Genomic DNA, 60,948 nt, shown 5'->3' on the forward strand with positions numbered 1-60,948 from the left:
TCCTAACTAGTGCACTAGGGGCACTAGTTAGCAAATCCCTTTTTAAAATAGGTAATGAAAGTTGTTTCGTAAAATCATATCATTTATTCGCTTTTAAATTAAGGGAAAAATCCATAAAAATGTAACCTATTTACACAAATTTCCTATTAAAGGTAACCTATTTTGTTTTCGTCTACTTAAAGGACCTTATTTTCAAAAATTTCCTAATAAGGGGTATCTCGTTATTTATTGACAAACGACGTCCGTCAAATGCCACGTCACCGATGCCACGTCATCAGATTTGCTAACGTGACAGTTGACTTTGACTAGCTTATATTCGTTTGGTGACGTGGCAAATCTAATGACATCAACCAATCTGATGACATGGCATCGGTGACGTGGCACTTAACGGACGTCGTCTGTCAAAAAATAACGAGATACCATTTATTAGGAAATTCTTGAAAATAGGGTCCTTTTTCACCTTTTCTATGGATATCTGAAGGTAATCTCGGAGACATGGTTTTTCACTCTCTCGGCGATGACGTCATCGTCGTCAGATTCAAAATCCGTCGCGTAACGGTCGGTTAACGTAATCCTAACGGTTTTTGGGACGATGGGATGTAAAAACGACGTCGTTGTGGATGGGGCTTCGTCGGGTACTGATTCGGGGTTTGTCACGACAATAACCTGCTTGTTGGTTCTCATCACGTGCTCTGAATATTTGACAATTGGTTGTCGTACGGACATGGTTTTTTGTTTTTGCTTTTATTTACATAAAAATAACTAAATAAAAGAAATAAAAATCAAGAAAGGAGATGAAGATGTGTGGGTGCTTTTGGCGGGAAATTTCCTTGGAGAAAAAAAAAGAGTGAAAGAAAACGATCGAAGAGAATTACAGGTGAGAGGTTTATAAATATATATATATATAATTATTTATATTTATATATTGTATGTATGTATAAAGGTGAAAGGGAGAGGGAGGTGTGAAGTGTCAGTGTGTGAGCTCCACTATACTTTTGTTGATACACTGACAATGCGTTTGGTTCACAAAATGTTTTTGGAAGGAATGAAGTCTATCAAAGGAATTGGAATTTGAAGGAATGGAATTTGACGGAATGTTTTTGATTTTTTGCAAATTCAAGTGTGTGAAGGAATGAGATTCATTCCTCCATCCCTAAGGAATGGAGATTCCATCAAATGATGGAATGTTTACATTCCTACGGAATATGATTCTTTCTTTTTTGAACAACCAAACGCACTAAGGAATGGAATTCAATTCCAATTTCATCAAATTCCATCAAATTCCATCAAATTCTGTGAACCAAACGCGCCCTGATATATTCGGAGGGTCCATTTTGGATTTTTGGATCTCTAGAGTTTGAGTTTTGACATTTCTGACCCTATACTTTTGTTTAGGAATTTAGGATATAAGTCGATGAGTTTAAAAACGATGAATTTCAGAAATACTTTGAGAAATGTAGGCTTGACCTATGTTTATCGCTGAATTGGTAAGATGGAAAAGGAGTAGGTCGTGAAAAACTGTCTTTAACGTTCTTATATTTAATTAGATGTCTATAGTTACAGTCTAAAGATGAAATGTGAAATAACGTTAAAAAAACTTTAAGTTTAACCTTTGCGAGTCTATCTTAAATAAACAGCCTTTATCGTTTTTATGTGTGCCTGGTGACTTGTTAAATATTGATACATGTTTGAATTTCTTTGATGGTTGTTTCACAATGAGTAGTTTTTAAAAAAAAGTTAAAAAGGTGTAAAATTTCTTAAACATACTAAATAGTTATTTAATACTTTTGTGGTTAAAAGAGCTCAAAATACTTTGAGAATTAGGAATTTAGGATATAGGTCGATGAGTTTAAAAACGATGAATTTCTTAACTTGATATAATCATTGAGGTTGTTGGCTCATCGATAAAGTTTATAAATGACCACGAGACCAACAATATATAAAATTATAAATTGAAATTACTTAGATGCTGATTTGATTTGTCATTTATGTAATCTTTGTTTATTCTCTGTACTTATCTAGCTTCCCACCATTTAAAAATCGCATTTTATCATTTATATTATTCGTGTATCCCGGTTGTATTCGTTTTCGATAAATAGAGAAAAACATGGTCATGTCTAGTTTGGTTTCTCTGTTCACAGACGATTCATTATGGTCTTACAAACTCTCAAAATTACGGTGCTTTATGCAGAGTTTCCTACTAATAGAGGAGTGAGAGTGTGACAGTTGCCTGACTCCTGACGTCTTAGTGTGGATTTATAGGAATTCTCCATTTATTTACAAGAGTTTAATATTAAAGAAATGATATATGAGTATTTTAAAAGAGTTTTAATAATCCTCTTAGTACTATGATTACATAACAAATGTAGTACATTAATTTTTATAATCTTATGATTTGATTTTATAAACTACAATTATCATATAACTAAATCTTTTAAAAAATGTATTACAGACAAGTTTTTCCTTCTTTGTTATCGTCGACCGACAAGTATGATAACTAAACTCTTTACACTTTTCGACTTTCACCTCTTTGTGGACGGGGGTCCTTATGGAAGCAGCCTCTCTACCTTTGGTTAGAGGTAAGACTGTCTACAGCTCATCTCTCTCGTACCCCGCTCAGGATTGTGTTCTTCTTCTTGTTGTTTTAAAAAATGTATTATTTCCTTTAATTTACTTCTTAACTGACCAGTCGAGATATCTCAATTTGACTATGAGATCACTTGTAACATACATCGGTTTATGCCAAATGTACCATCCCTCTCTGTTCAATAGGATACTTTTTGCAACCGTACAAAACCGTGTTGGTATGGATCTTTAACTAGTTGTAAGGTACAACACATTAACACAGCCATACAAAAATAACTATTAATAGAAGTAAACATTACAAACATTACAGCCATATAAATTGTTGCAAGTATTCCCCTTCACATTTCAGTTTTATTGAAGTAGTTTTATACATTTTAGTTTTGGGAAGTGATTTTCTTACTTCACATTTTACTTCCTCTACTACAAATAACTTATAATGGCCATTTTGTCTTTATTAATAATTTTACAACCCATTAATTGGTCATTTACGGTTGACTAATCATCGCCCTTTTCTTATTTGTTTTCTTTTAGTGATGAAGATGATGTTTTCAAGATACAAAAATATACACATAACACCTTTGTGATTAAAGACATCGTTTCAAGACCATGGCCAAAAACAATTAGGTTTTTCCAAATGTTGCTATTGGTATCTTTAATTAATTAATTGAATATATTGGGATTTTGCTTTTTGGTTCTTTAACCATTTGAATGGATACTACCAATTTCTTTAATGATTCAACAATATTGCAGATGATGACAATTTTGTTCTTTTGAAATGAACAAAGATGTTGTTTGGCAATGTTTGATACTCCATCAATCCATCCGATACACTTCTCTCAGGCCCATTACAAATTTATATTATATCAATATTATTTGTTAGTTATATCGATTTGCTATTATCAAGACTAACAAATGTAAAATAATTAATTTATTATACAAAAAAAGGAAAAAGAAACCTGTACCGTGATACCTATGTCATATGAAGTGTTTCCGTTTTGCTAGACGGCAGGAGCCACAGGAGTTTTATCAAAGAAAAGTGTAGGGTAAATAGTTGAGTGAAACCTAATGAATATAAAAGGGTTAAAATTGTTAGGGGCAAAGAAGACATAATATTTGTAGTACTGTGTAGTAGAAAAATCAATTCCCTTTAGTTTACCTTTTTAGAAGTCGCCATACCAATGGGTAAATTTACATGCGAAAATCATGTGATATGATGATTTGAGTTTATGCAAATGTATTGACAACGTGGCAAATAACTCGAAAATTAAGTAGAATTAAATACAAAAGTTATCAATTCAAGTACATTATAGTTCATGGTAAGTACTTTTACAATACCATATCATACGGAAATTTTGAAAATTTTGAATCGATCGATAATAAACAATATGGTATTTGACTACTGACTAAACGGGTAAACCTTAAAAATAAAACAAGCACGTTTTGACTACACAGACCTATATCTCAATCATGTTTTTATTCAGCTTTCCAACTTTTTCTTCACAAAATGAAAGTTATTGACAAAGATTTGTGGTTATCAAGATATTTTAATGCCTAAACGTTACTGAAACGCGTTGTTAAATTTTTGTTATTCAATCACCTCCTTTTCCTTGTTATCATATGGATCATCAATATTATCAAATGTGCGCTCAGTTCTATCCAAGTGATTCTGGGCTTTCAACCTTAGAGGTCAACATCTAGATTCATCATAAGTCATAACAACCAAAACTACAAAAGCATCAAAATCGTTGCCTCTAATATCAGAATCCAGAAATCAAGAATGATAAATGTTGAAGCCTATCGGCAGTAGTAACATAGTGGCTACCAATTTGTTTAAATGTTATTACAGTCTACTTTAATTTGTAGTGGAACATGACCCTCTTGCAGACCGGATATCAGAAAGGATAATGATAAATTAACCTACTTGGTGTGCCTAAAGATGTGCCTAATTGTAAGATGATGATGTTAGAATATGATCAGGTAAAATGAACGTATGTCCGAAAAGTATTTAAGCCTACGGGGTCACACCTCAACGTGAATGTAACTATAAATTAATTAATATAAATGTAATTTATTAATTAATTTGATCATGAAAAACTAATGGAGGTCCGTTAAAAGAGTTAATAGTTAACGGTATTTAACTAACGGACTTAACGAAGAGTTGGAATTAGGAAACAATTAGGAAACCCTCTAGATTGTTCTAGAGGGGTGGCCGGTCGTTCAAGGGTTTCACAAACCCTAAACTTGGTCATCAAGTTTCCTAAACACTATAAATAGATGCCTAATCTAATTGTTTTCTACACACAATTCATTAGGTTTTTTAAAACCCTGAAAATCTCTTCTTCTCTCTCTCTCTCTTTGGTTCGATCGACTACATCAAGAAAAAAGGGTTTCGGGTTTTTGTTTGGGTCGAATTCAAGAGCTAGTAACAAAGGGTTGTTCGGTTCGTGATCAAGTACTAGCATACATACATTCCAACGTTGTGTGTACAATCGTAGAGAAGTTTAATTCAAACCTTATCATAAAGGTTTCTTGCTTTATTCTCTCCAATTTAAGGTACACGTTTTCTATCTTGGTTAATTAATTAAACTACATAGATCTTGTCTTCCGTTGCGTGCTTTGTGATTTGATTTGATAATAGTTATATAACCCAACAGTGGTATCACGAGCCTACTATGTATGTTTTTTGATTACCAATAAATCAAAACTTGAAGGGGGGTTAGGGTTCTTGATTTTTTATAATTTTCGTATATATATATATATATATATATTGTTAAATTGATTTTGTACTATAATTATAAACTATACGATGTGGAATTGAACTGAAACTGAGAATAGAGGTTTTCTAGTTAAATTGATTTTGTAATATAATTATATTATTTAAATTAGAAAAAGGTTTTATTTAATATATATATATATATATATGGATCGAAAATTTTTCCAGAAAAATAAAAAAAAAAAAGGTTTTTTTAGGGTTCCTAATCCAAGTTTTGATTAATTGCATGTTTATGTGATAAATTGCATGTAATTATATGTTGTACCTTTATTTTTAATGGTTAAAAAGAAGTAAAAATCATGAATTTTTCATGCAAATCATTCATGATTCTTACTTAGATATATTGATATGAAATCTTGATCATTAGGGTTAATTATGCTAGATAATCGGATAATTAATTGTGTGACTATGTGAATTTTTCGTGTAAATTTTCTATTTCGCGACAGTTTACTAAAAAATTCATATCTTTTAATCCGTAATGAGTTAGAGGTCGTGCTTTGAACTGTAGATGCTCAACACATAGGGCTAAAACTTTTTAGTTCTAGTCGAAGTCTGAATCGGACCAGAAACAGGTCTAAACAGGTCGTGAAGCTACTGGAATTTCCAGTGAGCAACTATGTGCTCATATGATACTTAATTGTTTTGTATATGTTTAAGGCTTACGCAATCAAAGTGACTTGATGTATGTGGTCCTCTTCTTTGAAGGGGGAGCCGATTTAGACGTAATTAAACCATAGTGACATGTTTAGGTGGCCTACTATAACTCGTTGCATGCTTAATAGTTATAGTTTATGATTTTACATATTTATTGTGATATAAATTGTGATGTAAAATTGTTTTTGAGAAAATATAAACTTGACTAAGCAATATCGAAATAGAGATTTTTTAATAAAATTGGAGTCTTACAACCTTGAGATACACCGGCTCACCCATTTGAACAAACTCTAAGAGAGGTATAAGTCGGAGTGCGCTAGCCTTCTAAAAAGGGCGGGTTTTTAATTGCGTTCATCGCAAACCTTTGCCCTTGCGCTTCTTTGTGCGTTCAAATGGAGCTACCGAGCTCTCTTGTGTTGTTAAGACTATACAAATGATTTTATTAAATATTATATTTAGAAGATATGCATGAATCTTTGAAACATAACGTTTTGATCACATATCAAATTGAATGACCCAATAAACTTAAGTCATTTGCCATCCAATTTGTCAAGGACACATGGGGTCATTGTTTTACTCACTGGTACACAGTGGTGAAATGGCGATTGCGTGGCGAAACCCATTCACTGGTACACAATGGTGGTCAATTTTGCACGTTCTTAGTTGGACGACTTAAAGCAAGTTAAGCGGTGAGACCTTGACCCGTGGCAAAAGATGGGACAAAACATGACTACAAAAGATCACTTGATGAATCGAGTGTCTTACGTAGGTCCCATACTTTCTAGGAATTGCACTTGTAATGCAATTATTGCTCGTCACTTACCTTTTAAGTGTAATCATTTCTAGCAGATCAACTGATGAAATGGTTGCATGTCAATTGGATCCTAGCCTTAATGAAATTAATTGTTTATTTTATAAACATTGGGTAATTAATTTCTTAAGGACTTATTATCGAAAATACTGATTTTTGAACTTAATCTGTTTTATAGATGGCAATGAATCCCTCCACAAACACCAATGCTTTTCGGCAAATGTTTGAAAGAGAAAAGCTTAATGGATCGAATTTCAATGATTGGTTTCATCAACTACGAATTGTTCTGCGAGTTGAGGAACGCATGGATGTCATTGAAAGACAATGGCCTAATGAACCTGCTGCCACTGCTACAACAGCTGAAAAAGCTGACTATAGAGTTCAGTACACTAGATTCAATGAAGTTTGTTGTTTGATGCTTGCGAGCATGTTTCCCGAGCTGGAAAAACAATTTGAACTTTACACTCCACATGATATGATCAGAGAGCTAAAATCTTTATATGAGAAACAAGCTGGAGTGGAACTTTTCGACAATGTCGTGGAACTCCATGATATGAAACTTGAATCTGGAAAGTCGGTTAGCAGTCATGTGCTCAAGATGAAGAGCATTTTTGACAAAATGGAATCTATGGAGTATGCTTATCATAAAGATGTTAAAGTTGGCATGATTCTCAAATCTCTTCCTAAGGAAATTTGAGAGTTTTGTGCAAAACTATAACATGCACTCTATGAAAAAAACTTTTAATGAACTCCATGTTATGCTCAATGAATTTGAGAAAACGATTCCTAAGAAGGGCAATGACTCCAATGTTCTTATGATCAAAGGGGGTCGGATCCAAAAAGCTAAAATATCGCAACAAGCTAGAGGCAGAGCTGATGGCAAAGGAAAGGGTAAGCAAGTTGCAAATCCTTCCAAGCCAAAGAAGACTCCTCCGGCTAAGAAAGAGCATCCAGCTAAAGACCAGAGCTGTCAGCATTGTAATGAAGTCGGGCACTGGAAGAGGAATTGTCCTAAGTATCTTGCCGAGTTGAATGTGAAGAAGAAGAAGAATACTAGCAGCACTAGTACTTCAGGTATTTTCACCATTGAATTATTTTCCCTAACTAAGCGTAAATCGTGGGTTTATGACACTGGCTATGGAACTCATATCTGTAATGAATTACAGAGCTTAGGAAAAGGAGAAAACTGAAGCCCGGAGCTTTGCAGTTGATAGTGGGCAATGGTCTACCAGGAGCTGTTGAAGCAATTGGAAAATTTCATTTAGTTCTTCCTTCCGGTTTAATTATTGTTTTAGACAATTGTCATTATGCGCCTTCTATTACTAGAGGTGTTATTTCAGTTTCTTTGTTGAAAGACAATGGATTCATTAATGTTTCTAAAAATAATGCTCATTATTTTGATGCTATTGCTTATGATGGTATTTATGAAATTGATATGCGTGATTGTGTTTCAAATAATTCAATGTATAATGTTAGCAAAAGAGCCAAGACTGACTTGGACTCTACCTATCTTTGGCATTGTCGTCTTGCACACATTGGCAAAAATCGTATTGAAAGACTTCAACGTGAAGGGATCTTAAAGTTAAATGATGAATCATTTGATAAATGCAAGTCATGTGTTTCCGGCAAGATGACACGAAAACCCTTTAAGCATTCGCCAGAAAGGGCTAAAGATCTTCTTGGACTCATTCATACCGATGTTTGTGGCCCATTTAGACATGTGTCAAGGAAAGGAGCTAGCTACTTCATAACCTTTACGGATGATTTCAGTCGTTATGGTTATGTTTACTTGCTTAAACATAAACATGAAGTCTTTGAAACATTCAAAGAGTTTAAAATGAAGTAGAAAATCAACTCGGTAAAACCATTAAGATTCTTCGTTCGGATCGAGGTGGTAAATACTTAAGCCAAGAGTTTAAGGATTATCTTAAAGCATGTGGAATTGTCCAACAGCTTACTCCTCCATATACTCCTCAGCATAATGGGGTATCCGAAAGGAGAAATCGAACCTTGCTAGACATGGTAAGATCAATGATGACCCGTACAACTCTCCCATTTTCGTTTTGGGATTATGCTCTAGAGACTGTTGTACGCATTCTCAATATGGTTCCAACCAAGAAGGTTGACAAGACACTGTACGAATTATGGCATGGTGATGTCCTTAATTTGTCTTACTTAAGAGTCTGGGGATGTGAGGCACTTGTGAAACGTGATATGCCTGACAAACTTGAACCCAGAACTACTAAGTGCATCTTTGTTGGATACCCTAAGGAAACGATGGGTTACGACTTCTATGATCCCGCCAAAAACACTGTTCGTGTTGCTCGATATGCTGAGTTCTTTGAAAAGAAGTTAGTTCAAGAGAACAATGGGAGGGTTGTAGAACTTGATGAGACTCAAGAGGAAGATGTGTCACCTTCTGAAGATACTAGCAATCATCAACTTGGGGGGGGGGGGGGAATGTTCAAAGTGATGAACCTCAAGTCGATGATAATGAAGCAATTCCACTTCGTAGGTCCGAAAGGACAAGACGTACTACCGAAAGACTATGTCTGATGGTAGAAGAAGACGTTGTTGGAGATCTCGATGAGCCTCCGAATTTCAAAGCTGCATTACCAGATCCAGAATCTGACAAATGGCTTGAAGCTACGAAGGTGGAAATGAAATCCATGAAAGACAATCAAGTCTGGAGCTTGGTTGATCTTCCACAAAATGCTCAAACTGTTGGGTGTAAGTGGATCTTCAAGAAGAAGACGGACATGGATGGAAAGTATGCAAGCTTCAAAGGTCCATTTATGGACTAAAGCAAGCATCAAGAAGTTGGAATAAACGGTTTGATGAAGAAATCAAAAAGTTTGGTTTTGTTCAAAATCCCGATGAGCCATGTGTATATCGCAAAGCCTGTGGGAGTAATGTTACTTTCCTTGTCTTATATGTCGATGACATATTAATCATAGGAAAACACATTCCAATGTTGCAAGATGTTAAATCCCATCTTGGAAAGTGTTTTGCCATGAAAGATTTAGAAGAAGCAGCATTTATTCTTGGAATCAAGATCTACCGAGATAAATCAAGGCGATTAATTGGACTAAGTCAAAGTGCTTATATTGATAAGATCTTGAAGCGATTCAAGATGGAGAATTCTAAGCGTGGGTCTATACCTATGCAAGAAGGACTTAGTTTATCTGTCAAACAAGGTGCTACTACGCCTAGTGAGGTGGAGCGTATGAGTAGAATTCCTTATGCTTCGGCTGTGGGATCTATTATGTATGCGGTTAGATGCACTAGACCCGATGTGGCGTTCGCGCAAAACATCGTAAGCCGATATCAACAGAATCCTGGTGAAAGCCATTGGATTGCTGTTAAAAATATAATGAAGTACCTACGAGCTACTAAAGATATATTTTTGGTGTATGGAGGAAATCCAGACTTAGAGCTCAGAGTGACCGAATACTGTGATGCTGGATTTCAAACTGATAAAGATGACACGAAGTCTCAATCAGGATTCGTCTTCGTTCTTAACGGATGAGCTGTGGACTGGAAAAGCAAGAAGCAAACCACAGTTGCCATGTCTGCAACAGAGTCTGAGTACATTGCCACCTCAGAAGCCGCGATGGAAGTAGTCTGGATAAGGAAGTTCATTAGCGGGCTAAACATGATCCCCTCAAATGACTTACCCACCGATTTGTACAGTGATAATACTGGTGCATTAATCATTGCCAACGAACCCGGAGTTCAAAAAGGTGTCAGACATTATGCTAGACGATATCATTATGTTCGTGAGCAGATCGAACTAGGTGAAATCAAATTACTCAAAGTTCACACAGATTTTAACTTAGCTGATCTTTTCACAAAAGCTTTGCCTAGGCCCAAGCTTGAAAGGCATGCCGAGGGCATATGACTTAAATTAGCTAGTTATTTCATTTAAATCTGTTGTTTCGGTATTTGGATAAGGGATGTTAAACAATTTATATTTTCTATAATGAAATAAAATACTTGATATGTTTGATTTCATTCAATATTAACTTGTGTCCTATATTTGCATGTTTAATCCTTGAATATTTTATTTAATGTTTTTATATATTATTAAATATTCTAAATTGTCCATTGTCGATTAATTATATGGGAATATAATTAAACTAAGACAAATGTGAGTGATTGGTTATATTCTTGGAATATGTAATGGATGGTTCCCACCAAACTCACATGATATCCATAGTTGATGCATATCGGACTACCCCACTAACGAATTATCGCTTTATGGATCGTCGTCATTAAGTGAAATTCGTAAATGGTTACTTTTATTGATCCTTTGACTTGAGATGCAAGTAGGTCAGCATGTATGAATCGCACTTACTAGATGTAGTTCTAACTCACCTGAATAAGGGGGTACATAAAGGGATATTTTCAGAAAGTGTCGTGAAGTATGATGACTGACGCGTGTAATCAATATAGGATTTGTTCCTTCAATTTAAAAGTTGAAGCATGATACCATTGGCGCCCTCATTTGACTAATTAAGATGTTTGCATGACCGTGCCCAAATAAATCCAGATGGTTCTCGATTATATTTGGTAATCATTAATTAGTTATTGAATGAGAAACATAATCGTTAAATTATGAAATGACCTTGATCCATATTCATATTTAACAAAGGTATCTGAACAAAGGGATAATAAATGTCTTAACCGTTTAAACTATACTTAAATATTTTCAGGAGCATTGGCGTGTTGCTAGACGCTAACCAATGTTATTACCTTCATTCATTATGAGCTCAAGTGGGAGCTGTTAGAATATGATCACGTAAAATGAATGTATGTCCGAAAACTATTTAAGCCTAAAAGGTCACACCTCAATGTGAATGTAACTATAAATTAATTAATATATGAAATGTAATTTATTAATTAATTTGATCACGAAAAACTAACAGAGGTCCGTTAAAAGAGTTAATAGTTAACGGTACTTAACTAACGGACTTAACGAAGAGTTGGAATTAGGAAACAATTAAGAAACCCTCTAGATTGTTCTAGAGGGGGGGCCGGTCGTTCAAGGGTTTCACAAACCCTAAACTTGGTCATCAAGTTTCCTAAACACTATAAATAGATGCCTAATCTAATTGTTTTCTACACACAATTCATTAGGTTTTCTAAAACCCTAAAAATCTCTTCTTCTCTCTCTCTCTTTGGTTCGATCGACTACATCAAGAAAAAAGGGTTTCGGGTTTTTGTTTGGGTTGAATTCAAGAGCTAGTAACAAAGGGTTGTTCGGTTCGTGATCAAGTACTAGCATACATACATTCCAACGTTGGGTGTGCAATCGTAGAGAGGTTTAATTCAAACCTTATCATAAAGGTTTCTTGCTTTATTCTCTCCAATTTAAGGTACACGTTTTCTATCTTGGTTAATTAATTAAACTACATAGATCTTGTCTTCCGTTGCGTGCTTTGTGATTTGATTTGATAATAGTTATATAACCCAACAGATGACATGTGGAAAAATCAGGGGGTAAGATTAGGAAAGAGAATTAGTGAAATCTACATGTCAAATTTTTAAGGTTTTAGGCATATCTTTAGGCACACCAATTAGGTTGATTAATCATTTTCCTATCAGAAATAAAAATTGCTTAAACGATTGACAAAATTATATACATTCCATAGTGATACCAATTTCCACTTCCTTGTCTAGAGATAGTTGATTTGTAGTTTCTAAGAGGGTAGCCAGTGGTTCGTCCCTGGACTCGTTCGACTTGCAGGGACGAGTCCACACCGTTGGGTGAGACTCGTTCCTTGCTCGTCTGGCACGCTCGTCCGCCTCGTTCGTTCCTCCAGGGACTAGTCTTCTTTGGTTTTTTTTTGAATGTAACGGTTGGATTTCAAAAGGGAATGAGACAAAAATAAGTTTCACAATTTGGCAAGATTAGCCCCTTAACGGCTATATAGTTCAAAACAGGTTAAAAAAGTGACAACTTTAGTCCTTAACGGCTAGTTTTTCAAAATGACTATATATACACTTCAAGTGAACCACCATTTGACACCACTCTTGCATATATTCAGCTATATTATACCAAAACACACTTTCGTATACATAAATCATCATGAACAACCAGTTTCATTCAAGTTTATCAACATATACGAGACCCGATTTGTTTCCTACTGGAGACGATGATGAAGAGCTTTTTGGTATCATGGCCGAATGTGTTGATTTGCTTGAACAAGGTGAATCATCAAGACCATACATACCCCGTAGTGTCGTCGAAGGAGATCGATATGGTGCTGACGAGCGCCTAATGGCAGCTTACTTTAACGAAAACCCAAAGTATTCATTGAAGAGCTTTAGGCGACGATTTTGTATGTCTAGACCTATGTTCATGCGCATTGTCAACGACATAATATCATACCCATCTCGCAATCCAGGTCCTGTGTCTTTGCATTTTAAAAGAATGCAAGACAAGCAGCTTGATGCCCGAGGAAAGCCTGGTTTCAGCACCATCCAAAAGTGTGTATGCGCCATACGTCAATTGGCGTATGGCTACAATCCCGACTCGCTTGACGAGTATCTACAGATGGGTGAAGAAACAGCAAGGTGTTATCTAGACTATTATTGTAAGTGTGTGTTTGAACTTTACAGGGATGAATACTTGCGTAGACCAACACCGGAGGACATACAACGCTTGTACGCTCGACATGAAGAGCTTCATGGCTTCCCAGGCATGCTTGGAAGCATTGATTGCATGCACTGGCCTTGGAAGAACTGCCCCAAGGCATGGCAAGGTCAGTTCACGCGTGGTGATCACGGTCATCCAACCATCATGCTTGAAGCAGTAGCTTCATACGATAGGTGGATCTGGCATGCTTTTTTCGGCACAGCTGGTTCGAACAACGATATAAATGTTCTGAACCAGTCGCCTTTATTTAGGGAAATCATTGAAGATCGTGCACCTGATAGCTCGTTCACTGTTAATGGCACCCACTACAAAAAGGGTTACTATCTTGCAGACGGCATTTATCCCGAATGGTCGACTTTTGTAAAGGCGTATTCATGCCCTCAAGATGAGAAGCGAAATAAATTTAAAAAGTTTCAAGAAAGTGCCCGGAAGGATGTCGAGCGTGCCTTTGGAGGGCTTCAAAACTCATGGCACATTCTAACCCAACCAGCAAGATCAAAAAGCGTGAATCGGATCACTCGAACAATGTACGCATGTGTTATAGTGCATAACATGAAGGTTGAAGACGGTACGCCATAAGCTCACTCGAGGATGGAGACGACATTGATCCAATCGTCTTACCTGAGCGTACGTTCGAGGAAAGGATTGCACTTCACCAACGTACCGGCAAGGAGCTTCGAGATCGCACTGTGCATCATGCTCTTTGTCATGATCTTACGGAGCATGTATGGCGCCTCCCGGCTTAATGTGTGTTTTTTATAATAAACTATTGTTAATGTTTTTATTTTAATGTGTGTTTTATTTATTTGAAGTATTGTAATGTGTTTTTATAAATAAATTGTATAATGTTTTTATTTTTAATGAAGTGTTTTTTAATTGTGTGTTTTAGTTTGTTATAATTTTAGAGGGTTAAAAGTGTAAAGTTTGGATAAATGGGTAGAATTAAATAATTGGTGGGTCCAAGACTAGTCTTTGGTGGATGAGTCCATTGGGTGCATTTTGGGGGGATTAGTCCTTGTAGTGTTTTTTGCTGATGTGGCGCTCACAGGGACTAGTCTTTGGTGGATGAGTGGTAACCATTGGGGATCCTCTAATCTCCCACATTGCAAATCAAAAACTTTTAGAACTTGGCTTAAAGCAAAACTTGTCTAGAGATGAGTTGATTTGTTGTAGTTACTATTTTAGTATATAGATATTCAAGCTTTTGCACGCTCTCAAATTCTATCTGTTTTCTCACCATAACAAGTCAGCCAGACTCAACCAGTTTCAACAACTATTATAAGATAACACATCACCAAACCCATGCGATAACAAGGAGAAATATCATCAATAAACTGAAATTTGTTATCTGGCAATATATTAATAACAAAGCTTAATCTAATCCTCCTAATGCATGTTCCTAACTATAAAAAAGCTGAAATGAATTTTGGTGCTAAGTAAAAATTTGAATTGTGTTTATGCAAGCAGGCATCAAAATTGGGTTATTTACTATCAAACTTACAGGTGTAATGGTGAAATTAGAATTAAGGTGTCTGCACATCCAGGTCTCTGAATTTGTTCTGGTGGGAAGCTGGAGGGGTTTCAGAGTCAGATAGATGAACCTCTTCGATCATTTTTACCACTTCATTCATGGTGGGGCGGTTATCCGGGACGTGCACAACACACGCCATGCCTATCTGCAACATCTGCACCATCTCCTCCTCAATGTTCTGAAATTTCATAAGCTCGACATCAAAAACCTCAGCAGTCCATTCTTCCCTGACTACCGACTGAACCCACTTAGGCAGGTCAACCATGTCTTCTCTTCCTGGAGATTGAAGCGGTTTTTTTCCTGTGAGCATCTCTAGGAGTAGGACCCCGAAGCTGTAGACATCGGATTTATGGGAGTGTTTTCTGTTTTCTATAACTTCGGGGGCTTGGTAGCCGACGGTGTACCGGGATGTGGAAGGGGGGAAGTTTACAAGAGGAGCTAAACCGATATCTGAGATGCATCCATCACCACTTTCGTTAACGAGAACATTTGATGATTTAATGTTCCCATGAATGAACTTGGGGCCACAAACAGCATGAATATGAGCTATGCCTCGTGCAGCTCCGAGGGCAATCCTGACTCTAGTTTCCCAGTCAACAAGAGTTCTACTGTCACCTCTGTTTCCTGCCATGTCATTATAGTTTACATCATTATACGCACATTGAAACTGTATCAAACCACAAAATTGAACTTAAAAATAAACAGTAGAACGACAGCCAAGAGTCTACCTTAGTAAGGAGTTTGTAATAATATTGTTTTTGCCAAGGTAACCTTACCACCTAATAAGCTTTTAATTAAAGAGTTTGTAATAATATTGTTTTTGCCATCATAACTAACACATATTGGGTGGGTTAAGTTAAAGGAGTCTACTATATTAGAATAATAAAATTAAAAGAAGCCATTTCTGGATGGATCAAAGTGGGCTACCCGGGTTTGGCTGACGCAAAACACTTTCTGGAGTAATCAATAAGTTAATTATGATCACCAAAATACTACTGTTAGTTTGATACTCTAATAATCTTAATCTTTGAATAAAGAACACTATAATAGGTTAAATGTAAAAAATAATAGACTTTGTGCAACTTTGAATGATTGAACTTATTTGGACCGTCTTTTTAGCTATTTTTTAAAAAATGGGACCGTGGGTTGAAATTGCAACCTGTAAACTGAAGGAAGGGTGGGAGAAGAGATTGAAAATAACATACCATGCAAGAGTGTCAACAGACTTCCTGATGATATATAATCATAAACGAGCAACTTCTCATCCTTTGAGTAATAATAAGCACGTAGGGGCACTACGTTTGGATGCGGCTCAATTCTTCCTATGATCTCCGTCTGCTGTTCGAATTCTTTCTTCCCCGCCACTACATCTTTCAACCTTTTTACTACCACGATTACTGACTCCTCTAAAGCCGCCTTATATGCTGTCCCAAAACTACCTTTTCCAAGCACCTCTGCTGAAGCCCGCAATAAGTCCTCCAGATCGAAACTGTAAGAACAACTTTCAAAGAAAACCATCTTATTTTCAGACTCTTGTACTTCACCACCAAATTCTTCTCTGGTCTTTTCACTCCTTTGACCAGCAGAAGACTTCCCTGTTCGCACGCGACTTCCATTTTCATTCCTTTTCTTTTTCTTTAAACAACAACAGAACAATATAATAGCGAAGAGTATAAATACAGCACCACTTCCAGCAGCTATGGCGATGATAGCCCATAATGGAAGCTTCTTTGAGCTTTTCTTTTGCGGGGCAACAGGTGCAGGAGGAGGACTGGACACAGCAGAAGGGGACGGAGGGATTAGAGGTGAACAAGGATCTAAAGGTAGCCCACACAAGAAAGTATTCCCGATAAATGATGAATCTGGGAAATTTTGAAAGGAAGATGGAATAGAACCATTAAGATGATTGTAGCTTATGTTGAGATTTTTGAGTCTTGAGAATGTGATATTAGGAATAGACCCAGAAAGGGAGTTGTTTTGGAGGTTCAATCTAGTTAACCGAGTTAAATTCTGGATTGTTTCTGGAACTTTTCCGGTAAATGAATTGAATGATAGATCTAACACATTCATCCGGGGAGGAAATGAGGCTGGAATGTTTCCGGTGAAGTTATTATGTTGAAGGAAAAGACGATGGAGGGAAGGAAGAGAAAGAACATCAGATGGTATACTTCCCGTGAGGCGATTCAATCTAAGGCTGAGAACTTCAAGTGATTCCAGTCTTCCAAGAGTGTTGGGTGGAATGGGACCCGTAAGTCCAATGCTAGGAAGTCGAATATGAGACACACGAGTGCCATTAGAAGCACAGATGATTCCAAGCCAGGAACTACAAACATTAGTAGCATTGCTCCAGTTGAGTTTTGTACCATGGGGCACAGCATCAGCAAATGCAAGAAGAGCTAGTTTGTCCGAATCTAAATCAGCAAATACTGGAGACACCACGGAAAGTATGACAATGATAGTATCAAGTAGTAGTGAAAAGTAGAGATTCATGAGGAAATATTAATATTTACATGTACGGAGTTGATAATGATGTACATCAAGAGATTTTCCTGGTCCAGAGCCTACAAAAAACAGAACAATTTAGAACATTTCAATTAAAAAGATCAACACTACCATTTCGCTCAAAAAATGATATTAAGACAATATAAAAGCATCTTCTTTTCTATATGGCTAGGTAAAATTAATCGATAAGCACTAAAACATTCACTAAGCATGTAATTGAACATAGTGTAGGCATCTAAGAGTCCGTTAAACATGCGGCTAAGTGACACTATCCATTCACACGAACATCCCTTCCAACCATAACTCCATATATATTATCATTGTTAGCGACCATGAAACAAATCATGTCAGGATCACCTCTATAAATGTTTCGACATATGTAATAGTCCCTAAATAATTCTCTACAACATATTTAGTCCCTAAACTTAACTCTTATAAAGTCTTAATAGAACAACCTATAAATAATATATCCTCATCAATTCTATTCAACATTCTGATATTATATATAGCATTTTTCATATATAGAGTAAATAGTAATTTAATATAATTTAACACACAGATAATTTATCCTATAATTATCTAACAACTAGATTTACATATATACTAGTATTAATTAGCAAAGCTACATTACCTCGGAATGCGAATGTGAAAATATTTCAGAAGAAATTGAGTGATTTTTTGTGTATATTTATAGATTTTTTGTGTATATATATATATATAGGTGAGCTGAAATTGAATCTGAATTCTCGAATTTGAGAGTGAATTTTTGTGAGTGTGTGTGAGAGAGAAATATTATAGTTCTGAAAGAAGAAGAAAAGGAGTGAAATGAATAGTGAGTGTGTGTGTGTGAGAGAGAGAGAGAGATAATAATAATCGCTATTTTTAGGCGGGGTTTTAACTATAATTATGGTCACGCCTTTGAATTAGTAAAGTTCTCGTATCAAATTAGCTAACGGTGCTTTTTTTATTTAATTTCTTTTAGAGAAGAAACATTAGAGGCTCCCAACGCGACGAGTCTCTCACTCGTCTCGACTCGTCCGTTTATGGACGACTCGTTTTTTGGGGGATTAGTCTTTCCAAGGACATAAAGAGTGTGTGGTGTTTAAGGGATTAATGGTATAAAAGGTGGGTATTTTTATGATATAGGTATATTTTAGGGGATTAGTTCTTGATGTATTTTTATGATATAACGTTGAGATTAGTCCTTCAAGGATGAGTCTATAGTATTGGCTAGCCTCTTAGTTGTCAATATATATAGTACTTAAAATCTTAAATAGTTAATTGTCAATATTCTGATTCAAACTTAGGAAACTAATTAAATTGTTAAACAACAAGATCCGATTGATTATATATAGTCTTTAGTACTTTGTTAATTTATTTATCTTGTATACTTTCTTATTTTATATACTTTGTTATTTTATTTATTTTGTATACTTTGTTAATTTATATTTTATCACTCCTAAAATGATCTACCTTTCATTTAAATAGAATTTTAAATAAAAAAAAAAGAAAAAGAAAAAGAAATTCCAAAGCTATAGCCAAATTCAACGTATAAGGTTCTATCCGTATTCCGTAAATCAATATGTGATAAAAAGCAAAGTAAAGACACTTGTATATACCGAATTCAACATAAGCAAAGTAAAAACACTTGCATATACCGAGTTCAAATTTTCACTTGTTACACCCAAATTAAACGTATCAAATATTTAGTTTGAGTCTAGCTAACATGTTTGTTTAAATAGATCTAAAAACAATCAAAACTACTTAATGTGCATCCTAATCTTTATACTCTTCATTATATTATATACCATTTAAATACAAACAAGATAATTATTAGTAATCTTTGTCTAGCTATCATATATAAATGATTAGGTCGGGTAACAGATTAAAGCACTTTAAAACATGTTGATCTAAAACAATTTTATTCGAATTCTTTAGTTTTTATAAATAGTTAGCTTGACAAATACAGTTGCAAAAAGTATCTCAGATATATAAGTTCTTAATTAAAACGATTAATGAGGTTTTTAAATACAGTTATAAAATATATTGAAAGATGAGTGATGCATGATTATTAAAGAGAAAGTACAACTTCTTTTGATAAATTTACTACAACTATACATTATTGACTTGTATAATCGCTTTATAAATTTTTGTGATATATCCATTAGTGATTTAAATATTACCTAAAAAAATATCTCAAAATGTATCTTAAATATATAGATTTTATAAATAAAACGATTGAGGAGGTTATTAAAAACAGTTCTAAAATATATTGAAAGATAAGTGATGCATGATTATTAAAGAAAAAGTACTATTTCTTTTGATAAGTTTACTATAACTATACATTATTAACTTGTATAGGCGGAGATCAATTATCCACTCTCGAGATTCGTATTAACCAATTGATCTTCGTGTCCGGTTCACTAAGTAGACTCACCCTACTCAGGACAACAAAGGCTACAACTCATCCTGCGAAAAACAAGGGACTCACTTTTAATCGGCTTATAAATTCATACATTGTAATATAGGGGTGAATTATTTTGAGAACTCATAAAAAAAAATTAAAAAAAAAACCAACCTCAAGAACTATTCTGGACCACACATTTTTTCTCTCTTCCCCTATCTTCAATTAAATAATAAAATTCACCCAAATCATTTAAAATGTTTTATCTCATAAATCGTAAATCGTTATACGAAACAAAAAGCATGGGTAGTCTTAAAATTTTGTCCTCTTTCATTAAGGATCCAATTTCAATATACTTTTAACGACTTTTTAATTTTCGTTTGTTTTTTGTACTTACACATAACTTACACGTGTGTAGATTGAACAAAAAATATGATTTGGAATGGGCTTCATATTCATAAACCAATGCTAGTGGGGGTGATAGGTCATTGGGTGATAGGTCATAGGAGGTGACCGGTGATGGGTGATCTACCTAAGTGGCTCCGCCCTTAGCCGTTATGGCTCCGTCATGGACTGATGGGCTCCGCCCTTGGCCACCATGGCTCTGCCATGGATTGACGGGCTCCGCCCTTAACCTTCATTGTTGTGTACATATGTTTATTTACTAATTTACATGTGAAAACAATGATCATACACATGTGAATGTACACAAGTACAAGAGGAAAAAAAACAAAAAATAAAAAGCCGTCAAAAGTATATCGAATTGGATCTCTAGTAAAAGAGGACGAAATTTTACGACTACCCATGCTTTTTGTTACGTCTAACGATTTACGGTTTGTGAGATAAATCATTTTGATTTATTTGGGTGAATTTAGTTTTATAATTGAAGAGAGAGAAAGAATATGTGGTAATTCTTGAGTTCTTAAATAAGTACTAAGGATGGCAAAAATACCCGTACTCGATGAAGAACCTGATACCCGCACCCGATTTGACCGGGGAATCCCCGAGTTAACCAGGGATGGAGACGGGTATAGGGATGTAAATCTAATCACCGATGGATTTGGGGACGGGGATGGGAAACTGTAAATCCCCGATCCCCAAACCCGAACCTGAAAATACAATATATATATTTATTAGAATCACTTTAAGTCCTTATCTATATTCTAAAATCAATTTTAAGTTTAGAGCTTTTATTTAATACTTTTTACGTGTTATACTTTATTAATCATTTACTTAACATATACATTAGTTTATACATAGAAATTAGTTTATACATAGAAAGAAAATATCAAAATACACATTCTCCTACGTATTTTTTATCAAGATAAGTTCATGTTCATTCAAAAAAAGTATCCCCGATACCCGGCGGGGATCCTCGATACTCGATAGGGATAGGCATGGGGATGTAATTTAATTCCCCGACAGGGATGAGGATTACAAGTAAAAATCGGGTACAGGGATAGGGATTAAGATCCCCAACAATCCCCGCCCCATTGTCATCACTATAAATAACTCTTTCTCTTGTGATATATCCATTAGGATACAAATATTACCTTAAAAAATCCCACACTATTAGAGTACATACGTAAATAACTAAATATTGACTGAATCACTAACTTCTATGATTCCTTGAGAACTTCGTCATATAAGTCTCAAAGCCGGCTATAAGTAAAATTGGGTTAGGCAGTAACCTAGAGCCCACAACCGTTCAAGGCTCCTAAATTTTGTGGGAATTGGATAAGTAGTTTGCTTTTGCTAGCTTTTTTTTTTCAATTCTTTTAATTTTACAAATTACAATGACATTTTTTAATTAAGTAAAAAAGCAATCTTCCAATACTGACTTCTATCCGGGCCCACCTTTCTTTGTTTATTCTTTGTTGTTTTACATGTATCTATCTATATTCATATTTGAGATTTATATTCATTGTTACGAAGACTTACTGTATTTTTTATTATTGGTTAATTTTTTCCTTTTTTTTATTTATCATTTTTTGTTTGAGGTTTGAATATGACAACTCAAAAAGGAACATATAGTTATCTAACTGTATCAAGGTGTTAAGGTTATAATTTAAATGCAAGTAAAGAAAAAAAATAATAATAAGGAAAAAAAAAGTGCATGGAGGAAGGAGCTAGAATGAAAGTGAAGGGAATAGTTTCAATAGCTTTGCTATGAAAACTCTCTTAAAGCATGAATGATCAGTGTCATTCATTGACCTCCTAAAGCTGATGAAATATAATGGAATCCTGGTTTGAATTTTAAAACCCGTTATACTTAATTTGTATGTTAACGAATTAGGCCCCCAAATTTTATCCCGCCTAAATCCCCCAAAAAAGTTAAGCCAGTCCTGTAAGTCTTGAGGTTATAATTCATTTCGACAAGAAACACAAATCTAGTCATTGGCGTACCCCTTTTTAATGGCAAGTTGACAACATCAGAAGCAAACTTCCGGGCCGGGAAGGAGCCAGGTGAGCTAGGGATGTGCACGGGTTGAAACCCGGTCGATCCAGCCCGAACCGACGTGACCCGTAACCCGAGATTTCATGAAAAACAGAACCAAAACCCGGCCCTAAGGTGAGCACCCCTGCACGAGCCTTATTGAAAACTAAAGCAAGAAGGGGCCTCGTGACACAAAGTTTCACACAGAACAACGAGACATCAAATTAAGGATTAGTAGAAATATCTTTTGCTATTAATAACTGCAACCTCCAGAAATTTGAATGATGAAATATGCTAAATTGAAAATCAGATTGTAAGAAAAGTGGTTGGGAAGCAAATGCAGTATACATTACATATGTTCATATGTAGTAAGATTACTCAACCATGTATATGAGCAACTAATTGACCTCTTTCAACTATACTGTAGTTTGACTGCTCTTTAATATTAGATCACACAACCACCAAGAAGGTACACATCAAATCCTATAAAAGCAGAAAGGTATGAAATGTTATATAGCAAGTTCGCAACATCCTTACAATAACTAACCATATCTCCACTCCAATATCAGCTTTAATGGTTCAAACCCAATAGTTCAGTTTAGAATCCAAAGTTTACATTACCTTCAAATATCAAAAACTAATGTCCCAGACCCACAAGGATCGTCAGTCTAATATATAATCAATCAAACATATATATCAATATATGTATATACACAAACACAATATAAACAACTAATGAATAATGAGAGATGCATTTTTCAGTGACTCAAAAATTAATAATTTACAAAAGAGAAACCTCACCCGAGAGCCAATGTTGGTAATACAGATGCCTGAATCTAATAGACTGGTAAAAAAAATCACGTGTAAGAGAAAGAAATAGATGAGCAAAATAGATAACCTAAAATTACATTTATGAAACCAAGTAAAGCCTAATGCTATCAAAATTATGAAACGGGTTGCTAAGGTCAGATGTAGATTCCGATTTCTCAAAACTTTGTGGTTAAGTGAGCCACAAACACTCCTAATCCCTTAACTAGTCAGATTCCAATAGGTCCTAGTGGATGCCTAATATAGATCGTATGGTAGTCTCCTCAGGTCCATCATTCATCATTAATTGCAAATAATTGTAATTTTAAAAAAAAGGTTCCCATAAAATTAAATAGAGAACTTATAATTAACTGACATAAATCACGGCAAAATGAGTCATTGTTTCTTGAGCAGCTTATGGCGGAAAAATGGATAAGCTGAAACCATCTTTGAACAACGCAATCAATATGCAATGGTCAACAGAATCACACCATATAGGCAACTTACAAGGATGCTTCCTTTGATGTATCAGCCTCATTCAGCTCTGTTTCTTTTTGATGTATCAGCTCATTTACACTCATTAACTTCATCACTTTTTCAAAGACCATGGCCACTTCATCATCATAACCACCATTTTTCAAACCAAGATTCAGATTCTTACATGTACCAGAACCAAGTGTAAATCCCCCCCACCACTTCTTCAGTTCATCTATGGAAGACGATCACGAGGATTACAACTAGAAACTTGCTACGGAGTCAATTATTAATAAACAAACTATGTTATTAACTTGAATGATATAAAATGTTAAATCCTATAAATAGTTTACGCCAGTTCATTCTACTTGCTAAACTAATTCACTCTACATACTAAACTATTTCACATTAACTTCACTGAAGCCAGAAACCTATCATATCTTCACCATATTTTCAAACACCTTAGCAACTTCATCATTATAGCCACGATTTTTCAATCCAACAATAAGAGCCTTGCATGTGTCGAAACCAAATCGAATTCTCTTCTTGTCTTCATCAATGGAAGCCAATGCTTCACCAAATTTCCCTTTTTTACAGAAAATTTCAAATAATCGATCAAAAACACTTCTGCAACAATGTTCCTTACCTACTAGCTCATCCCAAAGCTCAAAAGATCTATCGACATTGTACTCTTCGGAAAGAATATCAACCAAAATATCCGATACTTCGTTTTTAGAGATACCTAATTGAATCAAATCCTCAAAAATTGTAAAAATGTTTGACGTTTCTCCTGATTTAATGTAAGCATGTAAAAGAGATGTGTAGGCTTCGACTCTTGGTGTCATCTCTTTCGTTTTCATCACAGTTAGTATGTGTTCTGCCTCTTTTATAAAACCACATTTACAGTACCCGTCAATTAATGTCGCATAAGTCAAACTGTTGACCATCACTCCTTTCCTTAAGATTTCATCAAACAACTCCCCTGCCTTTCTAATCTTACCTGCCTTGCATAGCCCATTAATCAAAATATTATATGTGACAATATTTGGACAAACATTTCTATCTTGCATTTCAGCAAACAGCTGGAATCCGTTCTGGAGATCACCTTTCTTGATGAAGCCAGAAATCAGAGAACTGTAAGCATAAACATCAAGATTCAAACCCTTCTCTCTAACCTCAGAGACCACCTCCATTGCCAGATCCATCTTTTGATTCTTTGAGAACCCTTGTATAAATGCATTGTAAATTTGTACATCAGGAAGAAAACCTTTTCCCACCATATTTCTCAAATTAGAAAGTTCTTCCTTTGACTCTCCTTCTTTACAATGCCCATCAATCATGGATGCTAAAACAGCTTGATCAGGCACAATGCCCTGGCCAAGCATCTCTGTGACATACGCGTTAGCAATCTTAACTTCTGCAATATTATTATAAGCAGAAATAAGAGCTCCATAAGTGAAAACACTCGGCTTTACTCCATTTTCCACCATTTGAGCCAAAATACCCTGAGCTTCCTTCATTTTTTTTTCCTTGCAGAGACCAAGTATAATATAATTATAGCAAAGTACATCTGCCAAAACACCTTCATCCTTCATACCTTCAAGAATCTTGATCGCCTTTTTGTATTGACCAAGTTTACACAACCCATATATTATGCACTGGAATGTCACAAGATCAATGTTGTTCCCATTAGAAATCATTTCATCTTTCAGCTTTAACGCCTCATCCACTTCACCTTGTTTCAACAACCCATCAATTAGTGCATTATAAGTAACAATGTCAGGAGACAAACCGAGAAACTTCATTTCTTGTAAAAGCACTTTTGCATCATAGGGTCTCTTTAATTTGCATAACCCATCAATAAGATTCGTATAAGTATATATATCAGGACTCAAACCCTTCTCCGACATAAAACTTTTTAACTCAAATGCTTCATCAACAAAGCCCGTTTTACATAGCCCGCTAATAAGCACATTGTATGTTACTAAACTCGGACTATAACCGTTCTTCTCCATCTCAAAAAAAACCTTTCTAGCCTCATCCACTTTCCCAATCGTCAAGTAACCACCAATCGCATTAGTATAAGTAAAATCATCAGGTTTCAACTTGTTAGCCAACATTTTCTCATACACATTCCAAAATGACTCCATTTTATTTAGTTTCAGCAAATCTTTCATCAGATTATTAATACACCATAGTGTGGATCGAGGTTCACAATTCTTATCAATCATATCATCTATTAAGCTTAAAGCTTTCTCTATCTCACATTCTTTCATAAACCAATCAACCAAAGACTTGTAAGTAACATGATTAGGAATCAAACCCTTTTCATTCATTAAATTCTTATAATATAAAGCTTCTTTAACGAGTCCATATCTACATAACCCTCCGGTCAACACATTATACGTCACCAAATTAGGACTGCAATTCTTCTCCTCCATTTCCAAAAATACCCTTTTCGCGTCTCCCATTTTCCCACATCTACAATAAGCCTTAATCACATTGGTATACATATAAACATCAGGGGTCACATTACGCTTAACCAAACTCTGGTAAACATTCCAAAACAACTCCAACTTATCATTCTTTAATAAATCACTCATCAAAGAATTCAAACACAACGAATCCGGTAAACAATCAGCATTCAACATCATATAAACAGCTTCATCGAATAAACGTTTATCTTTATAAGTATAAATAAGCCGTGTAAACGCTACAGAACTAAACCCGACACTTTTAACAGCAAGTAAAACATCCGAAATGGGCGAGTAATGGGTGTCTATCATTTGGCATAAAACCCGACTAGCATTCCTAAATTCATTGGCATTACAGTAACACATTGAAAGAATCAAAAAAGATTGTAGATTTTGAAAAGTACCCTTTTGAGAAGCGAACCAGTTGAAGAAATTGTGAAGTCTGTGGGGATGAAATGATCGATTTCGATCAAGAATCGATTGAATCGTTTGTGGGTTTAGGTTTTTGCGAAGATTTGGAAATGATTTCTTTAATTTTGAAAACCAATCATCTTGCTTTAAAATGAATGTGATTTCTTTGACAGTTTTTTCTTCATCATCATCGTTGTTACTTTGTTCCTGGGAAATCTTTGAGCAATATAATCTTGAAATTGAAAAAGATCGTGTTTTCAGTATTTGTATGTCCTTTCTCATTTGTAAATACAGATGTGTGTAATGTAGGACAACCTTATTGAAATGAAATTGATTATTGAAGTCAAGTGTTTGGTGAAGAAGACCAAGGTGTAATGGGCCTGGGTTTTTTAAATAATCTTTATTCCCAAACCCATTCCTAAAATTCCCATGCGGGCCTGATAGCAAATTAAGATAAACCTGAGACATAAATGTTTTTTTTCTTTGGCTAAACATCCCTGCGGTTTGACGGTAGATATGTTGGCCGCAGTCATATGAAAATCAGGGGAGAACTTTCTATCATTCATAAACTCAAAGGATTAAAAGTATAAATATTTTATAAAAAATTTTTCAACTGTCGACTGCATATTTCATTTTCCCTTGTTTTTTAACCATTAACAAACTGAATTAACTAAATAGAAAAATAATGTTTGTATAAATAAATTTAATACAACTAATTTTTGTTTATTAATTTATAAAAACTAACATTTTTGATGAATTAAGAGATTAAGTATTTTTAATTAAGTCACAGTTTTTTTATTAAGACCAGCAACCACCACTTACGTCTAAGTTAATTCTAATTTTATTACTTGACGTGGGCATGAATATCGGTTTTTCAAAAACCTGTAACCATACCCAATATAAAACCGTTAGTTTTTTTTTATCAAACCGCCGGTTCAAAACCGTTTTGGTTTTCGGGTTCGAAACAACCTCAAGTTTCAAGTTTTGATCTCAATATCAGTATGTATGGAAAGTGATGGATTTAGAGACCGCTATGGAATCTGAAATGAGTAGAAGATGATGTGGACCAAATGTTAAGACCTTTGAAGCAATAACTGTTGTGTTGTGTAAAGAAAGGAGAGTCGAACAAATTAACAATAAGATGTGTTTTAAGTGGGATGCCATAATTGAACTCACAAATATTTTTCAAATTAATGAGGGATTTAACATACATAAAAAAGTTATACATTTACATATCAAAAGTCTATTAGCAAAATTTTATAATAAATGTACAACTATTTAATGTAATTTAACAAAAGCTCATAAGGCTTGGTTTAGCAAAATCTATTGTTTAGTTTATTTAAGGGTGGAAAGGAAATGAGAGAAGAGGAGAAAGTCAGAAAACTATAAAATGCATTCTGAAGATTTTTTAAGTGTGGTAAGGGAAGGAGTGGAGAGGATAAAAGAGAGGAGAGTAGTTGTTTTTTGTTTAAAAATTTTCCCGGAAAACTTCTCTTTTCTCTCTTTAAAAGAAAATAACTAGAAAAAATCAACTAGAATAAGGTTATCGACCCAATTTTCCACCAAATTTAACCCAAACAATTAGCCACAGCCAACATCCAAGATTTCCCCCCTTTCTTCTTCTTGGCGTTGCAAATTACAGTACCACATTTCATTCTCTATCAAAAATATGTATCATTAAATAAGACGTAAAATCAATACATACATGGATGATGATGATGATGATGATGATGATACAATCAACATCCGTCCTCAAAAAACCTCCAAATCACAGCAACTTCAAATTTTTAATATCTTTTTTCATCCATTCCTCTATTTCCCCTTCACAATCTTTAGCCTACGGTAAAAAAACCCTGAAGATTTCACATCTTATTTACTGACCCTTTTATCTTTACCCAATTGAGAAAAAAACCAGAAGTTCAAAACACTTGTTCCTTCAATTTCTTCATTTCAAGTTACAAGCTTTTTAAAACATAACCCTAATTTGAGCCCACAAAAGCTCACACCTTTTTCAATCTTTAGTCACAACGATCCACTTTTAAGCCAAGTGTTGAATCTTTTGCATCATTGTTAACAATCTTGATCAAGAATCAGTTGCTAAATGTGGCCGAAAAGACCCGTATTTCCATGTTGAAAGCCTGCGAAAATGTGGAGGATGCAAGGATTGTTTTAAGTTTTTTTGAGAAAAATGAATGTTGATGGTAATGATAGATTTATATTTAAGATTAGTGTTAGATGTTATAATTCATTGTTGATGTGTTTATCGAGGTTCTTAATGGTTGATGATATGAAATGTGTGTTTTTAGAAATGTTGGATGATGAATTATGCCGAATATACATACGTATAATACTATGGTGAATGGGTATTGTAAGTTATGTAAAGTTGATGTGGTTGGTTTATATGTGAGTAAGATTATGCAAACTGGGCTTAAACCCGATACACATATTTATACGTCAATTATTGTAGGACATTGTAGGAATAAAGATGTTGATAGTGCGTGGAAGGTTTTTGATGTGATGCCTAAGAAAGGGTGCAAGAGAAACGAGGTTTCGTATACGACTTTAATTCATGGGCTTTGTGAAGAAATGCGTATTAATGAAGCGCTAGAGCTATTTCATCAAATGGGTGATGATAAGTGCTTTCCGAAAGTTTGTACGTTTACTGTTTTGATTTCTGATTTAAGTAAGTTAGGTAGAATGGCAGAAGCATGGGATTTGTTTATTGAGATGTGTGTGAGAGGCTGTGAGCCGAATGCTCACACATACACGGTTTTGATTGATGGATTGTGTGAAGAGAGAAAGATGCATGAAGTGAGAAATTTGTTAGATGTGATGTAAGAGAAAAAAGTGGATGGGGCGGTTGTGACATATAATGCTTTGATTGATGGGTATTGTAAAGAAGGAAAGTTCAAGAATGCAATAGAGATGCTTGAAAAGATGGAAAAGAAAGGATCAAAACCGAACGTTTGTACGTACAATGAGTTAATATGTGGGTACTGTAAAAGCAATGATGTTCACAAAGCTTTGGTTTTAATTGATAATATGATAAAGATGAAACTATCACCAACTGTTTTGACTTACAATTTGTTAATTAATGGTCAATGTACACACGATGATGTCGATAATGCTTTTAGGTTGGTCGGTTTAATGATAGAGAATGGTGTTGTTCCTGATGAGTGGACATATAGTTCCATTGTATAGGCTTTATGCAGACGAGGCAGTGCTAAAGAAGCTCGTGAGTTGTTAAATTCTCTCAAGTTGAAGGGCATAAAAGTTAATCAAGTAATCTATACGACTCTGACAGGCGGGTATTTCCAAATTGGTAAAGTTGATATTGGAATGACTTTGTTCAGTGAAATGCTTCTTAACAAGTGCTTACCAAATTCTTTGGACATATAATGTGCTAATTCATGGCTTGTGTAAAGTAGTTAGGATTCAAGTGGTATTTATTATAATGGGGAAGATGATAAAGATCAGCTTTGAACCTGAAATCACCATATATACTATTTTCATTGAGAGTTTAGTAAAGAGATTTGAATTTGTTGATGCTCGTAAGCTATTCATTCAACTGGGAAACCCGATGTTTGTACATACACTTCATTTATCCTTGCATATTGCAGTGAAGGAATGGTAAAAGAAGCATAAGATATGATATATGAAATGCTGGGAAAAGGTGTTTAACCGGATACAACAACATATATTGTTTTCATTGATACATATGGACGTACCGGAAAGATAAATTATGCATTTGATTTTTTCAAATGTATGATCAACGCGCAATGTGAACCTTCCCACCATACATATGCTGTGATAGTGAAGAATCTACTGTATTCTTAAGATTTTTTTAATGAAGAAAGAAAAGGAATATATATAAAATGCATTCTTAAGATTTTTTTAAAAGATGGAAATGGAGGGGAGGAGAAGGAGGGGAAATTATAGTGTAAATTGCTTCAACACTTTTCCTCTCAAAATTGAGTTGATTTGTAACTACAGCTGAAAGGAAAGAAAAGGGGAGATAAATTTTTCCTTTCTAATCATCTAAAAAATGAGAGAAAAAATCTTGAAGGAAAAATAACTACAACTTTCCCCACCCCTCCTATCTTCTTATTTCCTTTCCATATCATTTTTTTCCTTCCTGATTTTCCACCAAATTTAACTAAAATAAGGTTATCCGTCCAATTTTCCACCAAATAACTGAAAAAACCAACTAGAATAATGTTATCAACCCAATTTTCCACCAAATTTAACCCAAAACAGTTAGCCACAACCCACATCTAAGATTCCCCTTTTCTTCTTCTTGGCGCTGCAAATTAGAGTACCACATTTCATTCTCTGTCAAAAATATGTATCATTAAATCAGACGTAAAATCAATACATATATGGATGATGATGATACAATCAACACCCGTTCGCAAAAAACCTCCAAACCACAACAACTTCAAATTTTTAATATCTTTTTTCATCCATTTCTTTCTTTCCCTTCACAATCTTTACCCCACAATAAAAAAACCTAAGATTTCACATCTTATTTACTGACCCTTTTATCTTTACCCAATTAGGAAAAAAACCCGAATTTCAAAAACTTACTCCTTCAATTTCTTGATTTCAAGTTACTAAGATTTTTTAAACATAACCTAATTTGAGCCCACAAAAAGCTCTCACCTTTTTCAATCTTTTGTCACAACGATCCACTTTTAAGCCAAGTGTTGAATCTTTTGCATCATTGTTAACAATCTTGATTAAGAATCAGTTGCTACCCGTATATCCATGTTGAAAGCCTGCGAAAATGACAAGGATGCAAGATATACATATAGATATAAAGATATTATTGATTAATAAATGTTAAAACAAATACGAGTATTTTTTAGTATTTACAGAAAAAAGATTTTAAAAAAAATAACAATAAAAATAAAGATCTAATTTTAATATTTTGATGGTACTTGGACCTTTTAAAAAGCCCACTATCAATCTAAAGTCTAAACTTTCAAGTTTCAACCCATATCGCCCATTTATATAAATACCATTTCTATATTATATAATCTATATCTAGGGTTTTTGTGGTCGTTTTCGCGTGGCGGCAACATCTAATCAACCAGATTTTTCGCCATGGGAAGAAGTAAGCCCTCATCTATTTCTCTTATCTTCTTCAATTACACTGTTTATCTGCTGCATTTCAATTTTATTTTTATAATTTTTTCTGTTTAATATTATAGTAATATAGTTTACAGTAAAATATGTTTATTTTTATATATTTTTTTGACTATGAATTTGTTTTTGATGATTTTTTTTGTTTGGCATTATTTGGTTATGCTATCTGTTTCCTGTTTGTTTAGATTAATCCAAATGTGTAAAAAGATCATATTTTTGTTAGTCGGGTCAACCCGTTTGTCCCAAATCTATTTAACCCGGCACACACATGATATTTTTGTTTGATAATATGACCTGTATCCCCGGTCAGGGCCGAACTTATTAGTCTCTAGAATGGTAGAATGTATGTCTTAATTGTATGTAATGTATATATTGATGTTGCAGGACCAGCACGGTGTTACCGCCAGATCAAAAACAAGCCGTACCCTAAATCCCGATACTGTCGTGGTGTTCCCGATCCAAAGATTAGGATTTACGATGTCGGGATGAAGAAGAAAGGTGTTGATGAGTTCCCATTTTGTGTGCATTTGGTGAGTTGGGAGAAGGAGAATGTGTCTAGTGAAGCACTTGAAGCAGCTCGTATAGCATGTAATAAGTATATTACCAAGACTGCGGGAAAGGACGCTTTTCATTTGAGAGTTCGTGTTCATCCTTTCCATGTGTTGCGTATCAACAAGATGTTGTCGTGTGCTGGAGCTGATAGGCTTCAAACTGGTATGCGAGGTGCTTTTGGAAAGCCGCAAGGTGTGTGTGCTCGTGTAAGCATTGGTCAGGTTCTTTTGTCTGTTCGTTGCAAGGATAGTAACAGTCACCATGCCCTGGAGGCCCTTCGTCGTGCTAAGTTTAAGTTTCCTGGTCGTCAAAAGATTATCGTCAGCAGGAAGTGGTATGTGCTTACATTAGATACTTTTCTGGTTGCTAAAGATGTTTTATTGATCACATGGCAATTGCATTTCGTTCAACAAGTTTTTGGATTTTTATGATAGTTTATGTTAATTGTTTTCTTGCAAATAAAGTTGATTATGGTCATTGCAGGGGATTCACCAAGTTCAACCGTACGGACTATGTCCAGTGGAAATCTGAGAACCGTATCATGAATGATGGTGTCAATGCCAAGGTAAATCCGGAAACATGCTTGTTATATATATATATATATATCAAACTTATATTTAGTTGATAAAACACAAGTGATTAGTTAAAACTGGAATGTTAATTTGTGTTCAATTACTTTTCTGTCTTGTACAGCATTTAGTCACAATTCACAAATATCATTTCTTTTTTCTGTAAGTTACACAATATAGTTGTTTTGTAAATATGGTGTAGCAGTTTTTGATCAAGTTGCTTTTGGTAAAGTAAGTTATGCTTTTAGTTACCTTAAGCTCTGGTATACTAACTGTATTCTTAGACGCTGTTGCTTAAGTGAACCGTCTTTAGCTAAATGTATACCAGCTAAGTAAGTTATGCTTTTACTTACATCTGCTAAATGTATTACAGCTACTTGGATGCCATGGACCTCTTGCAAATCGTCAACCTGGAAGAGCATTCTTAGACGCTGTTGCTTAAGTGAACCGTCTTTAGCAGCAATCAGCAATCAGTCTAGTTGAAGTACTCAAAAAACCGTACCTTTTATTTTGTTTACTAGAATGACTTTTTTTGTGTTATCTTTCGTCTTTGTGCTTGGGCTACTGCAATGTACTGAAAGAATACTTTGTGAGTTGAACTCGAATGCACTTCGCTTTGATTTTATTCATTGTGATTTTTGAGACCATTGTGTATGTGCTTGACTGCCTTTTCAAAGTGAAGCGGTTTATAAAAATGATTCTGGTGTAACTATAGCCCATCTTTTTGATATGTACCAGACTAGAAAATAGAGAATTAACTAGATGATTCACGGTAATAGATAATCTGGTACAATGCTCCAGTAGCCTTAATCTGGTATAATGCTCCAGCAACCCTAGTTCATAAGAACAATGATAATATTCTCCCATACCCTAAACAATTGGTTGTCGCCTTATTTAAAGTACCACTAGACATGACCTAACTTGCTCACCAAGACATTACTATAATTAATAATTAATTATTAGATCGACACTTAACCCTTGACCTATTCAGCCCTTAAACATCTGGACCCATTAGGCCCATTTTCTTCCTACAGATTCATATCATTACTCTGCCCCCAAAACACACCTTGTCCTCAAGGTGTGGCTTCAAAAATTGCTTTAGGTTATTTCCGGATCCCATATGATGACTTGAAATTCCAAAGCTTGCTGAATATATTGTTGTAACACAGACTCGATCATGGATTTGTCTTCCAACCATACCTTAAGCCCATAACAAGTCGAGTATTTTAAAGATTGCTCGATAAAATCATTAAACTGCCACTTCAACTTCATATGAGGTGTATGAGGTAAAACTTTCAGCAAGGCAATCTCACCTAGCACCCAAGTAGCCTCATCATTTTCAATGAACTTATGACCTAATTCTTCTGACACCCCCATGATAGTTGTAGGTTTGATAGGATCAACATTAAACTGATCCTCATCAATCACTGCTGGTTTAACAACCACAGTTTCTTCCTTGAGCTCCTTACTGATTTCTTGACTATCTGATTTTGTACCTTTAATGACATCTATGTCTATAACACCAACACTAAAAACAACTTTGTTCTCCTCTTTTTTCAAATCAAACTCCAAATCTTTTTTATAAAGAGAAGAATTAGGATCAAAAGAAGAGAAAGAATCTTGCAAGCCATGAGAATCAATTTTTAAAGCCAATGACATCACATTTTTCAACTTAGAGCAGCTATATTGATGCCATTCAACAAAGATTTCCCTAATTTCCGGTTCCAAACCAAAGATGAATAGGTATATAGCATAAGTTTCAGAAATTTCTTCTAGATTTTTAACTTGATTAAATAAGATTTGAAACGAAACACAATATTCTTTAACACTACCTTCTTGGCTAATTGCCATAATCTTCTCCAAAGCAAATTTCTTGTTGCCTGCCGATTATTTTTCCTGAATGAACAGTAACCCGATGAACAGTACCCTTTCAGATGAACAATACACACGATGAACAGTTTTTTGTTTTTTTTTTAACTACCACAGGTTGCAAGAAAGATAGCTCTGATACCAATTGATATGTACCAGACCAGAAAATAGAGAATTAACTAGATGATTCACGATAATAGATAATCTGGTACAATGCTCCAGTAGCCCTAATCTGGTATAATGCTCCAGCAGCCCTAGTTCCTAAGAACAATGATAATATTCTCCCATACCTTAAACAATTGGTTGTCGCCTTATTTAAAGTACCACTAGACATGACCTAACTTGCTCACCAAGACATTACTATAATTAATAATTAATTATTAGAACGACACTTAACCCTTGACCCATTCAGCCTTAAACATCTGGACCCATTAGGCCCATTTTCTTCCTACAGATTCATATCATTATTCCGCCCCCAATGTGGGATTGGTTGGTGGTTTATAAGCCTAGGTGTCCCCTCCTCCTTTGAGCTAGCTTTTGGGAGTGAGTTCTACACCTAGATTATGACATGATGCGAGCCTATTATGGGATGGGTTCGTATCACTTTTCTGTCAGGAGCACATATAATAGGCTATAAAGCACCTCGTGTATCTTTTCCCTTTTCAAGTGACCTGCCTGCTTATATATTTAGATTATCTTGTCAAATAAAGTAACCATTCTGTATTCTTGTGTTAAGACCACATGTAGTATTAATATTTTTGTACTTGCATTAACGGAAGGCCTAATAACCTCAGTTGATTAGCCTGGCGTGAATTTATGTTTCATAACAGTTGCATAACTTGAATGGAACTAGGTACTCTCGATTACAATTCATCCGTTGTAGTAGACGGTAACTGTAGCTGAGCGAAGGTCCAGTGCAGCCTAAGATTTTAAGAAAATAAATAAACTAGCCTTTTAGAGACCTGGTGAACACTTGTACATTGACATACACATACCTAAATGTGTCAGTGGATCATAATGTTACCTTGTGACTTGATTATGTGTTGTTGCAGTTTAATTAACATAGTAACCTATATGTAAGTATGAAACCTCAACTGCATGCATTACTTAGCTATATAAGTTACATACATGATACGTGTAACTTTTTTGTCTAAAGGTGCGGATGTTTTGCCATTCAAATAGTATAGGCGTGGATTCGTTCCTCCTGTATAGTTCTTAGACTTGTAGCAATGGATCTGCTGAGCTTTAAGGGGACTTTCTAGTTGTAAGATGTAACCTAGATTTCTAAACGGTAGACATGGTTATCATTTAAGCCAAATAATGTGTCCATTTTCATTGGAACTTAAATGTACTAAACTTATCATTGAATTTCCAATCACAACGAAGTTCAGATGTTTTCTGAAACTTTTTTTTTTTCTTTGTATTGCATTGTATTGGTAAAAGACTATCTTTGTTTTGATTTGATGTCAAAACAAATATTTTTCTAAACGATTTTTCTCTATATCCATTTACTTGCTCATTGAACAAACATGAATATGTAAACGTTTTCACCAGTTTTACTACCATAATACTTGTGAAAGAGATGTGCGTTAACACCCAAGTATCTATTCAACTAGACATGTAACACAAGTAGTTGAAGATAGACGAGGTTGGATTCAACAATGAGTGTACCAGCTGAGACCACTTTACTTGTATATAGGCTGATTTAGATACTATGTTTTATCACCATTCACCAGCTAGTGAGCTAGTCACATTGGTTAAGCTAAAGCAAGAAAGAAACGGGTCAAAAATCATCAGAAATGCATATAAATTTTCTATCATCTGCTTACCAATTGAGAGAGTAAAAGTAATCATATTCCAGCCTATTACTTGTAAAATGGACAAAAACTGGTTTCAAAAACTGGGGTTTTGTATTTTGCAGGTTTTCCCTGCTAGACCAAGCCTGTCCTTTAGCAACCACCACCATTCCAACCTAAACCCACCCTTTTTGTCACATCAACAAGAAGCAGATATTACAGAAACAACACATGTCATTGTAGCTCACAAATGCAGTTATTGCAAGAGTCCAAAAACCGATTCACATATACCTAAATTTGTAACACATAGTAGCTGATTATTAACATGAAAATGCCCTCAAGCAAATATATTCATACAAGATTTAGCATGTAAGCCTTCTCTGTCAAGGCACAATAGTAGAATCAAAAAGAAAATTGGTATTTTCCTTGCATTAAAATAATGTTACACAGGGTCCAATTCAGTCGAGAGAAATGGGAATAAAAGCAAGAGTTAAAGTGACAAAAAGTCTATTGAAGCTTCAACAAATAAAGCTCCATTGACCACCAAAAAACATATTAATCAAGAAAATAATTTTATCTTCATTTATTAAATGGGATGAGGCCTTGATCCTTCTGGCATGTTCAACTCAGATAACAACGGTCAAGGTTGCATTTAGTACCTATGCTCCAATTTCTCGGATTCCTGGTAACTCTGAACATACCTGCAAACACAAATAGCATAATCAACATCCAGATAACAAAAAAAGGTAAAGATAGCATTCGATCATTATCATGTTGGCAAACTAGAATCTGATCCAAGTTCAGTAAGGTCTTGAGAAGTGATAGATGATTAATTCACTAAGATAAACAAACTGCAAGGTAAAGATTGTATGCCCAGAAGGTTACATTTTTCATAGTTTCCCATAACTCAGATAAATGTCTGCTGCAGTACAACTATACAATTAGATGTCCCATAGTTGGTCCCCAAGAATAAGTCATCAACATCATCAGGTAGCAGCAAGTGATGCATAAGCCATAACTATGCGTGGAAAAACCAGCAACAAACTTCTAAAGCTTGTTTGTGGCTGCCAAAGACATATAAGATTACAAAGATCTAGACACAGACACAGTCTAATATAATAAACCTCAGCATTTCACCTCTGCCTCCTGAACCCTGAAATGTTTTTATTTTTAATAATAATTATTGATACTATTTAAAGCCTTTATGGCCATTTTAATGTTAACCAGATATGTAAATAATGTAATAGATTTAAATGTTAACGAAAAACAACTAGTTAAAAATGAAGAAAAACAGTATGCATATAGAGCAAAACGTTGACCAAAAAGCTCTACACGTATAACCAGCTGACCGCAGAGTGTTGATCACTTCACATATCCATTACTATATCAAAATCATAAACACTTTTATTGAAGATGCACCTGGTGTTTATATTAACTATCTATAGAAAGATAAATCAAATTATGAAAGGATTAAAAGCGTCTACAACATCTTATACACACTTTCACACCAAACATTAACCAAAAAGATCTATATCTAAGCGAACTATTCTTTCGCCTTTTACTAAAGATCTATATCTAACCTATTGACCTCTTCAAATCGACGTTCATATTTTAAAATAAGCAACACTTTCCATGAAGATGCTCCAGGTTTTGGGTAAAAATGCTATCCATAAAAAGTGATCAAATATACAAAAAGAGCATCTGAATCAGTATGCGCTTTTTCATATTTACCCACAAACTTTTAAACATCATTCAAATTTACCCACAAGACAAAAAATATTGTCTATGCCATCAGTCTCCATGTAAGTTGTCAGTTTCTATTACTTTTTATAAGCTGCACATTAATTTTCCCCAACAAGGAATACATGACAAAGCAAATAGCCAAAAATCAAGGAACATCTTCTGCAAGTTGTAGATCAAATAAAGACCCAACATAACCTATATAGATGGCCTTTCCATTCATGATCACAATCGAGCAATAACTTCTAATAAAATGATGGATCCATGAATATTTATTCAATAACTTCTAATATATATACACAAACAATAGAATATCCAAATACTTACGAGTAAACGCCAGCGACGGGTCCAACAAGCAGGATGGTGTTGAGCCAGTTATCGGTGACTTTGTGAGTGATTTTATGAGTGAAATCTTTCCAGAGACCAGGCATCACTTTCTGCTCAAATGGCGACAGCCCGTACACCACCGATCTAATTTTCACCGGAACCTTCCCCATCTATCTTTCTCTTTCTTTCTTTCTTCCTTTAATCTAATATAATTATAATTATATATACCTCCGATCTGAAATATATTTAGTTAGGGTTTCAAAATGGAAATGACTACTAGAAGCAGAAGAATAAATAAATTGATTATGATTGAATTGAAATGATAACCAGAAATGTTATTTTAATTGGGCTTTCTTATGAGCTGGCCCATTGGGCAAATAGCATTTTAACATTTGAAATTTTGAATTATTATTATAATTTATTGTTTTATTATATCATAGGTAAATTTTTTTTTTTTTTTACGTTAGTTTTACATCATTTTTTACCTTCTTTTTCACCCTTAATATTTACCTTTAAATTTAATATCCCATTATACTCGCAATATCCATCAATATTAATCAAAACCAAACAAATAATATAAACAAAACATATGAATCATTTTCCTCTCTTTTAACCCTAGGTGATATCCTTCACTTATCATTCACCCTATTATTTCATCTACATTTAAATCACTTTTTACCTATCCTTCACCCTATTACTTCATCTACATTTAACTATCCATTTTTTTTAACACAGACAAAAAATTTTATTAAAAATGATCGATTAGCAAGGCACTAGTGATTAGGGAGATTACAATTACAATAATAAAGCAAAAGCTAAGCTACATAATGTCCTCATGACTTTAACTATACATCTTCTCATCACCTCTCTTCACCTATCCATTTCATCTTCCTTTACAAATAGTCTTACTATAATATTATTTTTTGTGGGGAAACAGTAGGAATCAACATAATCTCCCAAGTCACGCTCTCGAAGTTGTACTGAATGGGAAATGAACCAGGAGCGGGCCCACTTTGTTGGTTTCCTTGAGACCTGAAGTTCTAACATATTTTGTATGTGCTAAGAGCATATTAAAGGTTACAAAAAAATCTACTCACAGTACCAATTCTTTTAACACGCAGCTTTACTGTCATTTTCACAATGCCCGATTATTGTCTTAACTAAGTCCACACAATCTTACTTGAAAAGTCAGCTTTTCTATCATTTCTCATTGCTAATGCTATGGCATTATCTTGTTCTGGTTCTATTTTCCCCCAAAACATGGGTCAAGTGCTACATACTGGAAAATTACGAGGACTATGATATATAGAATAAAAGATGGACAAAATGTGGTATTATTTCCCAAAATAGATATGAAAGTGAGGTGCGTCTAACATACAGCTTGATATCCTCTTCTAACATTAGTCGGCTCATTTTCCCAATGAGATTTTTATCATCCTATACGAGACACCCAAACAGTCAAGACACATTGCTAGCCAAAAGAATTAGCTACAAGCTAAAGACCATTACCAAGACACCGAAACATGTACTATAGATACATTGCGCATAAAACATAAAACTTTGACTCGAAAATTTTTTAACCCACATAAGAAAAAGCAACCACGGTGTCGAAAGTTACACGACATCAAACAACATAAAACTGCAACATAAAAAAGGGACAATAACACTTGAACAGACTCTGTACATCATTTACTAGCCAGCCATTAGACAACGGAAATGTATCAAGGGGTAAGCAATACAGAAGGGACTACATGGTTCCTAGTCTTGTAGTGCCCTTCAATGCACCAGATCTGCAATGAGATGCGCTGCTGCTAGGCTTAGAGGCATCCTCTGGAAAGAGATAATTGAGCATAGCCATTTCTTGCAACTGTTGCCGTTTATATAAATCCTGAGACTTGCTCTAGCATTCAGAAGAAATTAATATAGTTAGTGCACCCTTTTGTAGCCTGGAACTGAAAGTCAGATATCAGCAGCCTTATCTAAAGGCTAAAGCTGACATTCATCTCATTTACTTGATAAATGGGTCAAATTGGGTTATGTTTCCTCTATAACAGGTATATTCAGAAAAACAGTTAAAAAGAAAACAAGCTAAATAGTTCAACCACTCAATGTGTATGCATCACTTTAACATTAACAAACATATTTTTATGTTACAGTTTTCAGAATGATATGTAACAGAATAATAAATAATTATCACCCTTTAAAGAAAAGGAGTAAAAAGTAAGTACGGGTCAACCCAAAGGTCCCAAACCCTACCATACCACTTCAGCCCAAACCACAAGTACCAGCTTTGACCTGCTCCATTACCCAACCGCCCATTTTGCCACCTCCAACTGATGTGTCCTAAACTATAGGATAGTAGAACCTACTGTTCTAGCTACTAGATGTAGTAGCTAGTGTGCCAAATGTAATTACTAAAACTATATTATTTCAAAATTCAGTAATCTACTATCTTACATTAAATGATTTAGAAGTTTTACGAATTCAAAATACACTTTGGGAGGCTATGGGCCATTTGAAATGATAGATACCCGCTTGAACCTTTTCACTAGTAAGCTGCTGTGTCAAAAAATTACCATAGGTTTGAGCAATTCTTCAATGATTTCCTGTGCTTGTTTCAGCTGTTCATCAACTATGTTTGCAGGCGATTCCGCCTCGATCAATACATGAAGTGGTTCTTTTAGATGTGCAAGGCCTGGTCTTCTCCTGAAATGCTCTTCCTATAAAGATTATAAAGTTTTTTACAGTTTAAGAGATGGATAATGTTCTCTTGAAGCAAATGAATTACGTCAAAACTTAACAGTCCAGTATTAGCAAATAAGAAAACAACTATGAAAGCATCAAATGTATAGGGACAAGTATGACAACTTGTTACTTTATGTTGGTATGTGGAAATTGGAAGAAAGTGATGCAATTGATGATAAAACTTTTAGTATAGATAATGATGCTAAGATTTTTAAACAAGTCTATAAAGGTGGCCTTTTGACCCATATGCCCATGAATGGATTGATTCGGGCTATGCTTTATCTCTAATGAATCAAATGGGTTAAAATAGTTATTCTTAAAATAAAATGCACCAAAAGTCAACCTATGCGTAATTACATAGATCGTCATAGTTGTTTGCTTAAAATTTCATGTTTAAAAAAGTAAGATTGAAAACTACACGGACCATCCTTAATTTTAAAACTTGAAGATAAAGGGCAATCGGAGTAATATTCAAGCTGAAAGGTCCAAACATGAAATTTCAAGAAAACGACATGAAAATTTATGTAAAGTTACTGTTATCATAATGTAATTTTACGATCATATTTGGCTTGCATATTACCATTGTTTTCAAAACTTGATAAATCCGGCCAGTCGAATCGGTCAGACTGCGATACAGACATGTGTCTGCTATTTTGTAATCAGTCTGGTTCGGTGCTTACGTAAAAGATTTTAATATTTTTGGATGGAAACAAGATTTGAACAGGAGATATCTGAGTTGAAGGGAGGCGTGCTTATCACCCCTTCCAAGCTACGTCGCTAGCAACTATTTTGTATATATCTTTTTACTAGATTATATTTTTCTATATATATAAATTAATGCCAAGTATTCCCGGTTAAACCAGACCGGTTGGGCCTTGAACCGCCCTTAGGCTGGTTGGTCGTTCGGCCCACTGAAAACATGGTATTAACAATTGTATATCAGGTCAACTCAACATGGCCCATATAAAATAACAAAACATATTAACCAAACCCAAACCACCAATTTTGCCACCTGTACTGAATTTGCATGATATTAGATCTACCTTCCGAGGGTCTTTCATGGAACCCCTTCCTCTGATGAAGACACGACATCCAGTACGAGCTTCTATTCGCTTCAAAGAATTTCCTCTAGGACCTAGAAGCCTGCCCACAAAGTTGAACTGACATCAAGAAGAAGAAAAACTGAATAAGCCTTCACCATTTTGTAGTGTACTGCAAGCAAAATGTAAGAGTGAAAAGAAGTTTATGCTACAGCCTACATGACTTACACCAGGGAAGCTATCGACAGGCACATCCAAGCGCAATATCTTCTTTGTCATTAACGAATTATTCCTGGCCAGTGCTACATTCCTGTGATCAATTGGTGGTCCTTGTTGCACACCAAATGCCTGTGATTTTATTTTTTTTTTTGAAAACAGTACATAATTGGACAATGGGGAATCATACAACTATATAAGCTCAAGTGAATTTGATTATGAGAAAATATTTCCATCAATGAATTTTTTAATGAAACGATGTTAGGACTTAAGCATGCAAACTTCACCTTGGACAACTTTCGACCCATTTCACCCATTAGAGATAAAAACATAACCTAAATCAACCCAATCATAAACAAACGGGTTTGAAATTGAAAACTCTAGTCTACATAGTTCTGAGACCACATTTCCATATGTGATTGTCGTCCAACCTATCGGGTATCTATTGAAATTACAGTATTTATATGAAGAGCAAAATCGTGATATCTTTCTAAGAGCAGATGACACAACCAGGGCAGCATGCCTATGAACCATAAATGATAATGAAAAGAGCTATAAATGTCAATAGACGAAGGTCTATAGTTTCAGAAATGTAAGAGAATACTCCATTTTAACAACACAATTAATCGATTCCAACTAGTAACTATTCCTTCTTTTTCCTCAGTTCTAAGTACACAAGGTCGTTCCCTGATCAGAACTAAGAACAAAAGTAAAAATCTGATTAAAATGTAGATTTAGACAGAAATGGGATAGAGCAATTATCTATCCAACTTCTGAAGTTTGAACTACTTTTTTTCTTTAAAGGAAGCAACACTTCAACCATTGTTGGTAAAGTTAGTTTCATATAAATTACATACCAAAAAAAAACACATATCTTAATCGTATAATAAGAAAAAGCTATTTTAACAAAGCTTTCTATTGACCAATAGGAATGCTTTTTATTAATTTAAGTGAAAATTTTACTTTCAATTATGGAAAAAATCTTAATATTTATTAAATAACAAGAAACTCTCACTACTTACTAATGTATTTAATACGGAACTACATCAAAATAAATTTCAATATATACAATTATTGTATTTCTAACCCGCAAACAAAGTTACCATCGACACATTAAAAACAAAACTTATTCCATAACTTAACTTGTGGCACTAGTATTTATGGATGAATCAGTTATTGGACAATTTTACTTATAACAATTTTGAAATAATATAATAAAGAGAAACAGGCGTTTATTTTACCAATACAAGTTTTGAAATTTACTTAATAAATTTTTTAACGATTCACAAAGCAAATTTATTTTCTCAAATACACACAAATACATCACTTAACTTTTTAAAATTATCAAGACGTAAAAAACTAATCAGAACAAATGATGTCTTTCATTTAAATGTATATTCAGATATCAACTGTAAAAAAGGTTCCAAAGAATAATGTATTATATATTTTTACTTTATCCATTAAATTTAGTGACCAAAAACATCAACCATGCACTTAAGTTTTCAAATGACTTATTATATTTAACTTCGAACATCATCTATCTTTCATACATATGAGAATCTATTAATCGAAAAGATCGATTCACATCTTTGAATTTTATATAACTTATACTACCAGTATATAAGTTGAACTAGATTAAGAAAAACAAATGTTAATTTATACTTTCAATGAGTCATTGATCGAGCATATCATTACATATAAGATCATTTAGAACTATTTAACGTTGTTTTATAAACTCTCTGTGTGTATACACAAAACTTAAATAAAGATTGAATTAGAAAATAAAGAGAAAGTCAACAAAGTCTCTAGTTGATTGCATAAGTTGTTTCCACCTTCTAGTTGGGAAAAAAAACATAAATCTAAAGATTGATATTCAAAATATGTGATTTTTTAATGGAGATCAAACATTTCATGAATAACTATCCCTGTAATACTTGTAATTAATTAAGCCTAGACGAATGTAAGTGTAAAAGTAGGCCTATATAGAAACTAACACTAAAATGGGAGAAGATATTATATCATTACTCTTTACAATTATGTTGGAAACCTAATAATCTGAATAAGAAAAACAGAAAAAAAAAAAAAAAAAAAAAAACCAACGACATAAATGTATTTACCTGATGTTGGTAAGAGTTCCAGCCGGAATTTCCATCTGAAGAAGTTAAAGATATAGTGTTCACATCATGCATCATGTCCAAAGGATTTGAAAGATTCAGGCTTCCAAATTGCAGACTATTGACATCATTACAACTATGTCGGGAAATTATGTCAGTTACCCTCAATATCTCTGTGGATAATAAGTGGAATAAAGTTACTATGGACCGTAACTAAAAAAGTTTCTTTAAGCATATAATGCAAGGTGTAACTACCACCGTAGATTAAAAGTTTCAATTATTGAGTCATGACTTGTTCAATCAATAAAGAAAGATTAACGAATGCACCAAGAGTCCATATATATTGGCTAGCATGAATTAACATCAAAATATCAAATAGAGAGGCAAAAGGTTAGGACTTATGAGTGTTAAAGTTTAATCAATTATAACAACAATTAGCTTAAAGTACTGACAGAAAACAAAAAACAGTGCTGACAGCTAGAGGTAGGAAACTAGGTGGGTCGGGCAGGTTGAACAATGGTGTTAGTTGTTTTGGTATGGACTGATTTGACAACTTTTTTTTACTGTGGACTAATGGCTATTGTTTTAATCATAGTAACAAAATTCATCTAACTTTTTCAATATAATTTAGGAGATTAAATACATTAGAAAAACACTAACAAGTAACAACACAGGGGACTTTCGATCCGTTTGAGGTTTGACCCATCAGAGCCATTTCTTTCATATATAACATTTTGTTTGGCCCGTTAAGGACAATATATCACCCAAAGGAACCCATACATCAGTACCTGAATTAACACTGTCACCTACATTATCAATTACACATGTTTTCGTTCAGCTTGGAACCTTTAAATCTAAAAATAACAAATATTTGAGAACTCTCCTAATATAACAAGACACTTAGCTCTGGGATATATAAATGCTTCAAACTATTATCATCGTGAATGACTCTAAAGTCGTATTCCATCAATGAATGCCATGAAATAAATGTGACAAAATTCATACAGTCTTGCTTGTCATTTTCACCGCAGTTTACCACAGGCACATTCACAGCTAGCAAATTGTTGTTATTACCAAAATGGATACCCACATCATCTAAGCATAAAAAGCACTATACTAGAGTCACTGGCCTAATTATCATTATTATTGCATTCATGAAATTTTGGCATCATGTATGGGCTGGAAAACACTAAGCTACCACCGCTAAAAGATTGACATAATTGTCTTTCAAAAAATCACTTGCACAGCCGGGCATGAACCACTAATTGAGACCAACCGTCTACAACTAAATTTTCTGCATATAGAGACCGATTATAAATTCATCTTCTTTTAAGAAAAGGTTTTCTCATGGTATCAACTGGGGTTCAAATTATCATTCAATTCTCACACAAACAGCGAATGATGATAGGCATAAATTTAAGATTCATGTAACAAATTGAAACATGCACCAAATGGATATAGAAGATGTTATAATTAATATATCAAGTGAAAACTCATGCTACTAGCTCTAAATCTAAAATTAACAAAATCTATACATAGCTATGAACAGATTAATTGTAGTATAGATAAAAAAAAAATTAAAATAATTTATTATTAAACTATCTGATCCAAAAAGAGAAGTATAATTAAACCTTGCTTTAGTAATTCATTGCAAATCGGAAACTTTTGGCTCTGAGGTGTAATGTTTTTCTCTTCATCTAGCAGCTTTTCCAGATATGAGCTGAAAACATAATGTAACAGCGGAAACACATATACATAACTTAGAAAGAGTAACAATAATCAGAACTTCGTAAATTAATAATAATAGAAAAACAATGTAGTGAAAGAGATATCATACATTTCATCATCTGGGATGGCCTGAATGTGTAGTGATGAAAGGGCTCTAGCAGCTGAGGATTGCAAGTTCCGGCCACATAGGTTTGTCATAGTTTATTTGTTTTTTGGAAAAGGGCCTCTGCTGTAATACACAGAGAGGGGAAGTATGAGATGAAATAAAAGCTATAAATAAGCAGATAGGAAGAAGAGAATTAAATAATAAACTTTAATAGAGTTGAAAATTTAAGTCCTTATTACGGGAAAGAGGGAAAGGTATGAGATAAAATAAATGCTTCAAGTAGTTTCTCTTCCTTCGGGTAGGGATATGATTGTCTACATCTTACCTCCCCATACCCCGCATACATGTGGGATTGAGTATGAGCACCCTGCGTACAGGCTTTTTCTTAGCATATTGTGAGGTGTGAACACATTCAGACAAAGGTTTTAAGACATTACATTTCGGATGTATGTGTTACATAGGAGCATTTACTTATTTAGAATTCATTTAGCGTAACGGAATTGGAAATTAGAATTTCATATATACACAGAATTAAAATTTAATAGGAAATCATTTAGTTTATCATATATTTCTGGATACAGGTATTTGATATTTAACAAACTAAAACAAAACTTATGAAGACTTGACCGTTCTTATGGGCAAACGTATACCTGCTAAAATTATTTAAACATCCATAAAACACAGCGATAACTGAATTGTGTCACTGAGAACGGCCCAAAAACAAAAGGTTCACACTCGTTTATCCAAGTAAAAAAATGATCACTTGGATATGATTTTTAAAGCTGTAGCAGCTCCAATATACCTCAAGTGTAGCTAAAATGGCTTGGTTCAGCTAAGATATGGCTTGATATGTTTCCGTCAAAGGATCTCCTTTCCCATCTATTTCTTTTACGTTACTAAATTAATGCCCACAATATTTGAAAAACTAAATAATATTACAAAAGAGTATTACATACAAGAAATTTAATAGCGTGGTTACTCTGGTATGATTTAATATTACCATAGAGCTTCTTACTAACTTACTTGAAGCACACAAATACAGCTACATTTCTACAATTCCAATAATACATATCTAATCAGTGTGAATCTTATAATTAGGCTTTTCACACCTACATTTACTATTAGACACTCGGTATTATTAATAGAGTATTTGTTTGGTCTTTTAAACATGAGCCACGTATTAACGATAAGTATGCTTAGTTATTTGGTAATCTTAAAAAAACATTTAGTCACTTCAACGACCATATCCTTGGACTCGTGGTGAGCTAAACTTTAATGGGCTTCTCTATCTCAGACCTCGTGAAAATGAGATTGAAGATGTATACCTTAATTTATGCATATCTCCGAAGAGCTTATAAACTATTTTGGTAGCTCCTTACCGCTAATCCTTAGAAAAAGCTTATCAACCATGTTTCCAATAAGTTGTTTGCACCTTAGATAAGCTAACGCAGGTATTCGCCGAAAAATATAAGCCCACCACTTTACTTAAATGAGTACCCAATAATCCCTTGGTAGAAAAAAACAAGCTAACCCTACTTAGGGAAGTCCTAAAGTGCTAAAAATTGTCACTTAAGTTATATAGACAAAACTAACCCAAGAGAACACAAATTCTATGTTTTCAATAAGTTGCAAATGAACCGAACATTAAACAAATAATTCATAAATCATTGGCAGGGACCAGGAAGTTCATTTGTGTTTGTTTGTTTGATAAAGAGAATCAACATGAACACAACTTCATGTTCATTTTCTTAACCGAACAAACACGAACATAAGTGTCCTTTACTCGTTCGTTCATTAACATTCGTGAACTTTAGTAAGTTAGTTTCTAAATGAACGAAACCCACCGTTCGTACTAGGTCATTCGAACTCATGAGCATTTCCCTTTCGTGTTCATTCGGTTCGTTTACAGTTAAAAAACACAAAAACACAGCCACACCAAGTATATATACAAAAAAAAAAAAACTAAAATAAAAAATTTTAAAAAATACCTTGTAATCCCAACCATTCATCATCACTTTGAAATAGTAACCTCTATTGATATTCAGCCAACTACTACAGCCATCTGCAGAAAAAAAAATTGTAATAAATTACATAAATTCCAAAAAAAAGGAAATGTGACAAAAAAGTGGGTCTCTCAGATTACGTTTCAAGGGCGTTAGACGGCAAGCCTCCGCCGTTAACATCACCGGCAAAGTTTAGCTTTCCGATTGCTCTGTCAAACAAGTCATTCAAAATATACTCATCAAAATCGTATACACTAACTTGCGATTTAGAAATCAGAAACCATCATTTGCGATTTTAAGACTCTCATTGGAAGAGTCATTCACCGGTTCTTAACGGGATGGTTGTGTTGTGTAATGTTGGATTTTTTTTTCTTTTATAAGGAAACTCTAACCAAATAGTAAGGAAACTCTAACCAAATACTAATCACGTGGTGTTCCTAATTTTGTCTATTTTTTTTATCTTTCTTCATCGATTAAAAGGATTATTAGGCTATTTGTTTAGAAGGATTAATCATTTCATTTTTTATAATAATACAAGCATTGGTTTTGACGGTGTCGTGGTGGAGCGACCGTTGATAGTGGAGGCGACGTCGAGTGGTACGAATAATTAATGTTAAAGTAATTAATGTAAAGAGTTAATGTAGATATTTTAAAGATAATATTTAGTTTTTCTATTATCAATAATTATTGAACATTAAAAAAAATATATAAAGATAAAAAATTGATATTGATAGTTTAAATATATGGAGGATACATGTGATAAAAGTAACCATTATGCACATTAAAGTGTATTCTCTAAGTTTTTTTTAAATGATTGGAAAATAAAGGTTTGGAAAATTTCTTTATTTTGCATTCTTTAGTTTTTTTTTTTAAAGAAAGGAAAGGAAAAGATTAGAAAACAAGAGTGTTTTTGATGTAAAACTTTCCTCCCATTTTTGGGAGGATTTGGATGGAAAACTTTTAAGTTATGTGTATAATTACTAATTTACCCTTATTAATTAATAACAACGTTATAGAAAAAAAAAACATAATTGTAAAATTATAACTTTTTTCCCTTTCTTTTCTTTTCTTTCTATCTCAAGAACACTATTAACTTTTTGTTTTCTTTTTTTTAGTTTTTCATGTAACTCGGGAATGCCTTTTTGATATATAAAATTTTTTTCTTTTCTTTCCTTATCCAATCTTTTCTTTTCTTATCCTTTAAAAAAACTCGAGAATACAATGTAAGGAAAGACTTCATGCAAAACCCAAACAACTATTAGATAACAATAACTAACAAAGATTATAAAGACATAAGAAAGTAGGAAGAGTAAGAAAGTTCTTATATTATATTAAGATATCTCTAATACAATGCCACTATTTATAGGGCTCTAGGAACCTTATAACAATAAATGAGATTAAAGGTTATGTACATGGATAGTCAATAATATAAATATACATTTATAACACTCCCCCTTGACTATCCATTTCATACGCATGATGCTACCTCGTTAAAAACCTTGTAAGGAAAACCCAGTGGGACAAAACCTTGTTAAGGGAAAAAGAGTGCAACGCGTATTTTCTCCCCCTGATGATAATCAGATAAGCTCCTTGAGTCGACGCATCCCAATCCCATGCACCAACTTCTTGAATGTAGAGGTCGGAAGTGATTTGGTAAACAAGTCTGCCAAATTTTCGCTGGAACGGATTTGTTGGACGCTAATAATTTCCATTCTTTTGCAAATCATGTGTGAAGAAGAACTTTGGTGAAATGTGCTTTGTTATATCACCTTTGATGTACCCTTCATTCAGTTGTGCAATGCATGTTGCGTTGTCTTCGTGTAAAATTGTCGGTCCTTCATCTCTCGAAGATATGCCACAAGACTCACGAATGTGTTGTATTACAACCCTTAACCAAACACATTCTCGACTAGCTTCATGAATCGCCAATAATTCTGCATGGTTTGATGATGTGGCTGTGATTGTTTGCTTTACAGAACGCCATGAAATTGCGGTACCTCCACTTGTAAATAAATATCCAGTTTGAGATTGTCCATTGTGAGGATCAGATAAATATCTTGCATCTGCATAACCAACCAAACTTGTTTTCGATTGGTTTGTAAAATACAAACCCATATCTTTTGTACCTTGAAGATATCGGAAAATTTGTTTTACCCCATTCTAATGCCTCCTTGTTGGGCATGAACTATATCTTGCTAATAAGTTTACCGAAAATGATATATCTGGTCTCGTATGGCTAGCAAGAAACGTTAGTGCACCAATTGCACTTAAATACGGTATTTCTGGACCAAGAATTTCCTCCTCATCGCTCGGGGGTCGGAATTGGTCTTTCTCAACATCAAGCGACCTTACAACCATTGGGGTACTCAAGGGATGTGATTTTTCCATGTAAAATCTTTTGAGTACTTTCTCTGTATATGTTTCTTGGTGCACAAGGATTCCACCCTTGAGATGTTCAATTTGCAACCCGAGACAAAACTTCGTCTTTCCAAGGTCTTTCATTTCAAATTCCCTTTTTAAATATCCAACCGCCCTCTGAAGCTCTTCCGGAGTTCCAATTATGTTTGTGACAACCGTCAAATTTCAGGTCGACTATAACTAGAAATTAAATTAATATATGCATTTATTTAGATAAATGTACCATTATATGCCCATCCATTTTAATATGAACATATTTAGTCTATGTACTATTTGAACACATTATATGTCAATAAGTCACAAACAATTGAAACATACACATAAGCTAGACATGTTAATCCATTTGCATGAGAAATATTAGTAGATATTAATAACATACATATTTTTTTTTTAAAAAAAAGTGACTTAATTACATACTTATACAAATGTAACAATATTATTATAAATGTACAAAATGAATAAACGGTGAATGCAAATATATAATAATACTATGGATAAAAATGACGACTTAATCTACTAAGCTAGTCTACAAACCTATAGACCTTTGAGCCCATCCTCCTGCCATATCTAAAGTTACGTAAGGAATTAAAACCAAATATTTTGTACTGATAGTTGTAAGTGTAAGTATATATATATATATAGAAACAAATGGTCCCCTCCCATTTTAACCCCACATCCTTCTACATTAAGTAAAAACCAAATACCCTTTCACCTTATCCTCTCCCTCCCTCTGTCCGTTCAAAATTCAGGCCACCACCCCAGTCAAGCCGTCGCTGTCCGCCTCTCACGTCACCATCAACAAGTCATCACCGAACCACTACAGTCCCCAAACACCACCACTTATTGGTTATATTTTGGTTACTTCCAAACCCATCAAAATTCCTATCCTCTTTTGATCAGTACACTTGGAATCCTTGAGTGTTTAACCTTTGGTTTTAAACACTTAACACTTGGTAAGGATAGAACACTTTATGTTCACAGATTATGCTTTCAAGTATTTTTTTCTACGTTAGTATCTGGTTTCATCACCCAAAAGTGATTTCAAGAAAAAGTCTTTGTTAATATTTTTTTTGTGGTTAGAGTTAAAAGGGATAAAAAAATAATAATTTATGCTTAAAGAATTATTATGGATGCTTTTCTTTTGTCCATGACATGGTCTTTTAGAAAGGGATGTGTAAGTTGTCAGATATCCATATGATACTATTCACATATTATTTTAATGGGGTAGGGTAACTAATCATAAGATAGAGATAAAAGTTTTTAACAAGATGATGGTAAGGTTGGTCATTGAAAAGAACGTGACTAATTAAAAAAGGGAAGGGTGATACTGAAAAGGTTACGAACATTCTCGGAATGAAAAGTTTTGACGATAAAGAATTAAGTTATTTTAGAAAGATTGACGTACAATCTAGTTTTGGAAAAATATAAACGTTGACGGGTTGGAATTGTATATACAAAAAGCAACTCAGTGTACATAAGGATAACCCAACACCTGTTATCAAAAATCCCTAACTAATAGGGGTCGATATGCAACCGTCAGGGCCCGAGTACACGAGTATATTTGATACATGACATACCTACTCAGTGGTATTGAGATATCGATACTCATGTATGGTCTCGTGGATATAAATACTCGTATATAATGACAAATAATATATTTTAATCTTATGCAACTTGTTACTTATATAATCTATTTACAATACAGAAAGTTGACAATATAGACTTCAAAGATATGACCACCAAAATCGGAGTACATGATCGAGTTTATATTACGTACAAATGCAACTCACAAATTCTTAATACTTATATATGGAGCTAGTTAATTATAATAATAATTCTAACAAAAACAATTATCATATATTAATTTGTATTTAAACACTTCAAGATATTTTATTAATATTACAATTTGCTTTGACAAAATATGTACTACTTTTTATTTGGGTGATGAAATTTTTTTTTTAAACTAATGACTTTTACTAACACACATTATTAAGACATAGTACGTATTTGTTTGTGCATTAGGTTAACGTCACGCTTCGGATATCTTTTGCATTTTATCACATTCACTACTCCTCACGGTGAGTTTTCATAGCCCCATTTTATTTTATTTATTTTTGGGGTGAAATGCATGCTCTTTACTTTTACGATGAACGCAAGTACTTTAAAAACTGTATACTTTGATTGTACTAAGTTGCATTGTTTACTTAAGGCCTCACCATCATGAAACGATTAGTTATGGACTTAAACGTAGATATATTGAATAGTACTATTTGGGATTGACACTCCCCATCCGGGTTGGTAGCTCCAACTTGACCTGCAGGGTCGAACGGATGTTATATATTTGGAAAACTTGAGTACTCTGAACAAGTACTTACTTGAGGCACACCACTGTCAAGTTTCGTTTCGTGAGCTTAGTTCAATGTATACGTACTTTTCTTTAGCATTGTAATTAGACAATGGCTACGTAAATTCTTGTGGTTCATAATACTTACTTTTATATAAAAACCAATGGAACTCACCAACTTTATGTTGACACTCTTTAGCATGTATTTTAGGTAATTAGACGATTTGCTATGACTTGAAAAGCTTTCTATATGCATGCATTATGGGAAGCTGCCCCATATCTCAGACCTTAGGAATTGACTTATCAATTTGCTAAAGTCTCTATCTTTATTATATTGTTTAATAATAATCTGATGTTTTCAAATAATGAATTTCGTTTCAAGTATTGTATTATCAACTTTGTCAAACAATGTTATTTCTAAATGTATTTCAAAAACGACGCGTTTTGTGGTCGTTCGCTATATCTTGTGTTGTGATCTCATGAACGTCACGCCCCCGGATTTAGGGGTGTGACAATGTTCAAGTCATCAACATATACGGCAATTATCACGTATTCTGAATTTGACCTTTTCATGAAGATACACGGGCATACTGAATCATTTTTGTAACCTTCTTTCAATAAATACTCACTAAGGCGATTATACCACATACGCCCAGATTGTTTCAGCCCATATAATGATTTATTTAATTTAATTGAAAGTTGTTCTCGAGAACTTGATTTACATGAATCTGGCAATTTGAACCCTTCTGGGAGTTTCATGTAAATATCGGTATTAAGTGAGCCATAGAGATAGGTTGTTACAACATCCATTAGACGTAGATCAATCCCTTCTTGTATTACTAGACTAATAAGATTACGAAAAGTTGTCGTATCCACCACTGGAGAATATGTCTCCTCATAATCAATTCCAGGTCTTTGCGAGAATCCTTGTGCTACCAATCTTGCCTTGTATCAGACAATTTCATTTTTCTCATTACGCTTTCGTACAAAGACCCATTTATAGCCGACAGGATTTACACCTTGAGGTGTATGGACCACCGGTCCAAAAACTTCCCGTTTATTTAGGGAATCTAATTCTGCCTTGATTGCGTCTTTCCATTTTGGCCAATCATTTCTTTGTTTACATTCATCAACAGATGGTTCTTGATCCTCATTGTTTTCCATTACTTCTAGCGCTACATTATATGAAAAACTATCATCGACGTCGATTTCATTTCGATTCCATACCTTCCTAGACATGATATAATTTATTGAGATCTCTTCATTTTTAGGTACCTGAGGTTCTTCGGGAACCATCATGTCTAGTGTCTCTCCAAGAGACTCCTTTTTCGGTGTTAACATTACCTCGACTTGACCATCGACATTATTTGCTCCTTTCTACTTTCGAGGATTTTTATCTTTGGAACCGATTGGTCTACCACGTTTGAGACGTGGTTTTGACTCATTACCAACACGTGGTTGTCCTTCTGGGACACTTATTTTCATTGGAGCATTGGCGGCTGGTATATGTGACTTGGTCACTCTCTTTGGGTCAGTGAATGCGTCTGGTAATTGATTTGCTAATCCTTGTAAATGAATTATCCTTTGAACTTCTAGTTCACACTATTTAGTTCGAGGATCAAGATGAGATAATGATAATTCACTCCAAGTCATATTGTTATTTTTCAGCTGCTTTTCATCTCCCCCTGATGTTGGGAAAGTTGATTCAAGAAAATGACAATCAGCAAATCGAGCCGTAAACAAATCACCTGTTGATGGCTCTAAATACTTAATGATCGATCGTGATTCATACCCAACATATATCCCTAACCTTCTTTGAGGTCCCATCTTTGTGCATTGTGGTGGAGTGATAGGAACATATACAGCACAACCAAAGATCCTTAAATGGGAAATATCTGGTTCCTGACCAAAAACCAACTTTAACGGGGAGGAGGTATGGTAACTCGTTGGCCTGATGCGAATTAGTGCTGCTGCATGTAAAACTGCATGCCCCCAAGCAGTTACTGGTAGTTTTGATTTCATAATCATTGGCCTTGTAACCATTTGGATTCGATTGATAAGTGATTCAGCGAGTCCATTTTGTGTATGTACATGAGGTACAGGATGCTCTACAGTTATCCTAATAGACATGCAATAATCGTTAAATGATTGGGATGTAAATTCATCAGCATTGTCCAACCGAATTTTCTTGATGGGGTAATCCGGGAATTGTGCTCTCAGCTTTATCAATTGAGCTAGTAGTCGTGTAAATGCCATATTACGACTTGATAGTAAGCATACATGTGACTATCTGGTTGATGCATCAATTAGGACCATAAAGTATCTAAATGATCCGCTAGAGGGGTGTATAGGTCCACATATATCCCCATGTATTCTTTCCAAAAAACTCAAAGATTATGTCCCCACCTTGACTGGTGATGGTCGGGTAATTAACTTCCCCTGTGAGCATGCGACACATGTAATGTCTTTGGACTGAAGAATCTTCTGGTTTTTCAAATAATGTCCACATGAATTTTCAATAATTTTTGGCATCATAACTGATTCGGGATGGCCTAGCCGGTCATGCCAAATGATAAAGTTTTCTTGGTCCATAAACTTCTGGTTTATGACCGCGTTTGATTCAACTACACTAATTTTAGTACAATACAAACCCGAGGCAAGTGCGGGTAATTTTTCTAACACATGCTTTTTACCCGAAATCACATTTTTAATTTGAAGGTACTCATCATCATTTTCACAAGTAGTCTCAAGATGATATCCATTTTGACGAATATCTTTAAAGCTTATTAGGTTTCTTTAAGATAATGGAGAAAATAATGCATTGTTAAATTTAAGTGGAGTTCCATTTTGTAGAACAATATAAGCTTCTCCAAAACCTTCAATTAATTTGGATTTTCCAGATATAGTACCAACATTTGCCTCTTTCAAAGATAAATTAGAAAAATATCTTTTTTTCTTTAAAATTGTATGTGTAGAAGCACTGTCAATAAGACATTCATCTTCTCCATAAGTTAAATACTCCATGTGCTTCAAAAGAAAAATAAAGTTCCATAAATAAAAGATATATGAGTAATAAGAAGAAAAAAAATTATTCCATAACATGTTTCAAGTTTTCAAGACAAGACATGACAAACCTCAAACGAGAATGTCTTAACAAAACATAAAAGAAAATAACATAGCATAAATTCTAATCATCCATATTAAGGGAAAAGTTGGAGGCATCCAAATGGGTTGTATCGGCCACGACATCACCAAAATCAAAATTAGCTTGCTCGATAAGGAAATCATTATAATCCAGATTAGTTGCATTAGTGTTTTCTTTGGGAGCATCAACACTTCCATCTTCGTATGTGAAATTTGACTCTATCCCTTTTCCTTTGTCTTTGATTGATTGTTTATAAAGTTCCACCAAGTGTTTAGGTGTGCGACATGTACAAGCCCAATGGTTGTTGCCTCCACAACGATAGCATGTATTTGATGGGGCTCCATTTTTCTTTTTCCCTTTGTCATCATTAGTTTTCTTTTCACTATCATGCAACTTTTGGTGGGTTCCCCTATTTTTGAATTGAATACCTTGAGAATTTCCTCGAGCATATCCACGCCCACGTCCACGACCATGACCATGACCACGACCACGATAATGGCCACGACCACGTCCTTGACTTCCACTTTGGCCATTATATGTTGCCACATTCGCTTCAGGGAATGGGGCTGCACCAACCGGACGGGCCTCGTGGTTTTTCATTAATAGCTCATTATTTTGCTCGGCCACAAGTAAACATGATATTAATTCACTATATTTTGTAAATTCCTTTTCACGATATTGTTGTTGCAAGACAATGTTTGAGGCATGAAAGGTGGAAAATGTTTTTTCTAACATATTCTCATCAGTAATATCAGCACCACATAAATTCATTTGTGATGTGATTCTAAACATGGCTGAGTTATACTCACTTATAGACTTAAAGTCTTGCAATCTTAAATTGTGCCATTCATGACGAGCATTTGGTAATATCACCGATTTTTGGTGATCATACCTCGACTTCAAATTGGTCCATAGGACAAGTGGGTCTTTCACGGTAAGGTATTCATTTTTCAATGACTCATGGATATGATGGCGTAAAAATATTATCGTCTTTGCTTTATCTTGGGCATTAGTAGTGTTTCCTTCCTTGATTGTATCCACAAGATTATTAGCATCCAAATGGATTTCGGCATCCAATACCCATGACAAATAATTTTTCCCGGTGATATCTAATGCTGCAAACTCAAGCTTTGCAAGATTTGACATGATTAACCATATTAAATAAACATACATGGATTAATATATGTTAACGAGATTGTAACAAGCGAATATAAAACTCGAAGACAGTTAGTACGTATGTAAATCAAAGATGAAACAAGTTGATAATAAATATGGTATAACCTTTCAGATAACCTCTTTAATAGGTAGAAATAAGTTATAACATATTAACATGTACACCATATATTACTAGTTCAATGTAGAATATTGTTTAGGGACTTTACAAAAAAAAATGGCTTTTGGATTTTGACGGTGGATTCTAATGCATATGGACCCTACTGTAAATTACGAGTATTAATATAAAAAAAAAATAAACACACATTCGTATCCACACAAAATGCATTTATAGATATAAATATACTTAGAATAGAGTAAACGTGTATGCTTGTAAAAACAAAATTTAATACTATAAAGGAAATTGAAAACCTTTCACAAACCAACAATAACATGCATCTTTTCATATTCGTTGTGAAAACAACTAAAAATTTATTGTAACCATGTCTTCAACAAAATTCCCAGTACTATTATTTTTATTTTATTTTATTTTACTATTATGTTTTTTTATAGAAAATATGTCTAAAAAAAAAACCACCGTGATGATCTTTAGTTCAAAAAAAAAGGAAAATCCAAGTTTACATAATAAATTAAATCTCATCGAAAAGATTGCTTATATGTATAAACAAAACAGAGCATATATATGTATGAATCAAAAGATAATATTGTGAGACCGAGAATTATATTTCAATATGAGTTATTTTAGTAGGATAAAAGAGGACAAAATACCTTTCTAACACAACCCAATATCATATGAATTATAATATGGATCATGTTTGAAAGATTAAAGATAATGATGATTTAGACTATATTCTATACCTTACGATGATAGGATCTTATTCGAAGAGCAAGTCGTGCTGATAACGTATTAGATAACAATAACTAACAAAGATTATAAAGACATAAGAAAGTAGGAAGAGTAAGATAGTTCTAATATTATACTAAGATATCTCTAATACAATGATACTATTTATAGGGCTCTAGGAACCTTATAACAATAAATGAGATTAAAGGTTATGTACATGGATAGTCACAATATAAATATACATTTATAACAACAACCAATTTATAGACCAACGATGAACTCTTTAGAAGATGTAAAATTAACAAAGCTAACAAATCTAATATGTTCAACTCTAAGCACAAGAGTAGAAGGTCAGATGTCATATAACTTTAACATCGTGTCAATCTTATGAAACTTTTCATTTGTATTTTGTATATTTTCTAATAAATCAGCTAATTATTAGTTAATGCATTCTATAAACCCATGATATATGTAAATAAAAGTAAAAAATATATATAAATGAAACTAAATAATAATAATAAAAAAAATGATAAGCTATAATTCAAGGAAGTATACATTATTTTCATTGTGTTATTGTAGAACGACAATATGATATTATTCAAAAGAATAAACAATGAAAGAAAATTTAGAAAAACATTACAACTCTACTACCTTACATAGTTACATATTCGCTTTCCAATATTGGTTTTGTCCGAGTCTCCATTGCCACCGGCATCATAGCATTCCCCACGGCAGAGACGGCCAATGGAACACCACCCTCCGTCACATATTCCATTTTCTCCATCCTCTTTCGCCGTTTCCACCGTCTCGACGTCCACAAAACCACCACTAACAACACAAAAACCCCACCTCCCACCACCACCATCCCACCAATCAACCACTCATAATCATTCCCACCACCACCACCACCACCACCACCACCAATAGCAATCGGATTCTCCGGTTCCTTAACCGGCCCTTTTTCCGACACATTTTCCTCAACAACCACCCCAAAATGGCCTTGTTTTAAACTCAAACAAACACTTCCATTAACAACATGATCAAACTCAACCCCACCAAATAAATCAAAAAACACACATTTTGGCTTAACCCCTAATTTATTTGACTTAACCCCTAATGATGCAAATTTTATCAAAATCGGATTCTTGGATGCCCGAATATCAAGCTCTGGGAGCTTTTTCGCCTTCAAATGTGATGCATTGTAAGCTAATAAACCCACAATTGGTGACAAAAACATATACCCTGGTAATTGGTAATAAAATGACGTCCAATTCCCTAAATTTTGATACACTAAAACTAAACGTTCAACGTACGGATTCTCGAACACCCCCGTCGGGATATCAAATTCTTTGTACCCATAATACCTGTTAATTTACGAGAAAAAAAAAATTATATAGTATTTTTTTATTTTTCCATTAATACAATATAACAGTACTAGCAGTATTTGAGATGACCCAACAAACAATAAGATGTGTTATATTCCCACTTTAAACAAAAATGCTAGACTTACAATATAATATATATATATACACAAAACAATGTATATCTACAATGTACATAATTATAAAGTAAATACTAGACAAGGCGCATTTTTATAACATATACATACATATAATATGTATGTATTACCTTTCAAAGAAGCATATATAATATGTACTCAAACTCTACTTAATAATATTAATACAAGATTACAAGTAATACCCTTTTCTCTTTAAGCCTCCACTTCTCAAGCGAAGGGCGGAGACTTTGATTCCGGTGAGCTCGGGAGTCACATTGCCGTCGTAAACGACTCCGGTTTTAGGATGGGGACCTGAAAATGATCTAAAAGCATAGTCTTGAAGAACTGAATCAAGATACCTAGATGAAAGTGAGATGTTTTTAGATGTTGTTAGTGATTGAGATTTAAGAAATGTGAAGTTAAGGAGAAAAATGGTAAGCATTATACAGTAGAAAACTAAAGAAATCATGGGTTCATTCAATTCAATTCAATGAATGAGATTTCAATATCAGTGAACTTTTATTTTTCTTCTTGTAAACTTTTATTTCAAGATCTAGAATTGAAATAAATAAATGCGAGGGAGCATAACGGGTCGTTCTTGAACTGAGTGTTTAATACATTAAATTTTACCTTGGTACAATAGTAGTTTTAACTTTTAAGTTGATTTTTTATATATGGATCGTTGTTTATCAGATTCGAAACATATTACTAAAATCTATGTATGTATTTTAGTACCATATGTGTAAGATATTACGAGTATGGTACCCACGCATTGCGACAGATATCATGGATGGTGGTGGCTGGGGTGTTGGTGATGATGGACGACGGCGGTGGTTATTGACGGAAACAAAATGGGTGTATTGTTTTGGTATATAGAAAGAGTATATTGCGTGTGTGTGTTGTTTTGGCAGAGAGAATGAAAGAACAAGGATATTTGTGTTTTGTTTTAAGGAGAAGGGTAAATTGGTAATGTTTCATGTCCCAACAAACTTATAATTTTTATAAAAGACTATAGAGATGTCGCTATATACTTATAATATGGTTCTGT

The 60,948-nt window shown here is 34.2% G+C and overlaps 9 protein-coding genes across 11 annotated transcripts; 3 read left to right on the forward strand and 6 right to left on the reverse strand.

Moving 5' to 3' along the window:
- Nucleotides 1-3,422: 3,422 nt before the first annotated feature.
- Nucleotides 3,423-17,618, reverse strand: LOC122582104 (probable inactive receptor kinase At5g58300). Its single transcript, XM_043754462.1, has 3 exons — nucleotides 16,222-17,618; nucleotides 14,987-15,640; nucleotides 3,423-3,648 (listed from the first exon to the last, which is right to left on the reverse strand). Exons 1-2 carry the CDS (start codon nucleotides 17,504-17,506, stop codon nucleotides 15,009-15,011), a joined length of 1,917 nt encoding a protein of 638 aa, XP_043610397.1. The 5' UTR covers nucleotides 17,507-17,618; the 3' UTR covers nucleotides 3,423-3,648; nucleotides 14,987-15,008.
- Nucleotides 12,916-14,064, forward strand: LOC122581611 (protein ANTAGONIST OF LIKE HETEROCHROMATIN PROTEIN 1-like). The gene has a single exon (XM_043753853.1). It carries the CDS (start codon nucleotides 12,916-12,918, stop codon nucleotides 14,062-14,064), a length of 1,149 nt encoding a protein of 382 aa, XP_043609788.1.
- Nucleotides 17,619-23,113: 5,495 nt separating the features above from the next.
- LOC122581014 (pentatricopeptide repeat-containing protein At1g63330-like) lies at nucleotides 23,114-26,807 on the reverse strand. The gene has a single exon (XM_043753154.1). The coding sequence runs from the start codon at nucleotides 26,805-26,807 to the stop codon at nucleotides 24,075-24,077; it is 2,733 nt and encodes a 910-aa protein (XP_043609089.1). The 3' UTR covers nucleotides 23,114-24,074.
- A 1,906-nt stretch (nucleotides 26,808-28,713) lies between these two features.
- Nucleotides 28,714-29,363, forward strand: LOC122581612 (pentatricopeptide repeat-containing protein At5g65560-like). The gene is given in 2 exon segments (XM_043753854.1): nucleotides 28,714-28,843; nucleotides 28,846-29,363. Coding segments are annotated over 2 exon segments (648 nt in total).
- Nucleotides 29,364-31,535: 2,172 nt separating this feature from the next.
- LOC122581387 (60S ribosomal protein L10) lies at nucleotides 31,536-33,419 on the forward strand. The gene is made up of 4 exons (XM_043753610.1): nucleotides 31,536-31,641; nucleotides 32,058-32,559; nucleotides 32,709-32,790; nucleotides 33,168-33,419. Exons 1-4 carry the CDS (start codon nucleotides 31,632-31,634, stop codon nucleotides 33,234-33,236), a joined length of 663 nt encoding a protein of 220 aa, XP_043609545.1. The 5' UTR covers nucleotides 31,536-31,631; the 3' UTR covers nucleotides 33,237-33,419.
- Nucleotides 33,420-36,865: 3,446 nt separating this feature from the next.
- On the reverse strand, nucleotides 36,866-38,831 carry LOC122582338 (cytochrome b-c1 complex subunit 8-2, mitochondrial-like). Its single transcript, XM_043754707.1, has 2 exons — nucleotides 38,527-38,831; nucleotides 36,866-37,160 (listed from the first exon to the last, which is right to left on the reverse strand). The coding sequence occupies exons 1-2, from the start codon at nucleotides 38,694-38,696 to the stop codon at nucleotides 37,112-37,114; spliced, it is 219 nt and encodes a 72-aa protein (XP_043610642.1). The 5' UTR covers nucleotides 38,697-38,831; the 3' UTR covers nucleotides 36,866-37,111.
- A 1,234-nt stretch (nucleotides 38,832-40,065) lies between these two features.
- On the reverse strand, nucleotides 40,066-48,828 carry LOC122582079 (KH domain-containing protein SPIN1-like). 3 transcript variants are annotated; one of them, XM_043754431.1, is made up of 9 exons: nucleotides 48,619-48,828; nucleotides 48,464-48,537; nucleotides 46,479-46,595; nucleotides 46,273-46,361; nucleotides 44,645-44,814; nucleotides 42,531-42,659; nucleotides 42,315-42,431; nucleotides 41,103-41,246; nucleotides 40,066-40,426 (listed from the first exon to the last, which is right to left on the reverse strand). In XM_043754431.1, the coding sequence occupies exons 3-9, from the start codon at nucleotides 46,565-46,567 to the stop codon at nucleotides 40,274-40,276; spliced, it is 891 nt and encodes a 296-aa protein (XP_043610366.1). In that variant the 5' UTR covers nucleotides 46,568-46,595; nucleotides 48,464-48,537; nucleotides 48,619-48,828; the 3' UTR covers nucleotides 40,066-40,273. The 3 variants fall into 3 exon arrangements, with proteins under 3 accessions (XP_043610366.1, XP_043610367.1, XP_043610365.1); XM_043754432.1 differs by having other exon boundaries at nucleotides 42,540-42,659; nucleotides 46,479-46,598; XM_043754430.1 differs by having other exon boundaries at nucleotides 46,479-46,598.
- A 7,599-nt stretch (nucleotides 48,829-56,427) lies between these two features.
- On the reverse strand, nucleotides 56,428-57,531 carry LOC122581613. The gene has a single exon (XM_043753856.1). It carries the CDS (start codon nucleotides 57,529-57,531, stop codon nucleotides 56,428-56,430), a length of 1,104 nt encoding a protein of 367 aa, XP_043609791.1.
- Nucleotides 57,532-59,054: 1,523 nt separating this feature from the next.
- LOC122581614 lies at nucleotides 59,055-60,406 on the reverse strand. Its single transcript, XM_043753857.1, has 2 exons — nucleotides 60,104-60,406; nucleotides 59,055-59,766 (listed from the first exon to the last, which is right to left on the reverse strand). The coding sequence occupies exons 1-2, from the start codon at nucleotides 60,367-60,369 to the stop codon at nucleotides 59,055-59,057; spliced, it is 978 nt and encodes a 325-aa protein (XP_043609792.1). The 5' UTR covers nucleotides 60,370-60,406.
- Nucleotides 60,407-60,948: the final 542 nt, after the last annotated feature.

The sequence above is a fragment of the Erigeron canadensis genome, chromosome 9, assembly GCF_010389155.1.
Source record: "Erigeron canadensis isolate Cc75 chromosome 9, C_canadensis_v1, whole genome shotgun sequence".
Lineage (NCBI taxonomy): Eukaryota > Viridiplantae > Streptophyta > Magnoliopsida > Asterales > Asteraceae > Erigeron > Erigeron canadensis.

Excerpts from the sequence above, each read along its gene's own strand:
- LOC122581613 (XM_043753856.1), bottom strand. The coding sequence starts at position 57,531 with ATGTCAAATCTTGCAAAGCTTGAGTTTGCAGCATTAGATATCACCGGG.
- LOC122582079 (XM_043754431.1), bottom strand. The coding sequence starts at position 46,567 with ATGACAAACCTATGTGGCCGGAACTTGCAATCCTCAGCTGCTAGAGCC. Across the intron at positions 46,362-46,478 it reads GCCATCCCAGATGATGAAAT|CTCATATCTGGAAAAGCTGC; the intron begins GTATGATATCTC and ends TTATGTTTTCAG. Across the intron at positions 40,427-41,102 it reads AAGAATTGCTCAAACCTATG|AGCAAGTCTCAGGATTTATA; the intron begins GTAATTTTTTGA and ends TCTGAATGCTAG.
- LOC122582338 (XM_043754707.1), bottom strand. The coding sequence starts at position 38,696 with ATGGGGAAGGTTCCGGTGAAAATTAGATCGGTGGTGTACGGGCTGTCG. Across the intron at positions 37,161-38,526 it reads CCCGTCGCTGGCGTTTACTC|GTATGTTCAGAGTTACCAGG; the intron begins GTAAGTATTTGG and ends TTGTGTTTGCAG.
- LOC122582104 (XM_043754462.1), bottom strand. The coding sequence starts at position 17,506 with ATGAATCTCTACTTTTCACTACTACTTGATACTATCATTGTCATACTT. Across the intron at positions 15,641-16,221 it reads TCTGTTGACACTCTTGCATG|GAAACAGAGGTGACAGTAGA; the intron begins GTATGTTATTTT and ends ATGACATGGCAG.
- LOC122581014 (XM_043753154.1), bottom strand. The coding sequence starts at position 26,807 with ATGAGAAAGGACATACAAATACTGAAAACACGATCTTTTTCAATTTCA.
- LOC122581614 (XM_043753857.1), bottom strand. The coding sequence starts at position 60,369 with ATGATTTCTTTAGTTTTCTACTGTATAATGCTTACCATTTTTCTCCTT. Across the intron at positions 59,767-60,103 it reads GGAGGCTTAAAGAGAAAAGG|GTATTATGGGTACAAAGAAT; the intron begins GTATTACTTGTA and ends GTAAATTAACAG.
- LOC122581387 (XM_043753610.1), top strand. Across the intron at positions 32,560-32,708 it reads ATTATCGTCAGCAGGAAGTG|GGGATTCACCAAGTTCAACC; the intron begins GTATGTGCTTAC and ends TGGTCATTGCAG. Across the intron at positions 32,791-33,167 it reads ATGATGGTGTCAATGCCAAG|CTACTTGGATGCCATGGACC; the intron begins GTAAATCCGGAA and ends AATGTATTACAG.
- LOC122581611 (XM_043753853.1), top strand. The coding sequence starts at position 12,916 with ATGAACAACCAGTTTCATTCAAGTTTATCAACATATACGAGACCCGAT.